At 37.0% G+C, this 62,298-nt stretch overlaps 1 protein-coding gene across 1 annotated transcript; it reads left to right on the top strand.

The window, feature by feature from the left end:
• The first annotated feature begins 25,664 nt into the window (after positions 1–25,664).
• On the top strand, positions 25,665–57,836 carry HCRTR2 (hypocretin receptor 2). Its single transcript, XM_071547817.1, has 9 exons — positions 25,665–25,816; positions 26,014–26,201; positions 40,139–40,317; positions 42,033–42,276; positions 49,438–49,553; positions 53,294–53,514; positions 55,006–55,127; positions 56,233–56,427; positions 57,643–57,836. The coding sequence occupies exons 1-9, from the start codon at positions 25,665–25,667 to the stop codon at positions 57,834–57,836; spliced, it is 1,611 nt and encodes a 536-aa protein (XP_071403918.1).
• Positions 57,837–62,298: the final 4,462 nt, after the last annotated feature.

A 62,298-nucleotide genomic window follows, 5' to 3' on the forward strand; every position in this document is an offset into this window, starting at 1 on the left:
GTCATTAACAAGTCCCAGTCTAAGAGGTACTGAAGTCTACAAAATACCTGTCCTGGAACCTACAAGGTCAGAAAGAGTTCCTATGGTGTCCTAAGTCCAATTGCCTTCTCACTGCCCTTTTATAACATTTATAGTCCTAGTGAAACAACCAATGCAAGGACACCTCATTATTTTGTCAGTTGCTTTTAAAAGGTTGCAATCTTCTCTGTGGACCAAGAACATGTCTTCCCAGGAAATTTTTTAGTGAGGATGTAGGCAGCACCATTAAAATTCCCCAGATTCATGTGGACAAAAAGGTTTAATTGTTGATGATTGCAACAAAATAGAGACATTTTTTATTTCTTGTGAATGTAGAATTCTCATAAGATTGGAAATGCAGTTATAATTCTTAGTTAATTTGGATAAAAATTTTGACAGAAATCACTTAAGGAGTCCTGTGTCTGAAGGACACAGTTTTTCCACAATACTTCAAGAATACTGAATGTACTAACTGTCTGATATCTTGGTATCAGTATTTTGAACTATAAAACATAGCTACCAGGTGCATTTTAAAACTTCCATGTGCCAATGATGAGCTTGAGGAGTCGGGAATGGAGGATGAGAGACATTCTGAAAGTTAACAAAGAACCAAAAGCCTTCCCAAAGACAGCATCCACAAACACCCTGTCTGTACTATAGAATATTAGCCAGTGTTGTCAGTGTTCAGAGTCTAATGTTCTTATGATGCATAAATAATATCTATCATCTAGTCTTTCAGTCACCTTAAGGATGCAGGTTTGCTCCTTCACAGTATACATTTTCTTTAGTGTATTTTTGCATTAGTCTATCAAACTGTGTGCTTACCTACCAAGGCGTAATATGGTTCTTGTGTCAAGGAGTGATGTGCGTCTTTGTTATTCTAGGCAAGTCTTGAATAAGTACAGTCCCTAGAAATTGTAAATATGAACATGTCCTTGTTGAAATATCAGATCAAAAGCTGTTCTTAAAAAGGAAGTAACCTTGTCAAAAGATGGGGAAAGAGAAGGCTAGATGGAAGAGTTGTGTCCTTTCTCTGCAGTTTAGTCCATTCCATTACAATGGATTTTTGACCTTCACTTTGTGCAATGGAAATGCATATCTTATGGATGGTCAGAAAAAAAATAGTGAAATTACTACATTGCAGTTAATTTCTTTCCCTCATATTTGTAATTATATCACTGGATGAGAGGAAATTGATTTTTATTTAGTCAACTTAAACTAAGTCTCCCAGAATGGTGTTTATATGGACTGTGATCCCAAGTGTGATGTGGATTTAGAACAGCAGTTTGTAAGTGGGCACACAAGCACATGCTAAGTAACTTTTGTTGTGAATTGCTTTATTTATTCAGTTTTAAATTATGTACTTCTAATTGATGAAAATTTGTGTGCAGAGAAGAGCATAACATAGGGCTGTAATGGATATGCAGAGGTTTCCTGGTCCAGGATCATTCATTATCATTTACTCTCCCACCCTACTCCAGTCAAACTGCTCATCTTTTTTATAAGCACTCTGAGATTACAAATCCTATTAAAATATCTATTCCAGTGCTTCTGTAGCCTTACTGTAAGAACTTTTTTCCTGGTATCTGAATCTTCCTTGCTACAGTTTAAAGCCATTGTTCCTTGTTCTGTCTTGAGCAAGAAAGAGTAGAAAAATAGTTGTTTCTCTTCTGCAGTAGATTTTTGTATACTTGAATGCTCTTATAAAGTCTTCTCTAATCTACTTTTTTTCGGCCAAAATAACTTATTCAATCTTCCTTTTGTAGGGCACATATGCTAGCCCTTTTAATTGTTTCCCAGTTCTTTGAGTCTTCCCAAATCCATACTTTCTTAAACTATGATGCTCACGAACTGAGTGTACCTCTCTAGATGGCATTTTGCCAATAAAGAGAACAGGTCAATGATTTTTCTTTTGTCTTTGTTTGTAATACTACACTAAAATTTTACCTTTTCTCACACTAAGGATGGGACATTTATTTATTTTTTATTGATAAATTCCTAGTCCTATTTTTAGGATCTGAGGCTAGTGTGCTGTTTACTGTTTCTTTTCTAAGAGAGAGAAAAAGATTCTTCACTGAATTGCCTCCTATTTATTTTATTTCTATATTTTGTTGAGATTATTTTGAATTTTGAGCCTCACTGCCAAAACTGTAGGCCTCCCTCAGTCTGAAAAACTGTCCATCAGTATTTCTTAAGTCCCAGAAGAGAGACGTGATCAGTGGACTAATAAGTTTGACAGACTAGGACACCAGCCCTGTTGATGCTGCTGTCCTGTGGGGTTAAAGGGAGAAAGCAAGATTCTTCAGGTGGAGGAAGCAAAGGATAGGCCTCTTATTTCAGCTTAAATAATGATCCATATTTAATAAGATTGGTTCTACTCTCACCTCCTTTTCAAAGAATGATATTTTTTTCTTTACTTAAAGGCACCTGGAATCAAGCTAAAACTTGATCCGTAAATTTCTGTTTCACTCAAACTTGCATCTTAGAACTCAAGGGAAGTAACTGACCCCACGAGGAGACAAATTTCAGAAGCACACCCATGCTGGTTTTGGCTAGCACAGAGTTAGTTTTCTTCACATCTATTATGGGGCTAGGTTTCAGAATTTGTGTTGAAAACAGTGCTGATACTGCAGAAATGTTTCTGTTATGATGAGCAGCACTTACACAATGTCAAGACTTTTTCTGCCCCTCGCACCACTCCACCAGTGAGTAGGCTGAGGGTGCATAGAAAGTTGGGAGGGCATGGAATCCTCTCTCAGACTTAGTTCTTAGAAAGTGGTCAGAGCTTCAGTGAGGATGTGATGATACACATTAAACTTAAGTCATCACAAGACTATTCAAATCAATAGAAAATTAGTAAACAGAAAGATAAACCTTTCTTTTTCTTTTCTTTTTTTTTTCCCCAATAAGGAATATGTAGTTTGAGTCTGTGTTATGAACCTTTGTAAACCTATAAAATGCTTTAAGTTCCATCCTTTCTCTTCCTACCATCAGTCACAGGTTCCTGTCGCTTGCCTCTTCACCTCTTCATAAAAGTTGGAAATACCATTGCTTGTGCCTCTAAGTTGGTAACTTACTTTGCTTTATACTGGATCTGTAAAATTACACTTTTAGGAAAAAAAAAGGGGTTTTCTTATTGTTAGAAGACTCACTGAAGTCAGCTGGGCTCATTGTTTAGAGGCTTAACTGTGGCATAGCACAGGAATGTCTTCTAAGCTGAATATAAAATCTTGTGATGCTTGTAGCTGACATCAAGAAGAAAACACATTGAGATTCTGGGCTTCCACAAAAGAAAAGACATTTCATACAGAATATAGAAAATATATTCTAAAAGGAATAAGGAGAAAATAGAGTGCAATGAAGACAGCTGAGCTACATCTTTCAAACTACAATGAAACCACAAAATGTTCATCCAAAAGCTGTAAAAACCGTATCCAACAGGAAAGAAGTAGAACTGGTTCTACACTAAGAATGAGGAAAACAATCTAGTATGATGCTCAAACAAGGACTATTTTCTTGGCTTTCAGTAATACTGGGGTTTTTAAGTATTGATCTGTTGCTGGGAATAAGGCTACAGAAATAGAAATACTGAATTTGAGGAACAAACACAAGAGTGCTGCATTCTGTAATCTCTCAACCCTAAAAAAAATTAAGTGCAATTAGTACTTTCATAGTTATGACTTAGTAAATCACTCATTCTGGGATTTATGATGCTTAACCATAGTATAAAACACATTCATCTAATGTCAAGCTTTTTGATCAAGGTTTAAAGAAAAGATGGGCTTCAGTGGATGTGGTGACATTTAAGCAAATCCCCAAGCCACAAACCTGAACACAAACTCTAAAATTTGCCTACTCAAGATTCTGACCAGAATACTATGTCACAGGTCCATCTTTAATTTAGATTGATCTCAAAAAGGGTTTAAGAAAGAAGGGGGCATGGAAGACCAGTGTGGCTAATTAAGGAGTATGAAGCAATAAATCAATAAGCATAAAATGCTTATTAAAAAAACCTGCTCAGTAGAGAAAGGAGGAAGTGTGACCACATAGAAGAAATAAACAATCTTAGGAACAGACAAGTAAAAAAGAGTCTTTTGAAAGGCATAGGCTAAACAATATTTTAAAGCTTTAAAACATATTGGGCATGATTAATGTCCTCTTGGACAATGGTTTAGACCCCTGTATTTTGAAGTTACAAAAAACTTTCTAAAATATTCTGAGTTTCTGTGTATTCCTATTGATTAGTTTTTTAATATTTTAGATTTTATGTCAGGTTTCTGCAGCTATTAAGCCTTTTTCTGAACACTTTTCAACTAGGTCACTCAAGAGGTTAAAGATGAGATCAGTAACTAGCTTAATTTTACTTTAAAGTTACCCAACAAGGATATAAAGTGTAATTTATAGTGTTAAACATAGAGTTTGGTTCTAAAATAGCAAACATCAAATGCTCACTGTGAGCTGATCAGGGATATGTAGCAAAAAACTGCAGGACTAGCAAATATATTGAGATAAGAAAACACTAAGTAATCTTTTCAGACTTGGCATACATTTCTGTCTCATTGTTCAGAGTCTAAATTCCCCAAAAACTCCTGTAATCCCTCAGACCACTTATTTCATTCTAGATTGGCAACCCTTAGATGTCTGAAAGGGAAGCAGTTACTATATCAAGTTCTTTTTATCTAATGATTGCTGAACATATTATGACTTTCCAGGTATAATTCAAATCAGTTCACTAGCAGTAATGATAGATTAAGGACGTGCTAAACTGTAATGATATATGTCTAATATTGTGCCAGCACCTTACAGTCAAGGTTCAATGGACTCCAAACTGCTCTTCCTCTCTAAACATGCTTTCTTATTAATGTATGAAAAAAGCCTGCTACAAAGTAGTCTGGTTTAATCAAAGTTAAGAGTTTTCGATGGAATCACGTCAGTCAAATTTCCACTTTTTACTTCATGCATATGCCAGTTATGACAGTCTTCCATTCCTTTATTTTCTAAAGTAAGAGAGTCTTTTTAAAACTAAAGGCTAGTATAACATGCCAGAAATGTCAGTTTTCCCATTTCTTCAGAAAAAAAAGCATTATTTGCAAGCATTGCGTTTTCTTATATTGCAGATCACTGTTTAAAGTATGGAGAATTTCTTTGCTGTTTCTCAATTCCATTTTTATGGCGTTAACTGCAATAATTTATTCCATTAAGGATATGTGAGAAAAGTAATAAAGAAATTAGTTGAAAATATCCAGATCATATTTTCCCACATATTCTCAAGGTTTATTCAATGTCATCCTTTAGTAACAGTTGTTACTGACATTGTGCTTTGGCAGCCACGCTATTTCTTCTATAAGGAAGCACTGACAGATTTTCTGTATAGAAATACTAGCAGCACCTTTGATAGGCAAGCCTCCTCTGTTCCCGCCTACAGCTCTATACACATCTGTGGACATCTAGTAGACCTAAACAGGACATAGAGTATTTACACTGAATTGTACTCAGCATAGCTTCAAAATTTGGCAGCACATCTATAAAGAAAGGAAATTCTCAGAGCAGGCAGTGCATATTGAAAATATGACCGGATTAAATGAGAGTTATGCAACAAACCCCAAAATGCTCAAGAATCACTGGGAATGGGGACTTTTTTTTTTTTTGTGAGAAGTATCATCATAAGCTTGTTATATTCTAATATTCTTCCTGGGCATCTGCCAGCAACTGAGGAAGAACACCCCCGAGGGACCTTTAGCTTGCCTCAGCACTTGTTTTGCTTCCACTGTGCTGTGCAGCCCCCAGATGTGGCATTCAGCCACACACCCATAATGTAATGTGTATGTAATGTAAGGTCACTTTATTACAAGCAACCAGCAGTGTGGTAGCTGCAGGGATCAGCTATGCAACTTAACAAAATACATGAGCCTCTCTCAACCAAATAGGTGATCTATCACTGTTAACTGTATCTAAGGAGGGACCAGCTGTAATTCAGGGAGGTCAGAATGCCACATTAAAACATCTGATAGAATCTGCTTTGTTCATGTAGTTCATTCTGTTGGTTTTTCTGGAGTGTCCACAGGTAAAAGAAGACAGAATTAGATTCTTGCTTTCATTCTGTGATTTGGGTTTCACATGTGTGCTCTTTGAGATATTATATCGCAAAACATGAGCAAAAAGTCCAAATTCTAAAAGACCAGAGAATTATTACAACCACAAAAACAGATTTTGCCCTAAGGAAGGATGATGCATTAGTAACACAGACAAGACTTGCCAAGCATCAGATGAATAAAATAGAAGTGTTTGCATAAAAATATATTTTAAGTATGAAAAAAGCCAGGAAAACTAAAATGGAAAGGAAGACAATGAGATAACGATAACCTTACTTTTTAGGTTTCATTAAACTGAGCCAGTGTGCCAATTTAAAAGTTTCAAATACCATAATACACATCAGAGAACATTGGTTAGTTCTCAGAAAATGCCAGATATTTAATAATTTTGTATTATATACAATGCTTCTGAAAACATCAAAGAAGGTAAATATATATATATTGAGGTTTCGGGTGTTTTGTTGTTGTTGTTGCTGTGGTTTTTTTGTTTGTTTCCTTCTTTGTTTGTTTTAATTTTGTGGGGGTTTTACATTATATGGGCATAATTGCCAGCCACCTACCTCTCTGTATTACCTTTAACTCACTGTGCTAATGGCACACTTTTGGGAAGTACACTCTAAAACAAATATTACAGTTGGTACAGATCAATTATTTTTCCTTCAGTTTGTATGAACAGCAGCTGTTTCTTCATATGAAAATTGGCATAGCTAAACACAAAGCATTACATCTGCTGATAAACCAAGCAGATATGGAAAGAATAAAAAAAAATCAACATTTTGCAGGCATGTAATGTTTCAAATATTTACCCAACTCTTCATTTTACACCTCTTTTATTTTCTGTTTCTTGCACATTTTTTTTCAAGAAATAATTTTTTATCACAGGTAATGCTTTACATTCAGGGAATTGCCAGATTAGAGATCCATTCTAATGCATTATCAGTTATGAATATGTTTAACTTTGTGCAATGCATTCAAATTATTCACCATTTATCCCAGCTGTTTATGGTAAAAGTGATCTCATGATTCAGGAGTAGTCCATGTTAACTACAGGCAACAAAAGGAAATAAATTTAAACCTCTCTGATGTGAATACTCATTTCTGTACTCTCCTGTATTAGTTTTGAGTAATTTTGCACTTAGGTTCGCTCACTTGACATTTCTTTTCTAGTAATTAAATTTGTTGATAAATATTTGATAAATAAAACCTAGACAAAATACTGAGAAGAACAGACTGAAAATTCTTTCATCAATACTAAAGATAGCAGTACACTAATCAGGAAGAAAGACCCTGCAAAATCTTGTACTCTATCAAAACAATTTTTAACCTCCATTTCTTAACAGCATAAAGTCAAGGAACAAGTCACAAGCTAGGAGTATGCTGTACACATTATTTTGCATTTTAAAGAATTAATAGACATAAAATCATCAGTCTATTAAGTTGGTTTATTAATGATCAGACATACAATTGTTTTGTGTAGTTTTTTGTCTTTTATGCTAATTAAATTTTCTGAAATAACTAACCTCACCCACATTTAAAAAATAATATTGCAATAAACAAGTATGTCTAACGCTATATTGTCAGCTGTAACTGGCCAAATTCAAAATGTGAGTAGTAGTAGAGTGAAAATGGAGAAAAAAACCACTTGTCTGCAGTAGTTTAATCTTAATTTAAAAATATAAGAGTAAAATTAGACCTGATTTCAAAGATTAAATTTGTGTTAAATTACATTTAATGTACAGCTTGTAGCTCTTTAATTCAAAGACACAAATCTCACCAATAGATTTACATAATAGATAAATCTTTTAAACATAGATATAAAGAGTTAACAGAAGAAACATTACATTGGTATCTGTGGATTAAACTGAAGCGAATACATCTGTCCTGTGCAGGACAGAAAACCAGGTATTTCTAAAGTGGATTTAGAAGTACATTCTCTTCTGTACTTTAATACGTTAGAACACTTCCCCTAACTGAGAATTGGCTAGAAAGTCTAGAAAGTTCCACCTATATTTTTGAGAATGACCTTTGTGTGCCAAGTTCAGGTTGGGGTCTAATGATTACAGTTCACAAAGTTCAAGATACAAGGCACACAAAAAGACTTTGTTTCTACTGACCACATATTCAAGCCTTATGCTGAGGTAAATCCTTCTGTCTACCTATCTTTAAGCAATTAAGAAAGACACTAAAGTTGAAAACAGGTTCTTCAAGTTCCTTCTGTGGTCAGGGAAGGCTTCCAGACAAGACTGTCTAAGATTTCAGTTCTCTAGAGACTTTTCTATCTTGCTATCTCTCTCCTCTCTGACCCCTAGGAGGATGATGTCTCACCTAGTAGGGTCCAACTGACTTGGATGCCTCAGCATCTAAAGCATTTTGTCGGAATGTAATGGTCATGCCATAGATAAACATATGCCAAGAGAAGACAATGTATTAAACAGTATCCAGCATCTGTGTTCTACCTTTAGCGGCATATATGTTAACTAATTCTGCCACTCTCCCAACACATTTCTGTGGGTATCCTGCATTCAGTGTGGAGCCAAAGGACTTTCTGACTTACTTGCCCAGAGGATTTCTTCTTAACCCTTACAAAGTTGGGACTGTGTAAACAATAAGACATTCAATTTCTCATTACTAGAAATCCTAGTATTATTAACTTCTAAGACAGACAGAAGTCAGGAGAGTTTTGTGATAATGAACTCTCCCTAGCTCCCATGCATGCTCCAGGCATTGTTATTCCCCCAGTGATGGATGCTTACCTGGCTTTCAGGGTCAGACATGTTTATTTTGGTTGAATGTTACCCTTTAAACTTCTGCCAGGTTCTCTTAATTTTTAGAGTTCGCCTATAAAAGCACTCTCCAAGAAAATGTGTGCAGCTTTCCTTCCATGCACTCTCTCTTAAGGTGTTAAAAGAACCAAGAGCTCTTATAAATAATTTGGAAGACGAATTTTTCCGAGCCTGGTATATTTTTAGAGTAAAACTCCTTTGGTGAGCTCATAGCTCAAGACTTCATGTTTGATATTTTATTGCATCATGACCAATCACAGGAAAAAATTGATAGGCATACAAGTATTTCTTGTACTAAAAGGTGAATGGGTCTTTGATCAATGGACAATAAAAAACTCAGTTTAAATAAAACATGTCTAGTTCAACCTTCTTCTGTCTTAATTACATGCACCAAGTAAACTCTCTCACTGACTGACAGCTATAAAAATTAGCATGACAACTCGTAAAAAATTTAGTCAAATGTGAGAGCCAGGGCAGAAATGAGCTACACTTTGGGAGAGGTTTCCCTTTGACTGATTGCAACTGAAGAGACATTAAGACCCTTTGGAATAATGCACACCCATGAGGAGAAAAAGATAGGATGAAAAACAGTCATGGTTCTAAGAAAAGTGACTATCAGTGCAAAACAAACTGAGAAGAAACTAAAAGCAAGATCCTTCTGTTGTGGTACTCAGGGAATACAGGCTTTGTGTGTAGGACAGAAAAAAATCCCATTTTAATCATTCATTTATTCTCAAAATGAAGACAACCAGGGGAGTTCCTATCTGTTGACTATTAGCTCAAGAAAGTACTGAATAATAGAAATCACAGAACTCTTACTAGGCTGTCTAGGAAATAATTCAATAAAAATATGTGATTGTGTCAGTGGAGAAAGCAAATTATTTAGCACATACTACTAGGCATGCTACTGCTTGAATCTTCTTTTTGAAATACAATTCTGCTGCAGCTGGCAGAATTTCAAGAGTTACTTTTTATCATACTTAAATAACATTAGCTTAATTATAAAGCTGTATCCCTTGTGATCAGGAGATCTTTTTTCCTCCAATAGAAGTACCTTAACTATCAACTACTTTAACTACTATTTCCAGGTGCTACTTATATATTGACAGGGGATCTGAAAAGTAATTTTTCCATATATCAGTTCAAATGAAAGATAAGGCCAGTTCTCAGAAAAGTTTAAACGAATTCTATGTTGGGGACATGCTCAAAATTTTATCAGGTTGCAACTGTCTTGACAAAGTAACAATGTCAGGATTCATTATCCAGTCCAAAGGAGAGCTGGAACGATTTGGCTACGTCTGTATTGTTAAACTGACTCCAAGACAGAGTCTTTAATCTTAAACTCTTTTAGGAATATTCCTTTGTCCATCATACCTACTGAACAATTGTCCAGAATTTTTACTGGAGGAATTTTGTAGCAAAAATCAGGTCAAGAACAATTTTAACCACTTTGCATTGTGGTCATTCGAGTTCCAGTGCCTGGACTCAGGCATTGGCACTGATGACAGTTTGAATAATTTTTGCCACAGAGAGTTTAGATGAGATTTTTCTTTAATTTTTAACCAATTGTTTGCTGTTCTAAGCCTGTATCTTAATGTATAGAAGGGCTTTTATTTTCAAATGAAATGCAGTAATGTTGGATCTGAAATGTGCCTGCCATCAGCATGCTGGAAACCTTTCAGATTCTTCTCAAATAGAAACACTTTGCAAGCTTCCCATGAGTTGACAGTACTTCCTTAAATCTTAGTCTATGCTCTATCCAAGCATCTATAATCCAGGAAGGCATATTATTGTCTAATACAGAGGTTTTGTGGGTTGTGAATTTTTGCTATCAGTATAATATATAATCACTTTGGATTGCTTGTCTTTTTTTTTAGCTTTTTTTAAACCTTTGTACCTTTGTTTCCTCTTTTATAAAGAATCATTCATAAAATAAAAATAGAGGGTTTGTTTTCTTATTCAGTCCAGATAGCATAAGCTTGTCACTTGCACCCTTGCAAGTATGCTCATTTTTCAGGCTCTGTAGGCTTGTCCTTAAGGGAAGGTGAAGTGAGGAGGAGTAAATCTAAGCATCCTAAATGTAGTATGTACACCCTTCTAGTGCCTAGAGCTATCTGCTTTATGTTGAAGATGTGATTGTTAACTCTGATGTCTTTCTAAAAGTGAAGAAATACTGGGGGAAATAAATCTTTTAATGCTGATGGGTTTTTTTCTTTTTTTTTTTTTTTACCCTTAAGGCATTTCTCATCAATTTTATCACTTAGTTTTATATCCCAGAAAGAAATACATTACTGGAATCAGCATCTGTGCCAGTGCTTGATAGCGTGAGACCTCCCATGGCTGGTTTATTTAGCTCACATCTTTGTAAGAAGTAAACTAGAATCCTTCAGCTATTTTGATAACAGTCACTTGTTTCCTGGGAGCAATATAAATGCAAAACTATGTGGGTTGTTGCACAGATTATAGTACTCTTTATTTATAGTTGAAACTACTGACAAACTAAAATTTTCAAGTTGCTCCCTAGAAACTTTGTGCCAACTCTTGTGTCCCCGAAAAAAAAAATCTGGAATGCTTATATGGGAACCTAAACCGGTTGCCTTTAACACAAAGAATTTAGAAGGTTTCCTGAAGTTTTCAGAGGCATTTTAAGAAAAGGCAATTATTTGTGCTTAACTAGACCCACCTACACATTGCTGCAATTCTAGTTTCTGGCTTTGAATAAGACTTGAGGCTATGAGCAAGTGGAAGAATTTAGAAGGGCCCTAAGCTATCTCTTGCTTTAAGAACATTGGCGGACTACTGTATAAGAAATCCTTGAGTTATAGTAGTTAAGTTGGCCAGTCATGCTCATGCATCCATGGAAATATTCCTGTGATGCTGCACCACATACCTTTGTTCAAACACAAATAATTCTTTGTGTTTCATTCAGAATGTCATCAAACTTTCAGAGACCTCTAACTGGCAGGAACTGTACACATTCAAACTATACCTGGTGCTTACATTGGTGAACTGAAATACAGTTTGACATGGGTGTCCTGACTTAAGAGTAAAATAGTTAAGTAGTATCTATGTAATTGCTGGAGAATTGTGTCTGGAATACTAATTTATTAGTATAGACATAGCCTCACTTTCATGATAAATACCACTTGTTTACTGAGATGGAAGCTCCCACGAAGGGCTGTGCTGTTGGCAATGGTCCTTGGCTGCCTGCCTTGAAGCACAGTGGTTTTCTGTACCAGTACTTAGGATGTGTTACATTTAAACAACACCCCTGTGAGCACCTGACCTAGACATAGCTAAGTGACTCCTCCATGTTTCAAGGAGCCAAACTGAGCTTTGGAGAAAACTTAATAGGTGCTGATTAAGAGCAACATCTGCTCAAGCCTTTCCAGCAGCTTCCCCTGTGTGTAACCCTCAACAGGTATCCAGTACAGGGAATGGAGACTTTGATTAACAGCTGAAATAACACGGCACAGACAGCTCTGCTGTAGTCCACTGCTTCAAGGAATGAATATACTGTCATATGTAAAGAATGTCACATGTAAAGAATATATTAAATTCCTCAGGCTTGCAAATGCCTCTTTTGTTTTTATGGGTCACATTGCCACACTGGTCACAGTCCTATAGTTCTGAGGTCCAAAGGTCCAGTGTATGACATAAGGTTTGAAAGCAGAAGATGTGAATTTGATTTCCAGCAATGTGAATGATTCTCTTTGGGTCATTAGAAAGGTCTGCACATCTCTATTTTCCAGTTTGCCTACCCACATTTTTCTTTCATGTCTGTTCCCACAGTAACTTCTTCAGAGATGACCAGTTTTCTTCTAATTCTGTTTATGTTTTCTAGGCTACTGTGGTTTTCTTTTAAGAGCTACATTTTAAACTAACAAGGCATTTTGTTCTAATTTTCAAGGGCTATGATTTATTACCTGCACTGCCTAATTTCTTTTAACTGAAAACTCAGTCCAAACATAATGCATATAGTACTTGTCATAGAAAACATCAAAGGCACTTCTCCTCTTCCTAGTAAAATGTCTCCTAAGTAAGTAAACAGTGTGTGTTCCAGCAGGAAATAAACATTGACACAGCAACCTGTAATATGGATGACAGGACCTGCAGCTGCAATCCACAGGAGAGGTAACAAACTGTTCCATGCTTACCTTTTCAGCATCTTGTAGGCAATGGCTCAATGATTATCAACCTGAGATCTGAGTGCTGCTGGATCACCTGGCAGTATTGGCTGCACCCAGATGAAAAATAAGGATATGAATGTAGTTCTGATGATTCTGTGATACAGTGTAGTGGGTTTTTATTAAAGTTTTATGCTACCTCTGAAAAATCAGTGATTCCTGACGTAGCTTAAAAACTCTTCAAAAACTTATGAGCATATTTGAAGTAGCAATGTTTGTACAGGTTGAGCCTTTCACAACAGGTGACTATGACCATTTTTATCTTGTCCAGTCCTGAAGACAGATTTGCCATCGTGTTGAGCCAAATAAGAAGGAAATATAGAGAAGATGGAAATGTGGATGGACTACTGGGCGACTATAGAGATATTGTCTAAGCTTGCAGGGGTTGAGTTAGCAAAGTCAGAGGCTAGCTGGAGCTGAAACTGGTGAGGTCCATAAATGAAAATAAGTTTCTTAATGTGCAGCAGCAGCAGAAGGAAAGCTGAAAAAAACGTGGGTTTGCTGCTCAATGTGCTCACCTAATAACTAAGGATGCAGAAAAGGTAAAATGACTTTTTTCTCTTAGTCTCTCCTGGAAACGTCTGCTCAGGTCTCTTGCTTCTAGTAGCAGAGGCTGTGAGAATGACAGTGCTTATAACAGAGGAAGATACAGCTAAGGAATTCTTAAATAAATTCACTTATTTGGGATGGGATGAATCCAGTGATGCAAAAAGACCCAGATAATTTCATTGACATTGACTGACTAATTTCATTTCTCTGTCATCTTTAAAAAGTCATGACAATCAGGGAAGATTTCTGCTGACTGCAAAAGTGAAAAATGTCACATCCTTCTTCAAGAAGTGCGACAAGGAGGATTCAGGGACAAATGCATAAGCCAGGAACCTTCCTCTGTTGACACAGTTGACATGGCATGGCTCATGTCAGCAGAGATAAACTCTTTTCTTGGAAAAGGAATGGTGTCCTGAAAACTGTGTCTTGGAAGTTGTTCCTGCTCTAGTTTAATCACCAAACCATACTTGGGCATTGCACAGATTTTGCTTAGTTTACTGTATAGTATAGCCAGTACCAGCAGAGACGTAGTCAAGGAGATCCAAAGCAAAGTAGTAGTTAGTAGTTAGCCTGTGACACATTAACTCAGTGCCAGAGAACAGCGCCTGGCACTGTTTAAGTAAAATTACAGATGTATTCATTACTTCACTTATTAGTTAAACACATGCATAGGCACTACAGGACAAGCGCATAGACAAACAATTTGTAAATGCTTTGCTCATCTGAAGTCAACTTCTACTCTAAGCAGCATAACTTTCTTGAAGGTAGTCAACAACTATTTGGCAGAACACATGGAGAAGAGGTGAACAACTGAAAGATGCTACTGTTGCTCTCTGGTACATCCCTATATGTGTGCTGTATTTTCCAGAAACCTGTTCAGACAGCAATTAATTCTAAAATGAAAATTATATTATTTGAGTACTGCAGTTTTGAGTACTTTCATTAATCTTTAGTAACTCATGTTTGATTTGTTTATTACTGCTTAATATATGTTTATCTTACAATAAAAATACAAACAGAAGTCAGCAGAGAACATTCTATGCTTTTCAAGCTTGATATTGCTGTTTAAATGCAATTTTTTAATAAATTTATTTTTACCTGGCTATGAATGACTGTCCAGCAAATCACTATTCACAGAGCAAGTCTGAAATTTAGGTTCAAAACCTGATCACTAGGAGAGTTGTAGAATATTAATTTAGTATATAATAACAGAAAATGCTGCAGCTTATAGACCAGCAAAGAAGCCGTGCTTCTTAGGGCATGGGGAATGGCAATATTTGAAGAAAAACAATCAACAAACCATTTATGTAGGAAACACACATCTTCAACTACAGGCTGAAAGAAAAATCATTGAAAGTCACAAAATACAGTACAGTCCTACAGCCACGCAGCACAACCCAACACTGTCATACTGCTTGCAATGGTCTTGTGAGGGAACAGTTTCTGGATAATGAATAAAATACTAGTTTCCTAGGAGATGAAGTACAGGAGGCAGTGTGAGCCCTCTCTCCTCTGAGCATTTCTTGCTATCCAGTGTGCTCTCAACCAACAATAACAAGCACAGTTAACAGATCTGGAAGTAGGAAAGCTGTTTCTATGCAAATGTCTTGAATTACTGAAGAGCAATTTAAGACAGTTTCCAGATTACTTTGCTAGACTCTCATATTCTCTGTAAAAGGAGAGCTGAGTGAGCCCCAAGTGAAGACTTTAAGAATGCATGTATTACTAGACCTGTGAGGTTATCTTGCCTGCATACAGCACACAGGCACAATTCTGGGGGGTTTAATCTGCATATTTGAGTTGGAATTTTTATGTTCTGAGGTGTACGTTTATTCGGCTTTTGCACTGATGCTTCAGCAGAAAGTGAAACCTATTGTCTTAGTTCTCACAGGGGTTACAATGTTATATTCAAGAAGAAATATATTTTACTTAAATTGTTTTGAAGATGATAATGTAACTTCAAACCGCTCAGTTCAACTGTAATCATCCATCATTGCTGTAATTTTGTGACAACAGGAGATTCACATTTTATCTGAAGACAATTGGTTTACTTACAGCAAGATGGATTAGCAGAGAAAAGAAATTTAACTTATTTTAAGGTTTGTCTTATTACTTTAGTAATGGATTTCATAGTGTGTTAACTTATGGGCAATAGGATTTCCACAGGAAACTTCAGAAATCTCACCTAATTTCTAACACAAGAAAGCTAAACCAAACCTTTAGTTATAATAAGCAGTGACAAGCCTGGATATTCCTTATTCTCTATTCATGATGAGACCTTCTAAGAGGTAGCTATTTTTTTTGCTTTAATTAATTCTAGTCTATTTAACCTTGGTGGAAGAAAAGCTACTGGATCTATTCTTTATTTACCACTACCAGTTTCACTCAGTGATCCCCTTTTGTGTCATAAGTTAGAGGAGGATCACGTATTTTGCCTTATCCTTGCTGTTCATTTTTTGACACACACATATTTTTTCTGATTTGTTTCCTGTGGTAAAATATTTTAAGTTTTCAAAGACATTCTCATTGTGTTTATCATTCTCACCACCTTTATAAAAATATCTTCAAAACCTGCAGTGTGCTTTTTGGGTGACATTCACTACCATTTCCGACAGGATTACTGATGAAACACCACCACTGATCTATTTAATGGTACTAAAGTCCTGCATTATTCTTCAAACTCTTCTTTCTCCTTGCACTTACACATTAATTAGAGATCTCTGATGAACTTTAATAACAAAGCAAATAATAATTAGGGGTACACTTATAACAGCTTGTTTTCCAGAGTATATTCCCCATCTCATGGTGAAACTCACTCTTTTTCTTTGTCAAGAACAATGGAAAACGAAGGAACAGTTCATAAATCCTGTTACAAAATGCATATATCTTTACACAGGTTATAAACCAACTCTGTTTAGGTATTTGCAGATGTGAGTAGATATAGTGAGACCAGAATAATTTGTGACTATTTTTATGCAAAATGAATGATTAAGCAAATGTACAAAAAAGAGACAAAACAGCTAAAGGAAGGAACAGATATTTCAAGTTCTGACATTTAGTTTGGACTTAGTGCACATAACCTGGACTTCAGTCAGTGCAGCAGTGCCAGGATTTATGTAACTCATGTAAATTTAGGTGCTCAACTTGCCTGTCTGCAGTGTCATACATCTGAGCCCATTCAGGGGCCTGCCAATCCCAGTGAGGTGCTACACAATAGGTGGGTATGTTTACATATTTTCGGTCATAGATCTGAGCCTTCCACAATTGCCTTTACCATGAGCAAAGACATTCCTTAAATGATTTCCTCCTTCACCCTCCCACAGATAATAGACTCTTCCTGCAAAGTGCACACACATCTTTACTTTAAATCATAGATACAAAAAGATTTTAAAAGTTGACAGAAATATAATTATCTGAGGTTCAAAAATTGTTAAGTGGCAAAGGGAAGAGAAAAATCTACCCATAATAATGACTGGTATTCATAGATATGAGAACTAAAGCTAGGTTTGACTCCTAAAATGAAAGGTGACTTGACTGAGATTAAAAAAAATCAGTTTAATTCATAAAAGGCTCATCTGATATTAAGGCTATGCTAATTTCTGTAGTGTAATGTTGATCTGTGTCTAGAGTTTTTAACATTTGCATTTCCTTTTGGTATTTTTGGGCATTTTATTTTATTATATTTTCTTCTTTTTACAAGCTGAATTATTGGTTTATAGTGTTTAACATAGTAAATATCTGACCCACCCACTGTCTAATAGGACAATAGGTAAAGAGTAGTAAATAGTACTGATAATAGCCTTTAACACACAGCCAGTCAAGGTAAGACTTACTGAAATATGCAACTGACAGTAAGAGATGAACACAGAAAGCAATATCCAATATTTGGGGAACTGGAGAAGACCTTTAGGGGTTCTAGTTTTAGTATTCTGTAGCCCAGACAACTTCTGTTCTTTATTTATTTGTTTGTTTGTTTGTTTTTGTTTGTTTATTTTTGTCCCAGCATCATCTTACAATGTGAACAATCAAATTCTTCACTCTGATCTGATGCTGAGTTTCAGACTTCTCTCTAACAACAACCCTAGTAAATATAGATTTTATAGATGGACTAGCAAACTACAGAATAAAAAATTAATTAGTGCAGTCTATGTTGGCAAAAAAGTGTACTTTCTCCCTATTGACTCAAAGATTTTGGAACACAGGTCTAATAAGGAACAGCTAAGGGAACTGGGGTTCCTTAGTCTGGAGGAAAGAGAGTTCAGGGAGATGTTACTGCTCTCTAAAACTACCTGAAAAGACATTGTAGACAGATGGGGATCAGTCTCTTCTCCCAGGTAACAAGCAATAGAACAAGAGGAAGTGGTATCAAGTTGCACCTGGGAGGTTTAGATTGGATATTAGGAAAAAAATTCTTTACTGAAATTATGAGAGCATTGGAATAGGTAACTCAGGGAAGAGTTGGAATCACCATCCCTGGAAATGTGAAAAAAATTATAGATGTGATGCTTAACACACAATTTAAATGCTCGACTTGACAGTGCTGAGTTATAGTTGGACTTGAAGATCTTGAAGGTCTTTTCAAACATTAACAATTCTATAATTCTATGAAAAAATGTATAAGGAATTCGTTATTTTCTTCAGAAATTGGATGTCATTATATCTTCAATTTCTGATGCAAAACCCCCATGTTTTTCTACCACAAGAAGCCTTACAACAGTCACAAAAATTACGGTGAAGTTCTGCATATTACAGTGCAAAGTAGTGCATAGCCTCCTAAAAGCTCTTGTTAACATTTCATTGAATTAGTGAGAAAAATATTCATGCAGCAGTTTATTAAAAAGAGGAGGAAAAGAAGTTCTTCCCCATTACCTAAATGAAATATTTTATTAAGACAGGAAAAAATTAAAAAAAAAAAAAGAAAGCCACATGAAATTGCACATACCTAAACAGAATATGAAATCACACCTTATAGTGAATTCACACCAAATAGTGAAGTGCGGACAATGGCATAGAAAGAAAATATTTTGATGCTCTGTGAAAATATGACTAAATACCTCTCTTTTGTTCTCTGAAAACTGAACATTAAAATGGAAATCTCATATTATACAATAGTATCGGCAGATCATACAAAATCTTTGAGAAATATTCTCAGTACCATACACAGGCCTAGAGAGATTGCAGGGTGTCAGTATGTGTCTGAGAAATGACATAAAGAGCAAAGTCAGTTAATTAGGAACAGGGGAAACTTTAAGAAAAATCAAACTGGCATGAGGGACGTAGTCTATCCAACAGAAAAGAAATCTACTGATGAAGCTTAAAATAAAAATGGGTACATTTTTAAATTAATGATCTGAAAGTCAATGTGCTGAGAAGTTCCCCATTTAAGATGATTCATCTGATAGTGAAGCTACAGAATGCTGTACTCAAACATAGACTATAGGGCAAAACAAGCAAAATTCAAACAAGGGACAGAAAAAATATAACTGACTGAATTAATGGGTTCTCATTTAAACAGATCACAGATGATTTAGGGCATGAATATAAAAGGTAACAAAGTTTTCTGTTGATGCTAAGGTGAGTAACAAAGATAAAATGCTGAAAAGGAGATAGAGTCAAGTAGGACTTGACTGAGGAAAAGAGCATCACAAATGATATGAAGAAAATGGAAATACTCTAGCTTATACAATGTATGAGCAACAAAGCAAATAAAATTATCCAAGAACACTTTTAAATGTAGCAAATGAGGAACACTGTAGGAAACCGTGGAAGTCATTGCTTCTAGCTACCGTGAAAGCCAGAGGTTCATATAGGTTCAGAAAAGAATTATGCAAAATTGTTGGGGAAAGAACATAAAGACCTATTCTTAGGTAGACATAATGACTTGCCTCTGGAAGCTTCTAACTTGCAGCTTGCTCAAAGATGGGAAGTTGTAATGATGGAGATCACTGCAAACTTGCCTTGCCCTCATGTTCTCTTCTACTCATCTATTCCTGGTGACTGCCAGAGATGTAATACTGATTAGAGGGATCATTGGCCTCATGTCATATGGAGGGTTAGAGAAGAAAGTAAAAACCAGTTTGATGAAAGCAGTAGCACAGTATAGTATTTTTATTCTGGTTTTCCATCAGTAGGTCAGTGAACCTGAATAGACAAAATACAGGTCATAGACCTGTTATATATTTTGGTGTCATTTAGCTTTGATAATATGGAAAGTGATGCGTCCCTTGAAGCCATCTTTGTCACTGTTTTGCTTTCCATTCTTGTGTATCTTTGCAGAATATTATGAAGGGTAGATCCAGAGCTCTAAACACCATGAAAACCCTTAGGATAGATCATTTTTTGTACTAAATTTATTTGAAAGGCCTTTATTTCCTTTAAAATAACCAAATTATTTATTTAAAAAAACCTGTATTCCTCTTCCTTTTATTCCTCAAAATACTTAATATGAAAACCTCTATCTTGTCTCACATCAAATCAAAGATCCTCTGCTATTTCCAGATGGATTAGAAACAGATGTTAGGAAACTTAATTTTAAGAAATATTTTTTATTTGGAGTTATATTTTCTCTGGCTTAAGAGGTCTTGAGTGCAATGTTGCATTCAAACTGTTTAATTTAACAGCCTTGATGGACTTGTGATAAATTTGTCTTGGCTTCTACAATGAGTTCCAGTACTCACATAAACATGAAGCTAAGAAGAGCTTTCTTTTTCTTTCTTACTAATTGAAACTTGCTGATTGAAATTATAATTGTACATGCCTTATCTTATAAAAGAAGAGTAAATAGACATCCCTCTCTCAGCTTCCATACACAGGTCAGAGACCTTCTCAGGAAAAGTGTTTTGTAATATTGTTCTATCCTGGTTGGATTTGTGCCCAGATCATTAAATGTGCTTGCTTTTAAATATTTGTAGACTTCGAGGAGGAGAGAATGCTGCAGATGGAACACATTCATTTTCATATATCGAACCCACTTTTTCTTCTCAAAAAAATAAAAAGAAGTTTTATAACTCCTTTTAGTATTTGGCTGTCAATAAACAAACAGCCCAAGAAAATCATGGTGGCGCAGTGTAATTTTTTATATATCTATATATCTATATTTATATATATAGATATAGATATGTATTTTACCACCTCAGAAATGATATCTATAATATACAGGAATGATGCTGGATAATGCTGTTCCCAGCTGAACAACAGTTTTCACCAAGACTGAGATTCTTACATTGCTTTTGGTTCATCTGAATTTGCACAATTATGCAGTCTATTATTTTAATTTGTAGCACAGCAGCATAACTCTACTGACATGAATGAAGTTACTTCTCATTTACATTAGACCGAATGAGGCTGGAATAAGAATTTTTCACTTCAAATATGTTCTGCATTGGTGGCTATTAATAATGAAGGTGGTATGAACCAACCAGCCGCTAATCTTTCTTATCTGATCACTGCTAGAAACAGAGCAAGTCATCTTAGCTTTGTCCCATTTCAATTATTCTAGTGAGCTAATAAATCAATAGAGTGTTTTTGATAGTCTTGCTTAACATGATTGTGCTTTCTACATGCAAAGAGAAAAATGCCTGAGGTTACCTAAACATGGGTAATAGCAAGATGCTTCTCACATCACCAGTAGTTCAGAAAATTCAGCAGCAGGTTTGAATAATATCTCTCATGTCAAAACTAGTTTTGAATCTTTAACCTGGAATTCATTATTGAATTGATGCTAAGACAAGAACAGATCTAAAAGAAATGTTAATTTATAAGGTTGGCTGATTAATTAATTCTTTTTCCCAAAAAGTACAGTATACAATTTTCTTTTGTGACCCTTTACACAGTACTGCCTGGTAGGTACTGTATTTATTATCCCAGTGAAGTTTATGGCTGTGTAGATTTCCAAACCTGCTTTTTTCTTTCAGTCTACCTCTCTTGCTCTTAACTTGTCCCTACTTGCTCATTTATCGTCTTCACTAGTTGATAATAGCACATCTGCTTCTTGGGAATTATTTAGTACTGCTACCAGGGAGCAGCACTTCCACCTTGAAATATAGGAGGAAAGATACTGCAGGGGCTTCACAGGCAAAGCATGGAACTTGACAGACCAGGATGATTCAAGTAAATAAACAGTAAGGCTGGTGGTTTTCTATTGAACTGTCATGTGGCATATTCCATAAGAGAAACAAGGGGACAGAGAAAAACTGTTCAATGAGAACAGTGAAAGGAAGACAGGAGGAAGGATGTGTTCACACTGTCTCTACTGCCAGCACAGCAGTCTGTTCCTCCTCAGTGGATGTGCTCAGGTGGTTTCCTTTCCAAGAACAAAATCACCTGCTAAAATGTTCAGCAAAGGCAGAAAAGAAACTCCCTGGATCAGCTGCCTCTCAACACAAGTTTTCAAAAATTTCAAAATTAATACTGCTTTGATAAAAGGCTCCTAATTTAATATGCTATTTGATTAGTATGGAACTAATCCTCTGAATAAAATAGATTTTAAAATGAAAGGGCTAGTCTCTAAGAGAAGAAAAAACAAAGTTGATTATTTGTGTGACTAACAAAAATATGTCTGCAATAGAATTATTGTTATGGAGGGGGAAATATGTTTGACAAAGTGATAAACTTGGATGCTGAAGTAGGCTTGGTATGTTCCCTATGAATTTCAACTTCTGTGAGCTATCAGATGCAATAAAACATAAAATTCTGTTTGATTTATATTCATGTGGTCTAATATCATAAAACAAGTGGCATTGAAAGCCACAAGACATCTTCTAGGACTGGCAATTTAATTTCAGGATTTTTAAATTAGTGATGGAAAGTTAGGGATTAGAAGAAATATCAATATAGGTGAATATTTTAGCTAAATAAAGTACCAGACAGTACTCTTCTCAGATAAGGAGGTTGAGAGACAAAACCTTGAATTTAAGCTTCTTTTAAGTGCTGTGTATCTAATATATTTGTTTGTAGAAGTTTGTACAACCATCTTAAGCAAGCTTTGAACCGAAAAATAACCCCAGTTAACAAAATAAGAATTACACACTTTGAAATGTTTACTGTACACTTGCGTATGAAAGAAACAGATTTAATCTGTTGCACCAGGCTTGATGCAAATAGTATAATTAAAAGAAAAGATAAATCAGGACTAAAATTCATCAGGTGAACCTATTTTTCTAACATACTTTCAAAAATTAGAATGCCAGAGGGCACTACTATAATTATCTAGTCTGACCTCTTGCATACCATGTCATGTGTTTTTTCTGAATTAATTCTCATTTCAGCTAGCACTTATCTTCTAGACATGTATTTGATCTTGATTTTTAAAAGTACAGCTAAAATAGCTCCATTTGAAAAGCATTTCCTCAGTAGCAGTTTTGTACATGATGAGTATTTTCACTAAGTCAAAATTCACTCTTACTTTAAAACTTAATCTGTCTTCGCAGGTATATTTATTTATATGATCAAGAATCACATGAAGTTTTCTCACTACAGATTCATGATGAGCATGTGTGTTTAGCTGATTGCACCTGATCTTTGGATGACCTGCCAGCTTCTTCAAGGTCATAGAATGATAAGTGTAACAGAACCAAGACCTGACAGTAGGAATGCACAGGCTCCGTGATGATTCTTTACCTACTATTTCATTCTTAGATCTGTTAGCTAGCTCATTTTTAATCTCTATAATGTGTGCTATATTGATTTTTTTCACCAGCCTGCTCCCTAATCAAAATGTGCGATATCAATCAAAGCAAATGTCTTATAGTACTCTAAGAATACCAAATTTAAGCATTTTATTAATCTGCACAATCAATTATTTATGTCTTTATCAATCAAATTTGTAATCTTGGAATAAAAGCATTAAGACATAATTTTCATAAATCCATATTGTTTCCTAACATTTATAACCTTTTAATTCAATTCCTTAATATTCACAGAATCATAGAATGGATTGGGTTGGAAGGAACCTTAAAGATGATCTAGTTCCAACCCCTCTGCCACAGGCAAGGAACCTTCCATCAGACCACGTTGCTTAAAACCCCACCCAACCTGGCCTTTAACACTTCCAAGGATGGAGCATCCACAACTTCTCTGGGCAGCCTGTTCCAATGTGTCACTACCCTGACAGTAAAGACTTTCTTCCTAATATGTAATCCCACCTACACTCGTAGGTCTCTCTCTTTCTTGTGGGCTCCTTCAAGGTACTGAAAGATCACAATTAGGTCACCCATAAGCCTTCTCTTTTCCAGGCTGAGCAATTCCAGTTCTCTCAGCCATTCCTCACAGGAGAGGTCCTCCATCCCTCTAGTTATCTTGGTGGTCATCCTCTGGACTTGCTCTAACAGGTCAGTGTCCTTCCTGTGCTGGGAAGGCCAGAGCCAATTGCAGTGCTCCAAGTGGGGTTATAATTGTGAGGGAAGAAGAAAAAAAGTGCCCTTTGTGAAAAAAGCCATTACCTGTTTCAGTCTTTATGGTATCTTGGGAGCAAATACTGGAATCACAAACATTTTGGGATATGAAACAAGGTGAAGCATGAGTGGGGTTGTCTGTTAGTGATTACCAAATGATCATTCTCTAAGTCTCTTCACTATTAATGAAGACCATGGCAAGCTCCTTAAATAGGTGTCTTTTTGTGTACCAGGTAGGCCTGCACTCCCACATTGTCAGGAAAGCTTAAACCACTTCTCAAAATTCATATCTCAACTAATATAACCATAGATGTTTTCACTAGTTGCAGATCTTTGTTTCTTTAATCTTTGTTTATGGTATTTTCAAACTCTGCCTTTCTAATTTATGTAAGACAGATGTTGATCCTACTTGTATATCCAAATATATCTCACTCTTTAACATATTTAGACTGAATGGTTCATTCAAATTCCCTGTGGAATAGGAAAGAATTTTTTCTTTGTTTTACAATGAACTAAAGCAAAGAGAACAGGTCTGTAGAAAAAGGAGCAGATATTCCAGGTGTAGGTATATTGCACTGAACTTTGAAGGCAGTAGAGAAGGCTGCACACCGATAAAGAACAATTGAGGAACATAAAGTAATGTCTAGAGCTAAGCACTCTAAGCAGAGTGTTAACGGATACCTGCCTCTCTATTATGTTTATGTGTTGGAAGTAGAGTCCCATCAAATAGTTCCTCCATTCCTATGGAGGTGCAGACCCTGCATTGAAATGCTTGACTGAGCAAGGTGTGCCATTTCACAGTAGAAATGATGCTTGTATCAAACTCATTGAATTATTCAGATAGCAAGTGAACAGATTACCTGAATTAGAGGGGAATTTATCACTCATGAAAGGACAACCCCAGATCTCTCTCTTCTCCTTCAAGAACGGTACATTGGGCAAAGTATGAAAATAATTCAAGAAGCAATGATCAGGATCCAGAAATCCTATTATGTTATTTAAATAGCACTTCTGGGTTCTCTTAAACTGCTCTCTGCCAGCCCAGCCCACTTCAGAAGAGCTGAGGGACAGTTGCTGTGTTGAGATCCCAAACTGGGCATTTGAAACAACCTCAGTGCAGTGAGCACACATGCTAAAATCAAGTCTACAGCTCTCACGATCTTCAAATCCAGTGAAACCCCAGACTTGTTTGTTCAGCACTCCTAGGGACTTCCCCTCCAGGGTTAATTCCTGTTTTAGCCCCATACCAAGCCCAGCTTTCAAAGCGGCACAGAGACAGCCTCATTAGCCACTGTTTTTTAAAGACTCCTTTAACCCTCTGTTTCCTTTCACGACAGCTTTCCACAGCCTTTAATTTACGAATACTTTGAATATATCTGGAATCTAATGTAGAAAGGTGTAAAGGGAAGTGTTTCTGCGAGAGAGGGTGAGAAACCGAGGGGAAGGATTCAGGACAGGATGTATAAGCTGGGAGTAGGGTTAGGGGGAGGGATGTGGGACTGGAGATGGGTTGGAGGAGGGGCTGCATGCTGAGATTCAGGGGGGTCGGGGGTGCATGTTCAGGGTTTGGGGAACAAAACTCGGCGACGTCTGAAACGGACGAGACTTTTCCAGCCAGGTCAGGTGTCCCCTGGCACCTGAGGTATGCAATCTACCCTGACTAGCCTTTTCCCCGACCGGGCAGTGGGTGCAACCTTCTCCGCGGAGGCTGCACCCCCGGTCCGGTCGGGGAAAAGGCTGGTCAGGGCGGGTTTCGGACCGACGCGGATCCCCAGCCTGTTCCCGCATTGGTTCCCGTAAGTTCCCGCGTCATTTTTCTCCCCACACCCCGCTTTTAGCACTGGCAACCACAAGCCTCGATGGACGGGCGAGAGAAAGCTCGGATGCTCTGAGAGGGTCTGGGTTTGGGTTTGTTCGGGTTTTTTCCCCCAGCCCCGGGAATACCACCAGGGATGTCCGGAATTCAACCCAAGGATGGTTCACCTCCATGCAGGAATTGGACAAGCGGATCGGAACTAAACGAAACGCGAGAGGATCTCTTAACCCCTTCCTCCGACTACGATGATGAGGAGTTCCTGCGATACCTCTGGAAGGAATATTTGCGTCCAAAGGAATACGAATGGGCGCTGATCGCTGGCTACATCGTCGTTTTCATCGTGGCTCTCGTCGGGAACGTCCTGGGTGAGTGGAGCTCCCCCAAACTTCCCGTTCCCCCTTCCCGAGATGTGTGTTGCATGGACGTTGGCTGGAAACTGGGCTGGGTTTCGCATTCCCCGCTGGAAATGCGGCTATCCCCAGCCTCGGGGGAAAGTTCAGGATGCGCAGAAGGGGCCCTAAAAACCGCTCCCCCCAGCGCTGGCGAGGGGCTGCGACGGCGGCCGCTCGCTGCCGGGGCCGGGCAGGGGAAGCGCACCGGGGCTGCCCGGCGGGGGAGAGCCGGGGCTGTCCGGCGGCTCCCGTCCCTGTCCGCCGGGCCGAGGTGCTGAACCCCCCTGGCCCGTGGCGGCGGGTCCACCTCTCAGCCTGCTCGGGAGGATGCTGCTCTTTCGCACAGCCCCAGCCCGGCCGGCGGAGCCCCCGCCGCGCTGGGAATATTGACCGGGGAATGTTTCTATGGGACAGAGACGGGCGCGGGACGAGGGGCTCGGGACTGTGCCCGCCCCGTGACGGGAACCGGCGGTTCCCCCTCCGGTGCCGGCAGCCGGAGGACGCGCATCCCGTGCCTCGGCTCCAGTGGCGACGTGGGGCGGAGGAGAAGCGGCCCCTCCTGGGTGCTCAATGAGGGAGCGAGGCGGGGCGGCGCATCCCTCGCAGCCCAGCTCCACCCGCTTCCATTCATCCTTGAAGGAGCCGACGTGGGCGCAGGGGGTGCGCGGCGGCCGCCTCGCAGGGAGGGAGGGTGCTGCTGGAGTGTGGCGGAAGAGCCGGGGGCGAGGAAGAGAGGGAGGGTACGGATGGACGGGGGAGGCGGACAGCGAGAGCCTTTAAGGGAGAGGGCGAGGGAGTGTGTGGGAGCGGCTGGAAGGGGCTGGCCGACGGCCGCTCGCCTGCCACACCCCGGCGCTCCACTCCCCCGAACCCGCTGTCCCCCGCGCCCAGGTCGCTCTCCGGGCTGTCGTAAAGGTTACTTGTGCTGGCACAGCGGAGCGTGTCCTCTCTCCCCGCAGCCGTGCCCTCCCGAGCTGTCGAGGGAGCGGGGCAGGCGCTGCTCCTCAGCAGCTCTGCGTTCGTGAATGGACGCGATGTGGCTGCCGGGAGCGGCTTCCGCCGGCAGCACCCGCTGGGCTACATTCACAGCCATTGGCATTTCCTGTGTCCATCCGTGATATTGCCATGAACGGAGCGCGCTGAGCCCCGCCCCACCATACGGGTCTTTCATTCATGTTTTTCAGAAGGATTTGTGCGTGTCAGGGCAGTCACTGCAAGCAGCGGAATGCAAATAAGATTGCAGCCAAAGACAACATTTTGAAAGGCTTTTTTTCTTGCAACGGACTGCTACTGCTATTTCTGCTCTTTTTTTTTCTTTCTTTTTTTTCTCTTTCCAGAACGGTGCACTAAGTGCCAGTAAACATCTGCTGTGCTCGTTTGCTCGGTCCATTGCTCGGCAGAGAGCTTGACAGGCAGCCTAAAGATAAGAGCTCTGGCAAATACGCTGTATTTTAAACTAGGAGAAAACCTGCTCATCTCATTTTAAGCAAAGACTGGTTTAGAACTACCTGTGCCTACCCGTTTGCCTCCACCCGTTCTGTAAACAAGCTGTCCTCTTGCCTGTAAAGTTTCAAGGTCAAATCTTCAACTGTAGGAGGTTTTGCCATATTTACACTTTTGCCCCCTGAAGCCACTAGGACAAAAGCTTTCCTCTCTGTGCAGTGACAAATAGAGATGATTTTGGTGCTGATGTGCAGCTATTTTTCCCTAGCATTTCTGTGTGCCACCTTTTTGCTTGCAAGGGACGCTGGCATCTGACTGTCCACACACTATTCCTTTTACTGGAATACCCACTTTTCGTCCTCTGAAATCTCTCTGTCCAAGTTGTGGTGCATGGTAGCAAACTCGATGGTCTATTTTTAATGGACAGAGAAGTACCTGAATGCCTTTCCATTCACTCCTCTAAATCACAGTAAGTCCTACAATAGATAATTTGCCTTTATAATTGGACTCAATGATCTTAAAGGTCTTTTCCAACCTATATGACTTTATGATTCTTCTCAAGCTGTTTGCTTTTTAAACTGCCTTCATTCATGACACAGGCCTTCCCCACATAAAACTGCTGGGTTTGTTTATGGTCAAGTTGTTTGTGGGATAGGCAGGTGCAGGTGCTTTTTAGCTGAACAGTGTCATCTTTGTTCAAGAAAGCTCACACTCCACTGATTGCAGACTCAGGTGATTCTGAGGAGAGAAATGGCTGCTCCTTCCAAATACATTTTTGTGAAACTCTTTTACTACCAGTGTAATGTGATGTAGAATGGCACACATGTTGATAGCTCTCAGAACCTGATTTCTCCTGTATATTCAAAGTTAATCTGGTATTTAGTCATGTTCCTTCTTGAAGAAGAGCAGAAGTATTTCTCAAGAGTGTTTTAGTGTCTAATAGCCTTTTATAATATCATCCTTAATGATGCATTGTGTTCCTTTGCTTTCATTTGACCAGTGTTGCAGGACTCATGTGGAATGTGAAGTGAATGCTTAGATTCTATTTTGTCCATCCCCTATCCCAGTAGCACTTTAGCAACCAGGAAAGACCCTCTGCTTCCCTATGTGATATGAATATTATACTTCTGCATCTTATTTTGATTTGTGCACTCACATGGGATTAAGAGTGTCCCAGAAATAACATCTGTGCAAGTAGAAGACACAGCACATCCCTCAGATATTACTAATAAACTGGACTGAAGCATTCTGACAGTTAATTAACAACCAAGGGTAAAATCAGAAGCTTGAACTTTGATTGGCATCTACTAGGCTCTTGTGTGAGATGCATAACAGGAATCCTACTTATAGTAGCATATAACAAGGTCTGCATTGCTATTTGGCTTCCAATTTAATTAGGAGAGTTGACACACACTGACTGAGCTGCTGCACAAACCAGCTAAAGTAAAAACCATTAGCAAGTCCCTGCATTTGAATGCAAGTCTCAGTATTGCATTCAAGTGCTTCATGTCAATGAGTCTCTTGTGTGCCCACATTGGCTGCTCACCAGGGATTTCAGTGTAAGCCACTGAGAAGAAACAGATTTTAAGATGGTTTTAAGACATATTTACATGAACATTCAGAAAATATGAAATCCAGATGATAACATCAGTATGATTTGTGCTATTTTCTTCTTCACTAGGTCACTGTTTATCTCTAGAACCAGAATAGGTGTTGAGGGTAAGGACTTTCTGTTTTGTACATAGGACCAGAAAATTTCTTTACCACTGCAGAGCCAACAAACCTCTTGGAAATTCTTTGTGCAGCTACTGCAAAACACAGGACTTCTTAATGGAGAACGTATGCTGACTGTAAAGACCTATTTCTTCTTTATTTGAACACATTGCATTGAAAACATTGCTTCAAAATAGAAAACTGGATAATTAAAGAAGGAAAGGTATTTTTAGGATGTGTGGAGGCCTCTGGTTACTGATATCACTCCACACTGACCAATTGTAGGAGTTAATAACTGGAGTAAGACCACAAGGGATTAATAAGTAATATATAACTACGTATATTTAACTCCATTTATACATGTGAAAGAAGAAAGGAAATGTCTTTGTTGAAGTTATTCATTCACATGGGTGTCCTGGGTTGAGCTGGCAAAGCGCCAACTGTCCAGGACAGGGTGAAAAGGGTTCCTCCTCCCCCCAACCAGCTAAGGGAAAAAGAAGAGGGAGAGGAAAAAACCCCTCAGAACCAGGTTTATGCTGGAACTAACTACATGTATTTATACAGAAAAGAGAAAACTAAGAGAGAGAACTATAATATAACACACACTTACACAAGTTATGCATATATAACAAGGAATAATTTCCCACTTCCCAATTAATACAAAGCCCATTACTCTAAATTCATAAGCACTCCAAAAGACACTCAGCAAGAAAGAGAATGTATAACAACAAAATATTTCTACCTCCCTGAATGCAAACAAAATGCAAGCACAGGCAACAGGAGCAGGGCCTAGCATAGTAGAGGAGCTGCTAGATGTCCTCCTCTTAGTGCAGCCATGATGGAACTAACCAAACCACTCCCACACACTGGATTTTACCCCCTTTGAGATGATGTATTATGGTATGGAATACAATATTATTGGCTAGAAGAAGTCAGCTGTTAGCTAGCTCAGCCCAGCTTAAATCAGCTGGCAATCCTAGGCCTAGCTGAACTTTAAAACCTAAATTTAGGCCCACCTGGCTAAACCCATAACACATGGGTCAGAATTTTTCTAATGAAATGGTTTCTCTTATGGAACATGCATTTATCAGAGTCAAAATGTACAGCAAAGATCACTTGGTTTGATCAAAGACTGAAGGCAGAAAAAGCAATCATGTGGCATCTCACCAGCTGGGCTGCTGGGCCTCTTGGCAGACCTCCCCAGAGTTGGCAGGAGCTGAAATCTTTAGCACATACAGCCTGCCAGGGCCAGCTTGAAATTTCTCAGCACTGCTGGCTTCCTAGGTCAAGACCATGCAGGACATCAGTGAGAAATGTCAGAAACTTTCTTTACTGACGTAATTTGGTGATAGTTGTTTGTCTTTTGAACTCAGAATGAATGCAGCTTTAATTGACAGAGAATTACTCTTCTTTGGATAGATGTATTACTTATTATCTGTTTTACAATAACTGCTAGTTGTGCGGAGATCCATACAGAACCCAATGGTGATTCTTTCTTCAAAGGGTTCATAGTCTGATTCATAGAGTTCAACAACATCCATTTGATTTTTATTCATTGTAGTTTGATTATTTTAGGGCTGGAGAAGCAAAGGTTTGTATATAGCTCTAACACCAGAGTCCTAGTCAATGCCTATCAATAGGCAACTCTCAAATGCTGCTTGGTTATCATTTTAAAGATATCCAGTGAATACTGAGGTCTAGGCATACATGGATGTATTTGTAGAATTAGATGAATCATGTATTCTCTTAAATGATTTTCATGAATCCTATTTCATTGCTGTAGATGAGGCATATTTAATTTAATCACATTTTAAATTATTACATTTCATTTTGTCCAGATTACTTGGAGAATCTGTCACTGAAAGGACTTTAGGTTTCTAGTACCAGCATGGGAGTCACCTTTATATGTTGGATGAATAATAACTACAGTGGCTTTATCATCATTAAAAAGATATCACATAGGAAATGATACAATATGGATACATTTTATCTACCTAAGATATAGAAAGTATAAGCTCAATTTATGTAAGAGTTAGAATATCAGCTGATGTACATTGCTGTTTGCATAATGTAGGGATTGCTCACCATCTTTCCAAAAACATGAAAGGTTTAGAATGTTGTTTTTAAAGCATTGTTTATTTTCTGTGTTGCAGGTCGAGTGAAAGCTCCTTTGGTTTTTTGGACATTAGCATCTGACTTACTGTCTCACAAGTGGAATTTGTCAAAGAACTATGATGGGACTGCTCCCCAGGGGTAGGAGAACCAGGAGCTAAGGGCAGGAGCAAGATTGACAGGGTAGTGTACTCACTAATAGTCTTGCAGTGTCCAAGAACTTTGTAGGTCTGGTGATGTTTACCAGGTTTCAGTCACCTCCCAGCAGTCACCAGATAGATCCACAGTGATGAAAGAGGTCTGAGGTTAAACCAGAAAGTCAAATCAGTGGATGATGATTATGATCAAATTCAGTAAGGCACAAATATACTTGCAACATGTCTTTGCCTGAGCTAAGTGTGAAAGCCTGAGCTTATGCATCTCTGAGGCAAAGAGGCGACCCACAAAGGAGTACTCCCAAAGCTGCATTCCCAGCAGCCCGATCCCAGCTTACATGCTGCCCTGTACCAGAGCTGGCCCACAGCACATGCAGCTGACCCCTGGGGTTGCGGAGTATAGGGGTGCACTTAGTCCTGACAGAAGTGTGCTCTGTCTACTGGTTCTTAGCACAGTAAGTCTGCAAGTATTTTAGGCCAGTTTGTGGAATATTGTATTGACAATGAGGATTCATGATTCAGATTCAGAAGCTGTATAATAAGCAAGATATTTGCTGGAGCATGCCACTAGCATAGTGAATTGTATTTTCTTTGTATGTCCTAAAGAAAAGGCACTCTAACATCTGTATTAGAAACAGATATGGAGATGGAAAGGTTTTTCTTAGTATAACTTCATTTTACAGTGACTGACAGATGCTTTTTGAAGCATACTGTTTCAAAAGTGCACAGCATTTCAGCTGTGAAGCACACCTTGATTTTAATGAGTCACACAGGTTGAATCAGTGAAGTGTGAAATCTTTTTATCATTGCATGTACAGTATGACAGCTATATTATGGCTCTTCCACATGTAACAGGAAGGGTGCATAAGGATTTTGTTGGCTTTTAGTGTTTCTCTGGATACAAAAATAGTTATATCAATTATTATTGTAAAACATCTGGTCAAGCAGTATAGCCAGCTCTGCAGAGATGACTGGCTTTGCCAGTTACTACTTATGATTTCTGTGTATGTGTTTGTGTGTGTGGTGGGACATTTTAAAACCAATCTGTCTGTTAATCAGTACAGCTAGATTAGGAAAACTCTGCGATGGTACCTTTTGCTTCCAGTTTACCAAACCTGGCATTTTGGGCAGTCTGTTTTTATAGCACAGTAGATCTACTGGTAATACCTCCCATTTCCATTAGATTGTTAATGGCATAAGATTATGTAATGTGACTGAGTTAGAAAATTAATCCTGTGCTAATTAGGTGGTTGTGCTACTACTCCCAAATGTGATCTGTAGAAATAAGCGTCCAGCATAGAATTCAGTTCTTTTCTTGTTTTCTTATCTAGCCACATAATAATAAGGCAGTGCCTAAAACGTAAGAGTAGGCTGGAGAACATGAATAGTCCACAACACTCAACTCTTAAGTCCTCTTAAAAGCATCAGGACAATAGAACATTTGGTAGCTGGAAAACGTCTCAGAAAATATATTGCTGCAAGCAAACTAGTTGCTGTATATCTGTTTTATTTATATAGACCCTCATTGTCTTTTTGGTGACAGTTCCCCATTAGTAAATTTCAGTGAAGCTGATACTCATCAAAGTACTTAGGGATTTCATGTGTTCTGTGATATTCAACTCTATTTTTTACAGCTTTGGTATTTTAGCTGTGTGATGGAACTTGCACATACGTACTTGTTTATGTGTGATACATAGGGAGCATAACCTAACCACCTACTCTTTTTCATGTTTCTAAAAGTTTCTTTGCATATGTTGACACATCTATGGTTTCCTGTTGATAAGAACCTATCACCTTCCTGGTAGGTGGTGTAATTCCTTCGCCCAGAGTGTTGTTCATCTTTTCAGCTATCACATCACATATACAAGGACACTTCGTATCTGCTGGGTGTTGTAATCACACTTTTAAAATAGTTCCTTTATAATAAACATTGTATTGAAAAAGTGTATTTTCTTTGTGCCACTCTTTCTATTACTTGTCATCATAAATCTGGTCTCATGTTGGTCTCCTTTTTGCAGATAAGGTTAGTTATGTAAAAATGAAGTAATGTATGAGTTTAGAACTTAATAGTAGCTAGAAAGTAGATATCTCCCTATTCACAGAAGAGGTCTTTTGTTGGATCTTTTGTTCTCATTGCTAGTTTCAAAACCCTCTAATTAAATATCCTCTGCAATTAAGTTAATGTGCTTCTCTTCCCTTAAACAAGCTCATCAATGAAGTTATTGGAAGACTCATGGGAAGCCTTCCTTAAAGAAACAAAATAAGCTTAGTCTTAGGCATCTGATATTTAGACTGTTAAGCGAAAGCAGGACAACCCTTAGTCAGGAATAGTTCATAATGAAGGTAGTTCTAATGACAGCATTTCTCCTTCCAGCAGTATGCATTGATTCAGTGTTTCCACAGCTCTGACTCTCCAGAATTCCATTTGGTAGCCTATCAACAGACTTCCTTTCAACATGATTGTGTTGCTTGATGCCCCACCACTCACAGCTTGATTCACAGCAGGTAATATCACTAAAAAGAACAAGAAGAATTCCACATGGAGAACCAATTCATTGTCAAGGGAAAACAATTTTTTGAGGGGATAGGAGGTAGAGAATAAATGATATGTAACTCAGATCTATTTATCACATTTTTTGTCACTGTTTGACTGAAAAATATTGTGAAGGAGTAAAGCTTTTTGGAAACTTTCTGCCACATGCATTTGGAGATGTTGAGGACCAGTGCTTAAAATCACAGCAAATAGCTGATGGATGATCATGTTATATTTTAGTCAAACAGTTTTGTGATACTGAATTACCAAAGCAAAATAAAATCATTGAAATTTAGTATGAAAAATTATAATTCTTTGTTTACATCCATCTGGGATAATTTATTTATTTATTAAAAATAAGATAAGAAATGTCAGCTATTGCTGGTTATGGAAATTGCATTTCTATTTTGGCCAAAAAGTCACACTGAAAGATAGCGCATTGAATAAGAGGTTGAGAAGACTTCTGGAGCGTAAGGGAAATGATTTAGGGTTGACATGCTGAAAACAAATTGACAGCTGACCCAGCAGTCCACCAGCAGGAGGACTATAGCACAGTGTTTAATATGCTCAAGACAGCATAAATCTTCCAAGAGGCAAGCAGCTGCACTTTATACCAGATGGAGCCTTTGTATTGTTTTCATATTCAGCTTGATACACAATGAGCTGTGCTAATTGATTTAACGGCATTAAAACCTCTAATTAAAATGCCTTGGGACACTAAACCAATAGGGACTAGACTAAATGTGTCCACGAAAAATACCAATCTCACAATATCATCATATTAGAGAGGGGATTTTTTCCTTCAGAAATATGAGGTGAAGGTTTCTTGATGGATTTTTAATAGTATTTGTCTTTAATTTCAACTTTTATGTTAACTTTTTATGCTTCGTCCTTGCTGGGACTTTCCTGCGAGGCTTTCTGGGGAGCTGGAAATCATCCCCGTTTGAAGGATGGGTTCCAAAACACGCTTCGTTATCGCAGAACTGTCCTCGCTTGGGGAATGCCTCCGCAATTTTTTCCCGTGTCAGCCTGCCGACTGCCGCTCGTTTCCGAGCCTTCACTGACACTGTGCGGCAAAGGAGGGAACAGCAAGCGCTTGCCCTAAAGTTCTGCTGGAGACCGGAGGAACTAAAGGAAAGCGCCAGCGGTGAGATGGAGTTGAGAGTCAAATAGGCTTTAGAAAAACAGCTGTTCCTTGTGAAAGCTGGCCTGCATGTTTGTACTTGCAGAAATAACTGTTACTTGGAGTGGTTTTGTAAAATAAAAGACAAATGCAAACAGAAAATAATGAAATACAGGTAATTAGGTTCCATTAGAGCACTAGCAGTCCTGAAAAGCATGCACAGCAGAAGTATGTTTCTGAACTACATTTTCAATTTCTCTCCTACTTTCTTTTCTTGTTTATTTATTTATTTGTTTAATTATAATCCTCTTTTCTTCAGTACCTGTACTAATACTACTTTCTCCACTTTCTTCCTCAGTCCCATTTATAGCCTGGAACATCAAAGGTTGCATAAAAGCTTTGTGTACAATGTTAAATTGAGGTTTTATTCCATTATTTTTACTGTTTCATAGATTTTTTTAATGGAGGTCTGAAGAGCTCGGTTGGGTCCACTGAACTGTACCTCAGCTAAAGAGGATGCCTGTTAATGCTGTGGTGTCTCCCAAGTTTTTTAGGAAGACTGTTGCTTGGCCTCATCTCGTATTTTATGACTTTGAAGCATTTTTTTGTAAAATATGCTCCCACTTGAGAATCTTTGCTACTATTCTCATCCTGGCCTCTCTTCTCCAGGCTGAGAAGCTCTCTGCTGTTTCCTTCTGGATACGCAGATGGCATTTACACTCCACAGAGTCTCCTTTCTCTAACATGTTTCTTGAGAGTTTATACATAAGCTGAATGCTTCCACTTCTCTACAGAACTACCTGAGATGACAATGCATAATTAAAGGAGTGCAAGTAAAGAGTATATAGGGGTTTTTTGTTCTGATACTTAACAACCTATGCTATATTCAGTGGCATAGTCAAACTATTTTGCAAGACTATAACATAGCAGTTTTCAAACACAGGCTAGAGAATCTTTCTTGATGAACTTCTAAAGCACTGCTATATCAATGAAGTTGTTGTCCAAGAGTACTGAATAACCTTGTACTGTAATAAACTCAGAAAGACCCGGAAGGAATATATCGAACTAACTTTATGTTATTTAGGGCCTATTTATAACTTTCTATCATTCTGTCCTATTCAAATAAATTGTATCAAATCTTCATAGCTGTTTAGCCTTTCAGTGAAATAAAACATTAACAATGCTTGTGCAGGCTGAAAAGAATACTGCAACCAGCAGAGGGCAACAAGGGGAAGACTGCTGACAGTTTTAAAATATTTCCTCTTCAGAGTTTTTTTTTAACAATCTCATTTTTTATACTTTCATGGAATGAGTTTCTGTGATATTTAATTATTATGGTAGCATGTAAGCAAATTAATTAAGATGTTCTTGTGCTATGTGCCATAAAAAGAATGGAAAATGGTTTATCCTACAAAGAAGAGTTCAGGGGAAAGACATAAGTACAAACAGAGAACTACAAAGTTGCCAGTTAGCTTACATTCCTAGGCTTGTTAACTATTGAGTTTTTCCACCTTTCTTGTGTCTCTTTCCCCTGTGGACTAGAATTCAAAAGAATTCAGGGCTACTTTCTGTGCACTGGCTTTCCTGCATACTGCTAGACCCTGAGTGGCAAGGGACATAGTCTTTTATATTGCTCTGAGGAATAGCAATCACTGAAGTTCATCCACTTTCCATCTGTGTTAAGCCAGTGTAATCTTTAGGCTTAGTAAAGAGCTGGGAATTAGGAGTCCAAGTTTCTTATTTTGTGTCTGATTTACTGTATGGCCTTTCACAATTTCTGTTCTGCACTTCACTTTCTTTGTGCCAAAGATGAAAGTGATAATATTTCCTAGCTCTCTGGGGTATCCCGCAGTTTCAGTTGCTCATACTGATAGAAAGTTTTGAACCCAACATGAAAAATGCTATGAATTGATTTTTGACACAGTTAGTTGCCAGTGAGATTGACTTCAGATTTGTCAACTTAATGGATTTGTTTTACCAGAAATAATGTTTATGTTCAGTTGCTTTTCGCAGCTGGGCCAGCACAGGAGTGAGAACAGGCCTGGTCAGAGAGCATACATGTCAGTTTAAGCCTTGCACGTTTAGACACTAACATCCATGGCTGAAAACAACTCACTTGTCTGAATTGGGTAGAATGTAGGACTCTTGAAATCATAGGATGAGAAAAAAGTAGATAAACTCTGAACTTTCAAACAACATTTCATTTAAGCTGATAAAAGAAATAAGAACTACAGAAAAACATTGCCATTTAATATGAACTTTTGCCTAAATACCAGACAGGGTCATAGTTGGTGTTTTGCCAGCTCAACCCAAGACACTTTATATGAGTTGCACTCAAGAAAAAGAATCAGCCGTAAGTAAAAGCCCAAACCTTCAAATTTTTAGAATTAAGTGTTAAAGTTATGAAAAGTGAAGTGGTGTTTGCAATTTTCTTCCCTAGCATTGCATTTCCAACTGCAAACAACATTCCAGAGGGGCAGCAATGTATTACTTTCCTATTAGGTTCTACCTCTGCACTATCAGATTACAAGTTCTAACTGTAGTAACTGAGTGACAATGATAAAGCTCTGAATAATTATGTTGTAATTATCATGCAGTGCTATAGAAATAATTACTTTGCTAGGTAACTTAAATCATCTAAATGGGAAGAGAATAAAGTTAATATGATGTTTCCTTCAAGTTTCTGATTTATAAGTCTTGCCTTTCAGATATCTGAGGCCACGGCTGAGAACCTGAAATATTCAGTAAGAAAACAATAGAAGATATATATACTGTAGGATATTTTCTCCAAACCAGTAGGAGAACAGTGAAGAGCTTTGTAGAGGGGTTTTCACTTGTATTTATGAGAGCGTGATACATATATAGCAAAAATGAAATTTATACGAGCCATAGAATCCAGAACTATATCTACAACACACTAGAAGATATGAAAAACATATTTTGAGTCACAAAAAAGGTTTTAGATGAATCTCAGAGGCCTATATCCTAAACAGATCATTGATAAAATCACCTTGTTTCAGAGAAACTGAAGGCCACCTACCCTCTCCTTTCTCTTTATCCTAAATTACCTTTAAATGCCTAAACATAGCCCTCATGAAGAAGTAGTGTAGTCTCACTGACAAAGCTCTGGTAAAATCTCAAATGAGTATTCTACCAATTTTGCTCACTGCACTCTCACCAGCCAGACACGTTGCAGTCTGAAGAGCGTCCAGAGTGCAGAAATAAGGATTGTTGCAGGTGTTCAAGAAATGACTGGGAATAAAAGATAAAGAGCTCTGAAGTTCTGACAAAAGGTGTAACAACAATCTTTACACATGTGAAGCATTGCTGCTGAGAAAAACTGTCCTTTCTGCCTGTGCAGAAAAAAAAAGATAATATAAATAGCAGCAAAATAAAAGTAGTTTAGACATGAGATTTTTTTCTTAATAAAGAAGATGGTAAAACAGTGGAACACATTTAAAAGATGAGTGATATATTCAAATATAACAGATGCAAAATGTAAACTTGCCAACAATGGCTCAGTTGTAGTCTTGCTGTAGTTCTGTTGCTTTAAAGATTTAAGCAAGACAAGGTTTGTGGAATGAAGTAATATATTTTATTACATCAATAGATATAGTCGGAAGATAGACAGAAACTTTCAGGCACATCATCCTCCTTAGGATCTAAAGAGGCCTCTTATCTCAAGAGCTTATGTGCCTTGAAGCCTGTGCACTTTTATCCAGCTGTTTTAGCTAGTTTAATAAGAGAATGGCTTAACTCTACCTGATTCCATTCTAGATTTGGGAAACCTCTTGAGGAAAATTTTAACTCGGTATTTTAACATTCTGTGATCTGTTTAATATATCTAAATTAAGCATAGGGCTATATCTTAACAGATTAAGGAGACTTTGAATCTTCATCTGGATTTGCATGATGGATGCATTATTGTTTGCAGGGAAGACCCTTTGATGTACAATGAGTTGCACTGTTTTCTTACAAGAAGTGCTGTGGTGTTTCTGGAAAATTTTGTGCAACAGTTCTTAAAGAGCTTTTGGTGACTGAATCTAAAACACTCAAAAACTTTTGATTGCTGCAGTCTCTCAGGCTTTGTTTCCAAAATAATTTTAAAAACTTACTTTTAGGCTACTTTCTCAGACTTAATTTTGGCAGTTTTAATTTAGTAGTTTATGAATTCTGTTATTAAAGGACTGATTTGTCTTATTTCTAAAAGCCTTTTAATTTGAAAAACACATAAAGCTTTAAAGGCATGTCTTATAAAGCATCTGCTACATACTGCTTTTTATCATCATCAAAAATGTACTCTATTTAGTACTGCAAAAATTGCTTCCATTTACTTACATCACAGTTACACAGAAAATTGTTACAGATTCTCTGCAGATGCAATAGCTATATTAAATCTAGCAAAATATTTTATAAAATCATTGTTGTTTTGGCATGGATTATGTTTTCTAGCAATTTGAATTAATCTATCATAAGAAAACAGATAAACTTTTACAAATGTACATGTGTATTGCCACAGAGTAGAGCCAGCAGATTGAGACATGAAGAAAGCTGTATGAATAGTTAGTGAAGATAAACTAGCAGAAAAAAACCAAATTTCTTTATATATTGGATTACTTCCCACACTGTTGCCTGTGGAAAGCTATACTCTGTGTACCAAAAATGTCCCTTCATTTGCTCCTTGTTTCCATTGTAAAAGAAAGCCTATGGTTCTTTCACTGAACTAAATATTCTACTACATGTTAAACAAACTACACAAACATTTTCTTAATTCTGTGAAGCCAAATGTTTTCTTCTTAAAGCATTCCCTAACTTGTCTTTCTAAATTCAGTTTGCATTGCAGTATGGAAGAACCATCACATGCGGACAGTTACCAACTATTTCATAGTGAATCTTTCTCTGGCTGACATTCTGGTCACAATTACTTGTCTTCCAGCAACTTTAGTTGTGGACATCACAGAAACATGGTTCTTCGGGCACACCCTCTGCAAAGTGATTCCCTACTTACAGGTATTATTTTGCTATATTTGTATACATGTTACCCTTGTTAAGAAAATGAGAGCGAACAGTGGCATCTTCCTAATAGTGCTAATCCAGTGCAAGTCTATCCTTAATATTGAAGTAGATATCTTGGAGTACATGCCTCAGCATGCACAGTCTAAAAGACTGTCTCACTTCTGAATATGTTTATGTTAAATAAATACTGGATTTCAACCATTGGATTGTTAGTCTTCGGCAATACACTTTCTGGAACATTTGTCTAATGCTCTTTTTCTGATCTTTTTTAAAAATTCAGAAGGGATACAAAGCAAGAAATACAGAATAGAACCATAGAATCATAGAATTGATTGGTTGGAAAAGACCTCCAAGATCATCAAGTCCAACCCTTGGTCCAACTTCAGTCCGTTTCCTAGATCATGGCACTCAGTGCCACATCCAATCTCAGTTTAAAATCCTCCATGGACGGTGAATCCACTGGGCAGACCATTTCAATGCCTGATTACTCTCTCTGTAAAGAATTTTTTTCTGATATCCAACTTAAAATTCCCCTGGCAGAGCTTGAGCCTGTACCACCTTGTCCTATTGCTGACTGCCTGGGAGAAGAGACCAAACCCCCATATGCCTGCAAATAAAGTCATTGTGTGGATCTAAACAGCCACACAAGTGTCCAGAACAGGGAATCCCACTTCTGAAGGCACTCTGGCCTTTTTTTTACATATTTCATGATTTTGTATTCTTTAGAAATAGTCAGAGTATCCAGGTTCACTGGGAGATGATCAGATTGTCTGCCTTAAGAAATAATTGCCACCACTCCTTTACCAGTGGACTTAAATAGTTTTGAGATCATTTGCACCACAATGATTGACAAATACCTTTTCTAAGAATAGGTGGTTGGATGTACTGACTGGGCAAGCTAGAATGATAAGTGCTTGGCCTTGAAGTCATTATAATTCCGAAGAATTAAGCAGAACTCAGAATGTATGCAGGTGATCAGCCCTGTGCCTCCAGCACAATTTATACTTCCAGCAGATACCTCTATGGTAGATGAACTGCATTATCAAGAGCAACAGTTTTCCAGCAGCTACATCCTCTACTCAATGCAATCAAAACTGCAAAATTTTTTTTCAAAACCTCCATTCTAGTGCAAGAAAATCTGAAGAGTGAGTGAAATGATCATCTCACATACAGAATGAAAGAATAAAACTAAAGTGATAGGTTATTTCCTATACTGAACAGGAGGTAAAATATCTTAGCCTGGCTTAAGCTGACGGCTGTCAGGGTTATTTTTCATGAGACACTAAATTTCCATTGTTCCCATGAAAAATAAAAGGCAAAATAATGGCATATATGTATGATGATCCGATTTATTTTCTAATGTTTTAAAAGTAGTTTTTCAGAAAAAGTTTTATAAATTCCCAGTTGATTAAATTTTCTATTTCAAAATTTGACTTTGCTACATCTTCTTAACTTTGGTGGCACCCTAATCTTTTAATTGTCTTGTTGATTCTAGTAGAACTACAGCACATGAGGATATCTGTTGTTATTCTGTAAGAAGTGATTTTAAAAGTACTCTTTTTGTCTGAATAATTTCAATTTAATAGTTTGTGATAAAGAACTATGTTGAAAATAGAAATAACTTTAACAACTCTAGGGGAAAATATAATAAATACATTTTAAAGCTCAGAAAATACCCCTGCATTTACATAATATTTCCTTTCCTTCAGACAGTTTCAGTGTCTGTGTCTGTATTAACACTCAGCTGCATTGCTTTGGATCGATGGTATGCAATTTGTCACCCTTTGATGTTTAAAAGCACAGCCAAGCGAGCAAGAAACAGCATTATAATTATCTGGATTGTGTCCTGCATCATAATGATTCCTCAGGCTATTGTTATGGAGTGCAGCAGTGTGTTCCCAGGATTAGCCAATAAAACCACCTTGTTCACAGTGTGTGATGAGCACTGGGGAGGTGAGTGTGTCATTGACCATAGAAACTGAATTTGTTCTGCTGTAAAGTACTAAAAATGTCAGGACATGTTAATATGCAGTCAAATTGTGTAAACGTATCACAAAATGTTCTTAATTATATAAGCTTTCCTAGAAATAGATTTTTCAAATGCTATGAAATTTCTGTGAATTTCTTTTGTGTTGCTGAGGCTTATAGTATATTTGAAATCAAGTTTAAATTAATTAGGCTGACTTGTGTCTTGAACATGTTAATGCTTCCCAGAGGGTAGAAATGTTCCCACCCTTATATGTTTATGCTTATATAATTCTGTGACCAAAGGACATCACAGGTTTACAAAGACTTCAGTGTTTAGCCTTAAGAAACAACTATGCAAGAACAGAACTTCTGTTTACTTGATGTATTGCTTTTCCTAATTGTTGGTATTTAACTAGTCTTTATAGCTATCTCCTGAGAGTTCAATGCAAATTGCATGTCATTGCAAAATTTACGGAGATGACATCAATATGGGGGAGGGAGTTAGCTTACAATTTGAAACTTGTCATGAACAAGATCATTTCAATAACTTGGTGAATGTAAGCAGTTACAAATTACTCTATCCAAGACTCATTTGCCTTCATTTGTAATTCTGCCCCTCCAGATTAACTTTGAATCTAACATGTTCTGTATTTGAATGCATCTTGTTAGATGCTCTAAGTGTTGTCGGGGAGTAACTACTTGTATTTTGTCTCCATTCACAGCAAGTGGTGTGAGCCACCCACCAGAATGGGTAAGGCTAAACTCTGGTGGGCCTTGGCATACCTCCAACACTAACAGAGTGTATGAGTTACATACTGTGACTCTGACACTGGATATAATGACCATCAGTAATACCCTTTATTCACACACAGGAAAATAAAGCCAAGTTTGCCAAAACATATAACTAAAAGGTGCCTGTTTAATAGCCTTGAGTCAGACTAAAACACATTAGATTCTCTCCCATAGCTGTCTCTGTACAAGAAGATTCCAATCCTGTGAACAATTAGAATAAAATACAACTGGATCACTAGTACTTAATTATCATGATAAATTAGCTCTAAGCAGCTTGAACTGCTGAGGGCTCTTCCATATGCTGTTACGGAAGTTCCTCCCCTGCTAATGGCTTTCACAGGGCCACCTGAGGATTAATGAGAAGACATTGGCTGTCACATCCCCTGCTCTATCTCCTTCATTCCAGATAGTCCTCTGGGACAGGGCAGGGGGACAAAGATGGCCATTAGTTTACTGGCAGTCTTTGCTAACAAAGACGTGCTGAAAGTTTGTAGGTTAGAGGAAGCCTCTGTTAAGCTGTGAATATTGTAATTGCTGTTTCATCAGAGAGGAAAAATCTGCTCTTTACTTCTAGTGGTTTTTTTCATCTGTGAACAACTTTGTATCCCCATCTGCTGCTGGTGCTGCAGTATTTGTGTGACTTTCACAGTGTTCACTCCAAGTAAAATTTTTTTGTCCACTGTTTTTGGCTGCAGAACTAATTATCCATGTCTTCATCACTTCAAGATTAGTTCTGCAGCAAAGATTCTTTTAATCAACCTAGGAAATGATGTGGTTAATTAATTAGAAAGTCAGAAGAGCATTTCATCAGTGAACATGATCTCAAAATTTCCAGATCTGTACTGGCCACTTTTTGATTCTCAACAGGAAAATGTTCCATTTGAACTAGTCTGTAGTAGCCTTAGAACTATTTTAGAGTGTCTCTAGTTCAGTGCTGTGTTGAAGTAGATGTACAGATATACCTGAGCTGAAGCACCAATTATAAAAACAACAACAACCACTAAAACCAACAAAACAAAACAAACAACAACAATAAAACAAAACAATCTCCTCCACATTCCTGGCCCCAGAAAGCAAAAACCCCTGCCTCATATTTGCAGGACTCCACTCTTATGGGGTCTATTTGTCCAAAATAAGTTGCGCTGAGACCCTTCACTTGGATGTCTGCAGAGATAGAAAGGGGTATAACAAAGGCAAATACTTGTGTATCAAATTAAGTCCTTTTTGTGTTTTGTTTCAGAAATGAAGTGCAGAGATTCTTTTTTTATTTTTAAATTTTTTTGCATTGATCATGAAAAAATAATTTTACATTAAAAATGCATTGAAGTTCTCTGAAATGGGAAGCTTTTCACTCCACTGAAAGATAACAATCCTATTTTTATTCTACTGCCTTTTTAATGAATTATTCTTCTAATGACAATGCACAATCACTACTAGTTATTCTGCTGGTGCATTTCAGGTGTCCATTAAAAATAATCCTCTTCACATTCTAAAAATAGCTTATCACAGTAACTTGAAAGAAGAATATATGCATTAAGTTACGAGTAGATTGCCCAAATCATGGAGTCACTTTGTAAATATAGTGTTAACCATATTTTGTCAATGAGGATAAAATATATACACACGCATCTCTTTCAGACTAAAGAGAATAAAGTGTAATTGTAGAAATGGTTTCCATTCTATTGAAAATGTCTAAGGACTCTAAATTTGGCCAAAGCATAGAATATGCAGGTTTTCTACTGAAAAACAGAGTTTGGAATCCCAAAGGCCCCCAAACAGAAGGACAAAAGAATATGGTAACTGTGCAGTGGTTTGAAAAGATTGAAAAAAATTTTCTTTTAAGCCAGAAGAAGAAATAAAGAGCTAATATTTTTAAAGAAAATAGTTGTGTTTTTGTTGGATTTTGATTTGCCTTTTTTTGACTGTGGGAATATTGAGGGTCAAAGAAAGCTAAGTAGGAGGATTTTGAAGGAGAAAGAAATTCATATTGCTACAAATAACTTATCTTTGCAAAGAAAAAGTGGATATATAGACACTGCACATAATCAAGAAACCCTGAAAAAGTCCTGCAGGATTTTTTGTTTAGGACTGCATATAATTCATGTGCTCCGAAATTAGGGTACATTTGATATAATCTTTACAGAGCATCATGTATATCAAAAGTCCCAAGGATGTTAAACTGTGAATTTTCAAGGTTGGGACAGCAAAAAGGGGGTCCTAATGACACCTGCCAATGTGTTTTGGAAGTCTATTGTAATTCTGGGAACTCAGGACCACTGAAATATGAGATGCTATGGAGGACTAACAGGAAGCCATGTCCAGGAAAATGTCAGAGATGCTAAAGCAGGAGACAGTACTGTACCCAGCCAGACTTAGGACCAGCTTCTGAAGACCATAGAAGCCTGATGAGTGTCTGGAGAGAAGGTATGATCAGCACTGTGACACTTGGGCTCCTTCATGGTGAAAAAATAGTCACCTCCCTGACTAATAAGATTTCAAGTATGCTGTTGGAGACCTGCCAGGTTCTGCAAATGGTGCAATAGCTCAGCCTAAAACAGGGCTCAATTCCTTTTTAATTGCTTCTGGCATCCCTGAATGTAAAATTCATTGCCAATTCTAGGCTGAGGGTTTTTCATTGTGAGTACTGTCTAATAACAATATTTTAGTTGGGAATGCAGAAGAATCCAACATGTGACCTATTCAGGCTCAATTAAGGAGCCAGAGTTGGCCACATTTCTATAATAGTCTGTAATTGCTATGTGCTGAATTCGATGATAAAGTGCCAAAATAAAAGAAATGTATATTAAAATGAGTTCACCATGTGTCCAAGTCAGCTAAATTAATTTTGTTAGAGCTGTTCAAGAAAAGAGTGTTAGCCAAAGTGCATTAGCCAAGGCCTTTGCAAATGATAAAAAGAATATGGAGATAATCCTTTCTCCAAACTGGGTTAAATGGAAAAAAAGGGAAGACTTTGTGTTCTATTTCCTCTTAGACTACTCCTACAATAGTAAAAAGCACATTGTCTTAATACTGGAAAACAAATAGCTGGGAATTACATCATTACAGGAAACTTTATACATTTTGTTTATTGAAGTGTTCAGAATTTAATGAAAAACTTGTGGAATATTCTAATGCAGGAAGAAGTCAGAATATTTCTAATACTAAAATTATGCTTGGTGTTATTGTGAATTTATAACTCAAGCAAAGTATATCAGATTTCAAAATGTGATTTTAGTATTAGCTAACCATAAGTACTCTGACACAGGAACATAGCTCAGAAAGGTTTGCGTTGTCTTGTCAATTTTTTTTACTATGGACACCTAACATCCCTACTTATTAAGCTTTATTCTAAAACTATGCTCTTTTAGCTGCATTGCTTCTCCATAGGTAACTCCAAAACCTTACAGGTATCTTCCTGAGACTAGGGAACCTGGGAACTCTCTACTGATGCTCAAGAAATTTGATAGTCTTGTTTTAACCTGTTCTTAAAGAAGCTGTCAAGAGCACAAATTTCATTAGGCACCTATGACTTAAGGGAATATTTCATTTACTAGTCATGCAAAACCTTTTGAGTCTGTTTTGTTGGGTTTTTTTCAGTTTGTTCATACATATACATATACACACAAATACAATAAAATTCTGGCAAAAATGCAGAAGCTGCAGTTCCACCTGCTTCCTTGTTTCATTAAAATTTGTTTGATTATTCCTGCAGGAGGCAGAAGAAAGTTTGTTTTAACACACTGATCCTTTATCAGGTGGGGTAATCATACTGTATGAATGAAGCTGCCTAGGAATGCTGATCATAAGACATCCAACCCCCATGACCACCTGCTTCCTTTATGTTTCCTTCTCTCTTTTTAGTAAAATAGCAGCCAGAGATGTGAGAATTGTTACTTTATTCCTAAAGAGATGGTTACACCAGCTAAAAACAATCTTCCCGTGTCCTGAACTCCATTAAGTGACATGGAAGGCAAAGACACTTTTGTCCTCTTCTGCTTGGCAGTAACAGGTACAGCAGCCCCAGTCAGGCAGCTGATATATCACCAGGACTATAGACTGATTGATGCTCTCAATCAAGGATTTGGAACTCTCTCACTTGATAAATCAATGGTATCCAAAGCCAGCCCTTCCTCCTTCTTGCTGCTGTGATTGTCAAACAGCTTTAAAGCTTTTCTCTGGCTAGAGAAGCTAAACAGAGTCATGCTTCTTTGGGAAAAGTTCTCTGAAGGGCTTTGCCCTGGGTGGAGGAGGGACAGGTTTCCTTTGATGTTTAGCAGCTGGCATTTTCCAGGTGGCTAAACTTCAAAGGCAAGTGTGTTAGGATTTCCTCCAACCTGGTCCTCAGTTCTTTGTAGATAGCTAGTCTCATTTAATGTTTCCCTTTACTTGGAATGCTAAATTGTAAGTCATAAACTCCAGATGGCCTTTTAAATATGCACCACCCTTCTACCTGAAAGGGGCTTGTCTGCCTGCAGAACATTATGAGGCAGGTGGCACCTCCTTCTGAGCAGAAAGAATGCGCTTTGAGTTCTGACCTCCCATGATCCCAGTAAGTCACGTTACTCCAGTTTCTCCTTAGTCTCTCCACCTGTGAAACATGTATTTTCGTTTTTCCATGTCTAACAGGACTGCTGTGAGGCTGCATTTTCTGGAATGGAGAAACTAGTTTGAGGTCAATAAATAATATCAGGTTATCACCAGTTATAAAAGACCTGCCCCAAATGGTCTGGCTCCCCCAGGAATGTTGACAAGACCTAGTAGATGCAGCTGATAGTTAAGAGTTGGTAAGCTGGTTTGCTACAGGATCTTAGAGCAAGTAAGGAGTCAAATACTACTCTGAATTTTTTGAAATCTGATCCATCAAAACTATCAAATGTCAGTGACAACATTTGTATTACCTTTGCTAGGAATGAACATGGGCTGGCTTTTGCTATAGTGAGTTTCCATCTTCCTGATACTGAAGTTTTTCTGACTGGTGAACCAGCTGGCACTTTCAGGTCCAATGATGAGAGTGGGATTTACTTGAGTCTGCATTTGAGAGTGAACCTGATGATGGTCTCCTGCCTGCTATGAGAGTTATGGGCCAAGTCTTCATATGTCCTTGCCTGATTAAACTCTCAGAGATTCTCCTGGCACTCAGAGGGACCCTTTTTTGATAGGGTCCAAAGCCTCAGTCACTCCAAGAGGCAGAAAACAAGTTTGGCTTACCAAAATTTTGATTTCATGCAACTCTTTTTTTTTTTTTTAATTAAAAGTACAATCCATACAACATTTCAGTTGCAGATCTTATCACCCTGAAACATTTAGAAATTTTGAAAATTAACATAAACTTTCCTTCTTTACTCTACCAAGATGCAATGCTTAGAATTACCATGCAATTTATACTGTTCATGGGGTGAAAAGTTTCTCTTCTGCTATGTATTGTCACTCCCCATGATATTCATTTCTATTCGTAGGCCACCCATATATGTTAATTGTAATTAATATTAACATTTGGTTGGTATTAGCAAACTAGATTTGACATTACAAAAAAGAAAGCAAATTTTCAGGCACTGCCTATCCTGCTGTAAGCTAATAATCAAGCTTAAGATCCAACATCTTAAAACTCAATACACTCACAAAACGTGTAACATGCTTGTCCTCAAGGAAATAACATTCATAAGTTATCTTTTGAAAACAGATACATGGGAAATTAGAATACAATGGTAGCAAACTCATTATTGTTAAAGTTGAATCAAAAACAATCTTGGAGATTTCCAAGGCTTAAGGTACTTGAATGTATTAAACCTGTTTCTAAAATATAATCATAATAATTAATCCCTGAGACTTAATAACATGTATTCTGCCATGAAAAAGAGATTTAACTCTCCTCCCATCCATGTCCCATATGCTGTAGTCTATATTCAGTTTTTGTAGATGAGAGACTGTGCTGTTAATGAAGGATATATAGTAGCCCTTGCAGAATCAAACCCAAAGACAGTTATGCAACCTGTTAAATATGTCAACAATGTGGTAGGTTAGATAATTAGTTAGCTATTATTAGATAACCAATTTTTTATCTTTCACTGTTTTAATAAAAAGCAAAACTTCTTAAGACTTCATAGCCAAAGTAATAATGTGATAAGAAATAAAAAAATTGTGATAGAGGAGATACTTGAGATAAAAGCATCTTTCTAATAGAATGTGTATAGAAGTGATTTAAAAAGTGATCTTGACCATAATATTATTGGATGCATCTTCCATTATATTCTATTATGCTGGAAAATATATGCATATCTGTATGAATAATTTGTCCTAAGGTGATTTTGAAATGTATATTTAAATACACCTTTCCTATTTGAATTCTCTTTCCAGCTGAGGTTTACCCCAAAATGTATCACACGTGCTTTTTTCTGGTGACATACATGGCACCTCTGTGTCTTATGGTGTTGGCCTACTTGCAGATATTTCGAAAGCTGTGGTGTCGCCAGGTAAGTCACTTAGCACTGGCTCAATTTGCTTGCTCTTGTGACTTTGTGCAGATTCCTGTGTACAGCCTCTTTCTTTGTAAACTCCATGTTGTCACTTAGGGCTTGGATTTTTGCAAACATGCTGGTTTACAGCCACCTTGGATAGGCATTGAGATGCATTGAAAAATAAAGACAGTCAGGCTGAATGTAAACCCCTTCTTGCTCACATCTGTGAAGGGTTTACAAGGAGAAAGAGCAAAGGCAACAGATTGATTACAGGCAGAAGAAAGAACTCTTCCATTGTATCTGAAATGCTTACTCAAATAACTTAAGTGACCTTATTTATACTGCTAAAATCTCTTATAGCAGTCAAAAGTCGACTGACCTCATTTTGTTACTTTAATTTTTATTTTTCCTACTGAGGTTGATAGCAGGTCCAGTCTCAACAAAAGTTAAACTAGAAAGTCCAGCTATCAAAAATGGGAGACTGGAGTTGCCTGATGTGAAGCTGGCTGTTAGCAGTAACATTTGATGTGCATTGCTGACAAATAATTGACATGACATGATTTCTAATGTTAAAATCTGCATTTTTCAAACTTCAAATTAAAAATATAAGAAAGAAAATATGAATAGTAAACAACAAACAAAACAAGCAGGAAAACACATAGAGAATATTAGAATTTAAGTGGAAAAAATTACTTAATTTTTTTCAGAAATGCTTAAGAATAATTTTGGGGGTTTGAACTGTAATCTGTCAGGCACCAGCCTGTGGTTCTTTCTGCTGTCTTCTGCTTTGTCCAGGATTTCTCTATAGCTGTAGTCCTCCACCACTGGCTGCCCTGTCATTCTGTAAAGGACAATAACCTCCTCCAGTTGGAGACACTGTGCAAGATATTCCCTCTCAAATGACTGATATTTTCTTCAATATTTCGCCATGAATCTTTTCTCTCTCACCAGTACATCTGATATCATCAAAATTTGAGGCTGTCCTGGCAGGGCATAATATCTGCCACATAAATAACATTTTCCACCCAGTTGAAATTGATCCATCAGAGTAATCACAAGTAGACTTTAGATTTCTAAATATACATATGATAAAGGTAAAACTCACATCTTATACTGGCAAAATATATGTCTCATAAATAAGTAAAGTACTGGAAATACCAAATCCATTTTAAAGCATTTTCTTATCATCCATACATCATAACAGCAATTATTCTCACTTCTAATCAGATCAGGTTAAACTAGAATTGCTGTTTATTGTGTTCTCTTTTTTTTTTTTTTTTTTTTTTTTTGCTTTTAAGTTCTTACATTTATAAGATTAAATAACAAGATAGCTTGAAGGTAAAATTTATTCTTTACAATTTGAAGGGACTCTTCACCAGAACAAAAGATTTCCTTGTGTAGTTTTGTAATTAAGTTCAGTCTAACATAGCTCTAAAATGCTCTGCCTTGATCAATCTGTTCAGTATCACTCAATGACTTAATCACCATATTGCTTCTTAAACTTCTCTTCCACACTTTCTTTACAATCTAACTACTCTCTCAAGCTTTTAATTAAGTTAATGCAAAGCAGTTATTCTTAACATGCTCAATAGCTTAAAAATGCTGGTTCTGATTCAGAGCAGAAGTTGAATGACTGAAAACCAATCTCTTTTGTTGGGTTGCCTTATCCTTCCTCCATCTTCCACCCCCACCTCCACCTCCACCCCAACCCCAGTTGTATTAGATGGTACATTTCTTCTTCATGAGATTTTTTTCTCCCTATGCATTTTGCAGGCTGACAAGGCTAGGATGATCCTTTATTTTTCAGTGACAAAAATACTACAGCAGGCTTTGTGCTATCCATGGTGCCAAATTACAGATGTCTCTTTGCCTGGCATGGATAATAACACTATGTATAAGAGGCTGCACTAAGTGAAATTAAAACCACTGCACATCTATTATCAACTGTGACTTGGCTGCAGGCATCAGACATTTTGCTCAGTGTAGCAGGTGTGCTGTAATCAGTCATGTAGCACAAATGAATGCAGTGCTCTAAATGTATGTTTTCATAATAGTTTCAGCTAAGAAATCATCCTGCTTACTGGAAAGGTTGTGGATTCACCATCTCTGAAGGTTTTTAAGATGAGGCTGAATGTGACACTTAGTGCCATGATCTAGTAATCACAGTGGTGCTGGATCAAGGGTTGGACTTGATGATCTCGGAGGTCTCTTCTAGCCTGGTTGATTCTATGATTCTATGATTCAGTTAATTGTAGTGATCCTATTGGAAGGTACAATAAGTCCTCCAGGTGAACATGGAAAAAAAAAAGCAACAAACAGTCGATGTTTTCTATGCCTTAAACTTTTTCTAAATGTCTTTTTTTAAAATGTAGCGTGTCATGCATGCAAATTTGCAGATTAGAAAAGGTATGACATATTTGCAACTTATCGTTACCATACTTTGTGTAATAGCTCTTAACAATTCTGATTGTGTATTTCAAGCTTATATTTGAGTATAAGCTTTATAATATTTGAATTAATGATTCACCTTCATAAAGACAAGAAAAATCATGCAACAAATACCAGGGATTTTGAGTAATTTATTTTAATTATTAGCCAGGAAATAGTGACTGAGAAGGCTATGTTCTCTTGTGGATTTTAAATAGGTTAAAAGAAATAGCCACTCACAATTTTGAGCCAAGATACTGTTCTTCTTTATCTAAATTGTTTTAATCTACCATGAAAGCTGATAATTGATTTCTTCAAGTGAATATTTGATGTAATCAGGAGGGAGAGATTTGGCTGAATTTCTTTGCTTTCACCTCCAGTTCTTGAAACAATATAGTTACTCATTATATATATATAAAGATTCTGATTCAAATTTAGAAGAACAGTATAACAAAGTATCCCTGAAAAGCCAGAATCAGAATCTTAGAGAGCATTTTATCTCAGCAGAGCATGGCAAAGACACACTGCAGTACTACACCCCACAGCTATGCAGGGTAAAGCCCTTGTGATAGGACAGACATGCAGATGTGCAGCTTATAACTCCTGATTTCAGATGAATGCCTGAAAGCAACAGTAGAAGTGCAAGGGGCTCTATTGGACTCTTTTTAAGTCCATAGATACCTTAGTAAAAATAAATGTTAAAACATGTCTCGCAATTTGCTTCATTGATTTCTTGGTCATTACAGGCCAACTTTGCCAAAATGTTCAATAGCTGTAAATCACATGTATAATGAATATTTAGTTTTGAACAACTTTGCAGGGAGTCCCACACTTCAACTGTGATTTCTTTAGCTGCTTCATTATCATCGAGGTTGCATGTGTGGAAGTTTTATGGAACTTAAACCTAAGCAGGATTTAAAGCCTTGTTTTCCAATGCTGAAAAGTTGTTTTGTATATACTAGCAGCATATTTGTGGAATAAACTGCTCTGCTATACAACAAAACATTTAATGTATAGCTTTATAGCAAAATAATTGCAGCAATAATGTTGGTAAGTGTGATAGTCTGAAGACACAAGCAAAGCAAGGTATGTGGGAAGTCAAGAAAATTTGAGTACATCAGTTGATATATTTGTATAAAAACGATTTTTATGCAGTCCTAATGTGTCTGAAACTGTGTTTGTTTCTTGTAGTTATATTAATTAACTTAATTAAACCCCCCCTATTTATCTATGTGTATGTAAATATGTCTATTTTTCTAGTTATATATACATACAAAATCAGTTTTTCAGAATTTTTTACTAAATGCCCCTTACTCTGTCTTTCTTAGATCCCAGGAACTTCTTCTGTTGTTCAAAAAAAATGGAAGTCTCTCCAGCCCTCAGCACAGCCCCGAGGGCTGGGACAATCAACAAAGTCCAAGATTAGCGCTGTGGCAGCTGAAATAAAACAGATTCATGCAAGAAGGAAAACAGCACGTATGCTAATGGTCGTCCTCCTGGTTTTTGCACTTTGTTATCTACCAATTAGCATCCTCAATGTCTTGAAAAGGTAAAGTTTATCCCAAAATGTAAACATGTGGTAAAGCTAAAAACAATCCTCTATTATGACATTCCTTTTATAGACAGAGACTTTTGAAGGATAAACTCCCCTATTGCACAATAAAGAAATGGAAAATAAGCATACAATTGCAAGAAAATATTATATGTAACCTATCCATCGTACTAAAAGGCCAGATTGTGGAAACCTTATTAACAAGGTGTTCCTCATAAAAATTATCTAGCCTGTCTCCTCGTTAAACCTTGTCATTTACGTGGGATTACAGCTTGTTTGCTGTAAATACACCCATGGAAGTGCAGTTACCTAAGGCAGCAGCTGAAGGTTAGCAGCAGAATAGAGTGTTGTGGCTTGCCTCCGAAGACTGAAATGCTGGGTTCAAACCTAGGCCCCTCATGTACAATTCTGAGAGATCAGGCTAACCCTTCAGCTAGCCTGAAACTGTTTTTCTGTGATACTGCAAATAGGTAAGCAGAAATAGAATTAGGCTAAAATTTGCATTTTTTTATATGATTTCTAATTCAATATAGCCTTATGAAGCTATATTTTCCTTTTTTATCACTTTATATCTTGTTTGTTTGGTACATAATTGTGTACACTCTTGTTTCTTGTACAGTGCCTGACAAACTGGCTTTGGTAAAGTTGCATCTCATGAGCCCTCTGGAATACCAATAAATAATGGCCTATAGCAGATGATTTGAATATCCTAAAAAATAACCAGCCTGTAATTGGTGCTTTTTTTTAATTGGATTGTTATGAAACATTGTGGTTTTTAAGGAAAAGTTAAAATTCTCTATAACTATAAGGAATAGTTTCTATGCTCTAATACATCCCAGTTAATTCTGGTTTTTTCCTGAGAGCTAATTTATGTCGTTCTCATTCTCAAGTCTCTGGGTAGGTAATGTGGAGAGAAAGAAACATTTCCAGAAGGCAGTCCTGACATCTATGACCTGAAACAGAGGAACTACACAGGCTGCCTCAACAAACAGTAGTAGAGTAGACCCAGAGTTAGATTTTCACTTAAGTGGCAAAAGTGAGGTGTGAGGAATTGTGAAATGCAGATTTCTCTGGAGGATGGAAGCTGCTACAGTAGCCTCAGGGTTGGGGCCAGTTACACGGCTTTTCAATTCCACTGTCCTATTTATGGGAGAGTGGGCCTGGAGCCTGGAACTTCAATAACATGTGTAGATCAAAAGCAACTTTTCCCATCTTTTCTTGGCTTATCTGACACCAGATGGCTTTGGTTACTTCACAGAAAAGTTGTGCATCTGCAAAGGAAAGTACTGATGCTCTCTGTTGCACTAAAACACCAAGACAGTATGGGAAGAGGACATAATTTTCTCAAGAAAGGGAGTACTGTTGAATCAGCTTTTCTGTGATATCACAAAGAGGTCATCAGAGATAAAATTAAGCTAGAAGTTGTAAAATCTTTTTGTATGATTTCTAATTTTGCCATCTTTCAGGTTTGCTTTTCTCTTTCTTTAGGGTTTTGGGGATGTTTAATCATGCTGATGACAGAGAAACTGTATATGCCTGGTTCACATTCTCACACTGGCTTGTATATGCAAACAGCGCAGCCAATCCTATTATTTATAACTTCCTCAGTGGTAAGTTATAGTTACCTAGCATTCAAGTCTAATGTATGGTTTGAATGTAATGAGCCATTGCAAATAAGATTAATGACTGTGTAACATCAGCTCAGTTTCTCCAGTGGGAGCTAGATCCTCTTCCTGGAACAAGTTGCCTGAAGTATCTCATTACCTTCAGGCTATCTACTTATAACTAACCTGGACAGTGCCAGGGCCTGAGTCCAAGTGTTGGAATATGACTGTCCATGACATTAATTTGGTGGAGAAGTTCCTGGCATGACTTTGATCTGAAACAATTACTGTTCCCCTAAACACTCCCTGGATACTGTCTGGGAGGTAGCAAGGTCCAGGGGCTGCCCAGTTGGCATGCTGTATGTAGGTATTGGGGGTTGAAGTCTGTGAGTCTGTAATCGTACTTGCATGACCAAATTGTGCCAACTAGGTTCAAGGCCAAATAGCCAGCCAGGATGCTGATTACTTATTACTCTAGATTTGTCTTAGTTTGTATTTGTGTCATTTGACTATTGAGAGGAGAATCAGGACCTGAACTGGTAGTATTGCAGCTAAATAGACAGAGGCAAAACAATATTGATCTTCACGAAATATTTGTTCACTGCAGATTTTTTGTGGTGTGTAGTGTGATGGTGATCTGAACAATTTCCTCTGACCCCTGAAAGCAGACTTATTGGCAATTGAACACTCTTTTCAAATGTATTAATGATGAAACACAACTTAGCCATGGTCTCTCATTTTACAAGTTAAGTACACGAGTCAATCATTTAAGCCTACGACTGCACATTTAATTTTTTTTGTTATATATGTAATTAATCAACAGACTATCTATGGCATGATTTCATTAATCATTCTAGTTTGTCCATTCTGTCTAGCCAAAAATAATTCAGTCTTTACAGAGCTCTTCTCTACCTACTTAGAAAGGTTATCTTTTTTTCTGTCTTCCTCCAAGATGATGAAATTCTGATTTCCTACTTTTGCATTAGAAAAGCATCTGTGTGATTTGCATTAATTTTTCTTTAGATAGCTCCTTTTTTTCCTAATTGATAAAGTTTGATGAAATATGATTTATAGTACAATTTTTTTCATGAGTCATTTTTGTGGTTGACAGGGAAATTCAGAGAAGAATTTAAAGCAGCATTTGCCTGTTGCATCTTTGGCAGACACCATGATGATCGGTTCAGCAGAGGTCGTGCCAGTACAGAGAGTCGGAAATCCTTGACCACCCAAATCAGCAATTTTGATAATGTTTCAAAACTTTCAGAACATGTTGTATTGACCAACATAAACACAATTCCATCAAACGGTACTGCACCTATTAGTCTACTTCCCCCTATGTCTTGTGATCCTGTTGAAGTAAAATCTACAACAATATTTGGATCTGAGCACAAAAAGAGAAGAAGGGTGCTTGCAATTAAGAACTGACTGTAAGAAAAGTAAATTAAATGTTTTATAGAGCATGCTACATCCTTGGTTATATACTGATGAAAAAATATTTAATCACATTTATTTCAAAAGTGGTGTTGCAGTTAGGGAGGGAGTAAAGTAAATTTTATACAAATATATTCTTTGGATCCCCACTGCCTTTACACTCCAAAGTAAATAAAGAAAAAGTACCTGAAAGTATGACAATCATTTTCCCTGTCATTGGAATGTGTTTATAAGCAGCTATATTCTATTCTGAGCTAATTATCTGAAGTTGTAGTATATTTCATAACAAAAATTTTAACCCAAATTGGGTGTACAAATTGAATGTCCTTTACTATTTCAAATTATCTGCTTAGCATGAATTTTTGTGTTAGTTAGGCTGATCAAATAAGAAATTCATATTAATTTCTTTTCCAACATTTTCTATTCTAGTTGCTGTTTGGTAAGTTGTTGCATGTGTTCAGGAAGAGCTAGGAAGCTACTTTTCACTTACTATGGAAAGAACATGGGTTTTTTTCCCTGAATTCAGTAGCATTGCCCATACGTACAACATAAGCAAAGTTCCAGTCATGAAACCCAGATGACTGTGGTAATAGACTATGTTTTACCCTTTGTCTCTTATTTATCATTGATCTCTTCTCTCTTCCTGTCCTGTGCTCATGGCAGGGGGTTAGACTAGATGGTCTTTAAATGTGTCTTCCAACTGAAACTATGGATGATTCCATGACTGACTTGTATACAGGAAGCTGCAGTGCTCTGTTGGTCACAGTGGCATCTGGAAAAAGAACCACAGAGAAATTTACCAAATAATGCATATTAAATAAGTAGTAGAATATATTAAATTGTTTAAAAGTAAAAACAAACAAACAAACAAAAAGATCAAAGTTTATGCATCAGAAATCTTCTTAGTTTTCTGTCAAGAAGCTTTCACTTAAAATTAGCAAATGCCATTTAGTACATTTTCTGGAAGACCATTTTGTTAATAGATCATCACCTTCATAGTGTCCAGAGAGTGACAATAAGTAAGTGGGTCAGTCAGATACCTAACACAATTAACAGTAAAATGATCTTAGAATCTTTGTTTTATCTACAGATATCCCAGTTATGCTCAGCCCATTGAAATCGGCAGAACTACATCTCCACATACCAGGAATGAACACGACTTCAAATACAGATGAAGCTGTGAGAGTTTCTGCAGAGGACACTGTCAACACAGAGAATGTAGAGTGGAATAAATTCATCCCTAGCATAACTAAACTTACCTCGATGGATTTACAGCAAGGATGACTTTGGCTCAATACTCTACAACCACCAGAGGGAGGCAGATGCTTTTAGGTGTGGTACAGGCTACAACAACTGGACAAAGGCATTCCTTCAAAATAACTGCTTATGCTATTTCTTCTCAGTCCTACAGAAACCTACTTACCTCAGTATGAGCTAAAGAACATGTCTTTACAAGTCTTTTTAAGATTGGATTGTATTGTAGTTTGTAAATACTGTAGATATTTATTTTTATATATTTTAGATGCTGTCAAATGTTCTAAAATGTATTCTATAAAGAATTAAGTATTTGAAAGAAGTCTCAAACATCATTTATTTATATCCTCTTTCTATAAATGATTAATTTATTTACAAGGAATGCTTACTTACGCACTAGTGATATTCTGGAATTACTTTCCACTTCTTTTTCTGGAAATTTGCTTGTAGTAAATTCTATGTTCATTATGGAACTTTCACTTCAGATTGATTTGGGGAGCATCCACATTACTTTTCTAAGCACAGGCATGCTTCTAAAATGTGAACTCAGAGTGCTGAAAGTCACAGATGTTTTCATAAGTTTACACTAAACAACCTTTCTTTTTTTCTTCAGACTTGAGTGCCTATAAAGTAACTATTTAAATAGAAATTATGTGATGCTCAATGGTGCTATAGGTTCAAAATTCCTGCTCAGGCCGATAGGAATAACAACTGTCAGCACCCCTGAAGGACAGGACATTTTAACTTTTGTAGCTCATTTTAATCCATAATATCTGCAAGTGTTGCTCCAGATCTCCGAAGATCTTTAAAATAGAAAACATTGGTTATCTTTCTTGTTTTCATGGTTTCTCTCTCAACTGCCATTTAATACTAAAGATACAATCAATTAACAAATTCATATGCCAAGAATATTTTTGGTTTAAAACAATTGAAATAAAATATTTATCTCTGGATATTATGGAGGTAATATCTCATTGGACTGATAGATAAAGTACTTACATACATTTTCCTATTATGGAATAATCTCCTGGGCTGGGGCTTCCTACTATGTATTGTAATTTTTCTTTTAAAGGATGAATATGGTGCATCACTAGAGACTTAGTCTACTACATGAATGTGGCCTATTGATTGGAAAGAGGCTAATCTGAGATGCAATTTTCCTGTGGCACTATTCTTACATTTCTGTTCAGATTTTTCAAAAGAAAGGGTAAGATGAGAGGAAGGACTTGTTTTTCACTAAAGATACTTGATATACAGGAAAGACAGTCTCCAATATTCAAATGTTTCTAAAAAGCCAATTAATCATAAACCAGGTATTATTTGATTAACTTATGTAAATATTTTTTCTAGGTTTTGATTTTGTCTAATGTAATGCAATGTACTATCTATCATGACAGCTGTAGTTTTATGAAGTGCTTAATCATTTTATGCTTTAGCCTTCCCCAACAGCTGTTTTATTTGACATTGTTGCACTTACTCCTAGTTTACACTGGTGTGAAGTGAGAGAAAAAAAATTGCATTTGTTTGTATATTAAGTTTTCTATTAAATGAGAAAAAGGAGAATACTCTCTTTCAATTAAAAAATTAATAAGAGAAATATCCAAATGGGAAGAGTGTTTAAATATAAAATAAAGTGATAGAAATTTCTATATTCCTATGTGTAAGCTCAATTTTTGAGTATAGCTATTATGTCAATGTTATTTCAAGAAATTATTTTACTTTGTCTCTTCTAAGTAAAGGAAGCCTAAATAATTGTGGAAAGCATGGCAGGATTTTATTTCACAGCTGTTGCAATTCCTTTACCATTAGAAAGCTATTTTTGCTCTTCAACTACACATAATGTAGAACTCTTAAAGTGTGAAACAAGATATATTTTTTCTATATAATATTAAATGATTGAAGAAACAGCTGTTGAGTTAAAACTTTACAGAAATAGAAAAATGGAAATTGAAAAGTTCTTTGCGTTTTTCTTTTGTTTTGATATAAGAAAATAAAAAGTTGAAAAATCTAAAACTGGTATAGTAACCTATATGAAAAATAATTATCAATAATAATTTACTTGAGGCATGTTGTCTCAACCTTCTGCTGAAAAATGTCAACTATGCCCAAATTTTGCAAATCTATACTTTCAGTTCAGAAAATGTATTTTTAGTTTTTCCTTGAAGTGAGAGAAAGAATGTAGAAAGTAAATGATTATCAAAGAAAACTTGGACAGCATAGGAGTATGTTTATTTTTCAAACATAAAAGGTCATAAAAGTTTTGCTTGTTTAAAATCTTGTCTTATTCTTTTTATATATGGCAAAAAGACCTAACAGTGAAGGACTTAAAATGAAGAGTTGGAAGAGCAGACACCTGTTTGCAGCTGGTGTGTAGAGAAGAATGGTGCCAAATATTGGATTTAGACATCACAAAGATAGCATGCCTTTTTCAGGTAACTGGAAGACCAGCAAATTCTTATGCCTTGTCAAGTGTGTTGCCCAAATCCCTGTGAGATTAACAGAGGGAAAGTGTACAGTACTTCTAATCTGGGCCAGCAATCAAAGAACTAAAACAGCAAGGTGAGTGATACTCATGGAAAAGTCCTAAGTGGCATCTTTCTAAAGGGGGATGAATAGCACCTGCCAATACAATTTGTCATCTTTTTGCTGCCACCTTAATGCCAGTGGGATAAATTGTGTTTAGTTGAGTTGGTTCTAAGGGAAGGACATCACTAAAGATCAATGGCCGTTTTGGGGTCCTGCAGGTCCTCTATACCATGTTAGAAAAGGAGGTTCTCTTTTGTAAGAGTAAATGTCTCTTTTGTTCTCTTTTTTCTCTTTTTGTATTTTCACTTAGATCTCCAAAACTAAAATATTCCAGTATTTCTAGGAATTTCTTTTAGCCATAACTTTAACTTAATGATACTTTTTTTGTAGAGAATATAAATAAAAGATGAGACATTAAAAATTATTCTGGGTTTTTCTCTGGAGAGGTTTTTTTAAATTTATTTTTTATTAAAGAGAATATCTTTCAGACACAAATGAAATAATCAAAGCTTACTTAAGTTTTGAAATTTTAAGGATAGCTAGAGAGTGTTAACTAATTCTTGTCAGAGAATATGGTTATCAGGCTAAATATTGGTTAAATATGGTTATCAAGCTGAAGACTTGGTTATTTTAATGAAGAGAGTTTTCATTCAAAAATTTCTTGATTTTATGAAATAAATATTTTGATGCAAATATTCATGTTTTTATTTCTTCAGTTTTACAAAACTTGAGAACTGCCTAGACATTTTCTTCTTTAGCTCAGACATGTTTTCAGACACCATTTCATCAGAAAGACTTCATAGGCATTTAAAAATCTGTTGACTACCTGTGTAAGGTATTGGGGTGGGGGGTGGGGCGTGTGTCAGTTTTTGGTCATTTTACTCCAGAAAAATCCAAATACTTGGATACATTCAAAATATTATGCAGATATATATCACTGGAAGAAATAAGCCCAATAGTGAGGAGTAATTACCAATGATGATAGAAATGGCTGTCAGAAGAGAGGGTATGATCTTAAGAGCTATATGGAATTCAATGCCCTCTGCATGTAAACTAAGTTAAAGCATCTTACAGGAACTTCTGGAATTCTTATCCACTAAAAAAAAAATGTTGAGGAAGCTTTTCTTATCCAGTGTATAAATACTGAAAATTATCTGAAAGCTGAGCCTTAATTGGGTTTTGTTTCCTCAGGCTGCTTCAATATTGTAATATTTCCACTAGCAGCTCAGAAGAACAGAAATGGAGTTCTCATGCCATTGTTTCTGCTCAGCCACAGCAGCATTAAACACAGAGTTAAAGTCACAACACATTTGTTTCTGCGGATACAAATTGCTGTGCCACCATCATTTTGGTACTTTGTCTCTCAACGTATTTCACAGTCTTGGAGGTCTGATATCCTGACCTGTTTCTCCTTTCCTCTTGTCACTTTAGTGGTAACCTTGTGCCCTGAAGTCACAATGCATGCAAGATAATATCTCCCCCTCTCCACCTTCAAAAAGGCTTTTTTTATTCCTTTTCTTCTGGACAACATAGAGGGCACCATCTCATTTTCTGATATTATCAAAATTGATACATGTTATTAACCTGGAGAGTGCTCCATAGGAAAGAAAGTACACTAAACATTAGCTTAACTGAGCCCTCATTGTATGATGTATCATGATCTACTGCTGCATGATACAATGGTTTAAAGCCAAGGCAAAAATGTAGCTTTCCAACCTAAAATTTGCCTCACAGCTAAAATTATATTCATCTCTCAGCATGTTTCTTTGAATTCACAAGAAGGTTTTTCTACGACTGTTGGGTATATTTGGTGAACTAATATATTATTTATTGAATATGGTTTTAAAAACCAAACAAATATTTAGCAATTTAGTCATTAGGAATTTAAAAAAAAATAAATAATGGAATAAAATTAATAAGCAAAAGATCTGTGTTAAAAATAAGAAGATTAAAGGCAAGATTGAAC

Source organism: Pithys albifrons, chromosome 2, assembly GCF_047495875.1.
Source record: "Pithys albifrons albifrons isolate INPA30051 chromosome 2, PitAlb_v1, whole genome shotgun sequence".
In the NCBI taxonomy this organism is placed as follows: Eukaryota; Metazoa; Chordata; class Aves; order Passeriformes; family Thamnophilidae; genus Pithys; species Pithys albifrons.

Bases quoted from the DNA above. Each gene is read 5' to 3' on its own strand.
- HCRTR2 (XM_071547817.1), top strand. From the start codon at position 25,665: ATGCAATCTACCCTGACTAGCCTTTTCCCCGACCGGGCAGTGGGTGCA. The intron at 55,128-56,232 runs GTAAGTTATAGT...TGTGGTTGACAG, and splicing joins TATTTATAACTTCCTCAGTG to GGAAATTCAGAGAAGAATTT. The intron at 56,428-57,642 runs GTACTGCACCTA...TTTTATCTACAG, and splicing joins AAACACAATTCCATCAAACG to ATATCCCAGTTATGCTCAGC.